The 72,089-nt window shown below is 37.3% G+C and overlaps 2 protein-coding genes across 5 annotated transcripts; one reads left to right on the top strand and one right to left on the bottom strand.

The window, feature by feature from the left end:
* Positions 1-20,752: 20,752 nt before the first annotated feature.
* Positions 20,753-56,969, bottom strand: LOC5564767 (torsin-like protein). Of its 4 annotated transcripts, none has more exons than XM_021855162.1 (7): positions 53,980-54,439; positions 53,783-53,903; positions 39,400-39,416; positions 24,461-24,591; positions 21,835-22,021; positions 21,102-21,372; positions 20,753-21,044 (listed from the first exon to the last, which is right to left on the bottom strand). In XM_021855162.1, the coding sequence occupies exons 1-7, from the start codon at positions 54,194-54,196 to the stop codon at positions 20,936-20,938; spliced, it is 1,053 nt and encodes a 350-aa protein (XP_021710854.1). In that variant the 5' UTR covers positions 54,197-54,439; the 3' UTR covers positions 20,753-20,935. The 4 variants fall into 4 exon arrangements, with proteins under 4 accessions (XP_021710854.1, XP_021710853.1, XP_001649118.1 ...); XM_021855161.1 differs by lacking the exons at positions 20,753-21,044; positions 21,102-21,372; positions 21,835-22,021; positions 24,461-24,591 and adding exons at positions 31,176-31,505; positions 31,563-31,824; positions 33,803-34,147; positions 56,894-56,969 and having other exon boundaries at positions 53,980-54,358; XM_001649068.2 differs by lacking the exons at positions 20,753-21,044; positions 21,102-21,372; positions 21,835-22,021; positions 24,461-24,591 and adding exons at positions 31,176-31,505; positions 31,563-31,824; positions 33,803-33,986; positions 34,044-34,147 and having other exon boundaries at positions 53,980-54,420.
* A 9,711-nt stretch (positions 56,970-66,680) lies between these two features.
* On the top strand, positions 66,681-67,974 carry LOC5564793 (C-Myc-binding protein). The gene is made up of 3 exons (XM_001649067.2): positions 66,681-66,793; positions 66,863-67,003; positions 67,066-67,974. Exons 2-3 carry the CDS (start codon positions 66,989-66,991, stop codon positions 67,528-67,530), a joined length of 480 nt encoding a protein of 159 aa, XP_001649117.1. The 5' UTR covers positions 66,681-66,793; positions 66,863-66,988; the 3' UTR covers positions 67,531-67,974.
* Positions 67,975-72,089: the final 4,115 nt, after the last annotated feature.

Raw genomic sequence — 72,089 nt, 5'->3', positions numbered from 1 at the left:
GAAGATCATTGAAGCTATTGTAGATTATGCTAAAACATATGTAATTACTGAAAATTATTGACTGAAGTTTATTGCCGTAAATCGCAAGTCAGTGCCATCTGCATTTTGGTCGAAGTTGAGCTAATATCAGTTTTTATTATATCTTCTAATGATCTTTCAGTTGCACTAACTAGAAATCACTTTTTGTTCAGTAAAATTAGGAAAGAACGCCAAGTCGGATTGTCCCGTAATAAAAAGTAAACGCATGTAAGTCCCACTGCACGGAGTAAAAAGCAAATTATGAAAGTTTCATTGAAATTGAAACATGTTCCAATCTCCTGGATTTTTTTTTTTGAATATTTGTATGAAAAACGAGATTGAAAACTTCTCAGTTAATTTTATCAGTGCCTACTTTTTACAGATGGTACCGACTTGCAATTTGTGGTAGTTTAGGTATACTTTCAAATTTGTTATCTCAGCACAGGCTTATAAAAATGGCTAATGTTGAAGAAAAAGCATTACAACTTCGCAACTAGACAAATAAAACTATGTGTAAGAAACTTGGTAAATTGATATTTTCATGAAAATAATTACTTGTTTATTCTCTTTCCCGTTATGCTCTTCTACTTTATCAAATAAGGTTGATAGTAAGGAAAAATGTCATTAACAATTGAAATTCAGTGGTTTTCATCAAATTCTACGTACATTTCGGGAATCCCGGGATTCTCGGGATATCAGAAATAAAATCCCGGGAAACGAGAAATCCCGAAATTAGTCAAATCCCGGGATTTTTTGTCCCGGGATGTCCCGGGATGGACACTCTACTGAGAAGACGTGTAACTTTTACGCAAATCTTCACATCAATTTGTCCATCTAATCCAATTGCAAATTATATGTAATGTTTAGCTTTTCGGTAGTTGTTAAACTTCCACTCGGCTGGTTAGCCGTAAACCACGATTAATAATTAAAAACAAGCAACAATGTTTCGCCTGCAACACACCAAATATCACTAGAAATCCACATTATCCCGCTAGAAAAATACAGGACGCCCTAGCGATCTTAGGAGTTTATTAGGAATCACCAGATTTTGGACATAACCCCACCCAGACAACCAGAAATCGCATGAAAGTTCACGTTATAACTCGTTTATTCATACTTATTACAACAAACCCGCAAAACACCGTGGATAAACTCGTCAAATTGATGAGTTTCCTCGCATAAAACACTTTTTTTCTAAGTTCGTTTGTACATTTTGTTTCGTCCCGTACACTCGTACAAAGTAAGTCGAATCAATCCGTAGCAGCTGTCAAATCAACATTTGTTATCATAAGTTAAGTCGCATAAGATAACAGGTTAGTTCGGGAGAAAATTTATACACTCGCATTGTATGTTATTAATCATCACATAATATATGCACGCATATTGTCTCCACTTTTGTACGTAGAAGGCCTTTTCGCGACATCTTATAAGTGAAATTTTGCACATACAAAGCCTCCAGGTGATTTCGTTATGCGTACATTTTGGTTGTCTGGGCAATAACCAATTATACATTCTTTTGATTATGTTCAGACTCGTATCCTTAATTCTTATTCGTCTTGGCATTACGTCCTCACTGGGACAGAGCCTGCTTCTCAGCTTGTTCATACGAGCACTTCCACAGTTATTAACTGAGAGCTTTCTTCGCCAATGTAGCCATTTTCGCATTCGTATATCGTGTGCCAGGGTACGATGATACTCTATGCCCAGGGAAGTCAAGGAAATTTCTATTACGAAAAAATCCTGGAACGACCGGGATTCGAACCCAGACACCTTCAGCATGGCTTTGCTTGGTAGCCGAGGACTCTAACCACTCGGCTAAGGAAGGCCCCATCCTTAATTAAAAACACAGACAAACAGACGTCACACTCTCATCATTGTCCATCGACCACCTTCTTAACGGTCGATTCAAATATATTGTAGTTGGTCAATCCAGCATCGGCAGCGCTCGCATCGTTTTTGTTCGCGTTTGACGTTTGCACACTACCGCCATCTGGTTGGTACATCGGCCAAACACAACGATTTTAGCATTGGGCGTACATGTTTTCTCAACTATTACTTTGATCACGATTTGTTCTAAGTGGTACGTCTGTTTCTCTGTGTTAAAAATCTTGTATAGAATTCCAGATCGCCTCCTAACAAATCTAACGTCTTACAGAATCTCTAATGTTGAATTTGGTTTTGAACCTAGATTGGGACTGATTAAACCTTTTATGAATCACAGTTTCAACCCCAACCCGATTCAGGTTCGACCAAACTACAATTTGCGTGACATTGGTTTGTTTATGTGTTGATCACCAACCCACCGTTCCCAAAACCGAAAACTACATAGCAAAGAAAGAACGTAGCTCTGCACACTTCTCATGGATTATATATTGACACTTCTGCAAATCTCTAGAATAACGCAATTTATTTAATGAAATCCCTCAAAAGTTATGATACACGACATATGGCTGTGTATTTACATCTATTACTGCGGTGTGCTTTACATACGCAATGTACGTAAACAGATAATGATAAAAACAGTGAGCCAAAAAGTTGAGACGAAATTTATGATTGTAACTCTGTGTGAGTCATAAAATATTTTCGTTCTTTTTATGTCGGTACTTGCGCTCAAACAAGCTGTCCCAAATATGAATAAAAGTGTTTTGTCAGTAGGTGAGACAGACTCAAGTGGGCTGGTCACTCAGTATTTATGCGTGAGAAAAGAGATTGGTCTCTAGTTGAGATACAAGTGGAGATTTTTGACCTCATGAAACGTTGCGAATGCATGACCAATGACCATCCCGAAGTGAATAAGCGCGAACGGGAGCCCTTAGTAGTTTCTCACCAACCAAGTAGTTTGGGGGAATATCGACGAAAATGGAGTTCTGAAATGTAATCGGTGTGGAGTTGACCTGTTGTTCAAATGACTAAAGCAACATACACGAAAATATGTACAAAAAAATGCTAAATGCCAGAACCAAAATAATGTTATTTACTTTATTTAAGGTTGCCGAGTTCATTGCTGTTTGCAAAAATATCACAGCACGTCCAGTTTTTTAGATATTGGCTGTTCAAAATGTATTTATTGACCGAATTTGGTTCATCGTTTATGCAAGTTTCCCAACTTGCATGGCGATTTATTTGCTTAATTTAAAACAAAATTAAAACTTTATGAGAATACTTACCAACAAAGTTTATATTACTTTCAATGCTCAAATAAAAATTATCAATTTTTCCGATTTTAATTGTTGGATCCTAATTGACGGATCCTAATTATTTTGATTAATTTCGGCAGAGGGGTTTCGTGAAAGCTACTTATTCTTCGTCTTGGCGTTTTCACGTCCCCATTGGGGCAGAGCCCGCTTCTCAGCTTTATGTTATAAGCACTTCAACAGCAATTAACTTTTTCAATCGCTAATGCTTCCATTTTTTCTTAAAGAAAATAAGTGTTCTCTCAAGTAAATAAGCTTAACGTGAAAAAATAAACTTATAATTAAGTATAATAAAATGAAACATAGTCACACATGTAGTACTTAGCATCTATTTCAATTTTTACTCGATTGGTTAATGACAGATTAGATGCTCTTAATAAAATAATAAAGGATTATACTTATCCATGAAAGTTTGCAATTATTGTGATATGAATATCCAGCAACTAAAGAAAATTTTGAATCCAATATGTTTGAGTGCAAACCCTTCTAGTAATTTAAATTTAAAGCTTTGTGTTAAAAAAAAAAGAGAAAATTTCAAAAAAGTTAGTACTGTCAGTAGGAGTAAAAAATGAAATAAATACTTTGAACATTGTTAACCATTGAGAAAAATGAAAAAAATATCAAAAGTATAGTCTAGCAAAGAAATGGAGAAAAAGAAAAAATGATGATTTAATTTTTTATACATTCAAATGAAACTTATTTGTCCAAAATCATAAATGGCATATGACAATACAATCAAACCTAACGACTTATTTTTGGTAGTTTAATGATATAGAGCTTGAAAATGTTCGCTCAAAACCAAAAAAAAAACTACAATTCGTCCTTTGTTATGCTAGGTTCTTAAAAAAAAATTCTATGAAAATCTAAATATAAAATCGATAAAGAAAATTTAATCACAGCAAATACGCCTGTATGAAACTAAACGCGAGATATGATATTTTTACGAATATTCCTTGTCATGATTCATAATTACCAGCACTGTAAGACCAAAGTACCCTTTAAAGGGTAAAAAAGTACCCTCTTTGAGAGAAACTAGTTTAACTCATAAAAAGAGTAAAGGGCCTTTACTCTTTAAAGAGTAAACGGCTTGTACGTCAGATCAACGAGTAAATTTTACCCATTATCCAAAACTTATTTTGTAAAAAACAGAGTAAAATTTACTCTTGTTTTATAGATGATAATGTAGTATATTTTAATTATTGATTTTCATAGAATAATTAAAAGTAAAATCTCATAAACACATATTTTTTATTCAATGCATCATAAAGTATAATATCATTAAATATCCATCAGGGTTTGAGTTTCTTTTTGGAACTGGTAAATGGGGCTGGAAATTCCTGTAGACCAGAACATTCCTACGGGATTGTACTCTGCAGCCAAAGCATCCTGTAAAATAAGATTGATTAATAGATGCGACACGGCAATAAAAGCAATTCATGTACCTACCTTGGACCTTCCCGCATTTCTGCTAACTTATTTTGTTGTTATGGAAAAAAAAACTTCGAAGTTTCTCAAACACTGCTACATGTCCGACCGATTGTTGTCAACAAATTTTTCACCCATTAAAGAGTAAATGAACGGAATATGTAAATGGGCACAAAATACCCATTATTGGAAAATTTTAAATACCCTTTATTTTGACAGCTGCATATATCAGCAAAAAATGGGCATTTTTTATTCTTTAAAGGGTAATGCCGAGTTTACAGTGAGTAAAACATTGTTTTGTTTACATTTGCGACAAACAGTGTTTTCAAATGTTGGTCTAGAGCCGGCCTACCGCGCGGCCAAACCGTAGAAACACATTTTGTGGCAGGCCCTTTTTTTCATATACACGAATATTCGCATGAAAACTGACAATAGTCAGTAAATTAAGTAAGTTTATTTAGGAGAAATCGAAAAACAAATAAATGTAGCTAAGTATCCTGCAGCAATCTTGCACATAAAATTTTAAAGAGTCTACCCAAGAAATTTTGGACGCTTGGAAAATAATACTCAGGATTTTAAAGGAATCATACTCAAAATTCCACCAAGTATGAAGATGAAATCCTGCGTGAAAGCGTATGACCCGGAATGAGGGATGAACTTTTGTAAAAATCATGGCCAGAATGAGAATACTGTTTAGGATTTCACAAGATTTGTACCTACGATTTCTTAAGAATCTTGCCTAGTTCTGCCTATGTTATCCGTAAAAATCGTACCCAAAACTCATGGAGAATCCTGTCTAAGATTTTGTGAAAAGCCTTCTTCTTCTGCTTGGCATTATCGTATGGCGATATTAACCGAATGATTCTGAACACCGAGAAATGTTGTGTAATAACATTTACACGCAAACGTCAACCAATTCTGCATGACTACAGCCTAAAGAGGATCGTCCTGAAGAGGGAATCGGTTGTTAAGGATTTGGGAATATTATTGGTTTCAAAAAATGACTTTTAAAGACCACATATCATATGTTACAGCAAAGGCATCAGTTCAATTAGGTTTTATTTTCCGGGTGGCTAAGTCGTTCCGAGATGTTCATTGTTTGAAGTCCCTGTATGTATTGTTGTTTAGTGCGCTCAATTCTTGAATATGGATCGGTTGTTCGGTGTCCGTTTTACCAGAATGGAATTCAGAGGGTTGAGACCGTGCAAAGGAAATTTGTTAGATACCGTAAAATGGGGCGAATAGAAACACTTTCCGAAATTTTTCAATGTGTACAACTTAAACCGTGTGGATAAAAACCAATTTTATTAGCCTTTAATATGGGTCACGTCTTCCTTTGCTAAGCCCCAATTGCTGTTAAAAAAGAAAAAATATATCGTACAAAGATTTATGAAAATGTTTTATATTTCTATTCACCCCGCAACACTGTTCAGTAAATATCAATACTTTTTTCATTTTAGTTGAAAAATAAACACATTTTTAAGTGTATCTTGAAGAATTGTCAGCATGTATTTAATTAGTGAAGAAAATTTTTTTTTTTTTTTAACCACGTTCAATTTTTGATTATTTTTGAAATCATCCAAAATGGCGGATGTTTCAAGCTATCAAAATAATTGATATTTCAATATTTTCTTCTCAATTTTTAATGAGAAATGTAGCAAAACTTTTAATTTGAAAATAGTCCAGGGATACTCTGTTGTTATTATATATTTCAGTAGGTTTTTAAAGTTCATTATTACATAATAGTCGCATTTTTAACTGAAGGTCGTTTTGTTTCTATTCGTTCCACTTTTTCTATTCACCCCGTTTTACGGTATGCATTAAGATTTTTACCGTGGAATGATCCTTCCAATCTCCCTAGCTATGAAAATCGATGTAAACTAATTGATCTTGATTTGCTCGAAATGCGCCGAAATGTATCAAAAGCAACCTTAACCCCTCTACCGGCAGCTTCACTTTTTACCGCAAAATAAAAATTCAAATCGTTATAACTTTTTTGTTTTTCAATACTTTTGCACCATTTTTTCACAAGTTCTCAAACAACTCTTCTACGACGGGGATACGACACTTACTCGTACAGTGGAGGGCACACTCAGTTGAGTTCAACTAATTTTCATTCTTTTACCAAGATCTGCACAGCTGAGCGGTAAGCAAATTAATTTTAACTGATATGTCAGCCTAACATCAAGTTACCAAACGTCACTTTTCCTAAGATGTCAACAAACGACCTTTTACCGAGATTTGCACAGCTGAGATCGGCATTCGTGTTTAAGTGTGTATTTGATTCTAGTGTTTCTGTTCATATTTAGAAAAGATTAATTTTCTTTTCCTTCTTTCTAGAATTACATCCCAATTGAGACAAAGCCAGGTTCTCAAATAAGAGTTCTTCAGTTTAATTTAAACGTTACAGAGGGGGATGGGGTGAGGTAGACAAAAATCTCCGATTTTAGCGTTACGTAATAAATGGACGCTGCCAAACGTTTGATACGAAATAGAGCTCTTTTGAACCATTTTTACAAATCAATATCACTTGCTGCTGGGTTAATATTGTCATATTTTCCACAATTAATATGAAATAAAAAAACAACATGCCAAAATAGTGACTCTTCGAATTGAAAATAGTCTTGCAGTTGTGTTAACTCAACTGTTATATCCTTGAAAATATCGTGGTCAACAGGCACAATCTGGCTTCATAAATAAGCAAAAATGCCACATTTGAGGAACAGAAAATCTATTCAAGATTCAAGAAACGCCATTCCATGACCAAGTAAGTAATAACAATTTGGACCAGACCAAAGGAATCATTCACGCAGAAGAATTTCTGTATGTTAAGATTACAATCCTGTCAATTACTTTTACTTACGCACAAATAGTTGTTTCGAAATAAAATTAACTTATGCCAACACTAAATTAACGTCAAATCAAATACACACTTCTTTGATTGAGCTATCCACTTGTACTTATAACAATTATAATTTTGATAATTATCACTATTCGGAAACATTCAGCTCCCTAGACTTCAAGTCATGCTCACAAATCTACTTACTTCTAACTTGCAAGGAATAGTGTAGGTGCTAAGATGACCACCTCTCACGCAGGAGACCAAAAATCAAGTTTGTCGACTCGCCCTTTGTTTTCATTTTTGCAATATTATTTTTAGATCGATAAAGCAGCACCGAATCTTTTCAGATATGTTGATAAAGCAGAACAAAATGCTGAGTAAACATTGCAAAATATTGTAACCTCAATAAAATTCACTTTGAGTCAACTAAAATATAGTTAAGTTTTGACGTTTGACGTTTGTAAATTCAATCAAAAATATAGTTGTCAACAACTATATGGTATAGTAATGGGGGACGGACCTGGTGTAGTGGTTAGAACACTCGCCTCTCACGCCGAGGACCTGGGATCGAATCCCATCCCCGACATAGTCACTTATGACGTAAAAAGTTATAGTGACGACTTCCTTCGGAAGGGAAGTAAAGCCGTTGGTCCCGAGATGAACTAGCCCAGGGCTAAAAATCTCGTTAATAAAGTCAAACCAACCAATGTTTAACAATATACTGTCAATTCAACTATATTTTTAGTTATCTCCAAATTAACCTTAAAATATAGTTAAATTGACCGGAAAAATGATTACGAACACTATATTTTGTTCTCCGTGTTGAGTCAATTTTTTTTAAACAGTACGAAACAGTCGATAAATTCGATATCTTTGGAAGTTTGTTCATTATATCTCTGCAACGGAAATTCCATAGACATCTGACATAAAAAAGGGACACATGATTTGAATTTGGAGATCCTAATTTGACTTCTCCTGACTTAAGTTTATGGAGCTACTGTAAAAACAGAGGCAGAGCTCAAGGCAGACTCTTGAGTCGCTATCATCGCAAAACCCCCCAAAAAGCTCCAAAAGGTAATGTAAAATGCATGCTGTATGGAGCTCATTTTGCTACGACCAATAAATGCAGCCACTTAATTGATGTTGCTTTCATGAAATAGCCCAAAAACTTGCAAAAGTTGCACCCTGTATACAATGTCCGCACGAATGGGAAGGTATCTTTTCGAGATATTGATACCCTTAGAATAAAGTCTTAAAAATCTACTGTAAATTGCAGTTACTCAACACTACGGGGCAAGTGGGCACATGAAATTTAACTTTTTATTCTTCCTCACAATACTTACCGTTGCCAATAATCACGTAATTAACCATATTTCATGTTGAAAACATATATTATATGAATATGATATCAATCTAAAAGGAGTATGAAATGGTAAAACTTTCTTGTTTGTAAGCTACTTACGTGTTTTAATTACTGCAGTAATTGTGAAAATTGTATTATTGTCGTTCTGCTTGTCAGAAAACCACTTTCACGGTGGAATTATTTTTATGATTTTATTTAACAGGAAATATCTTCCACTATATTCTTATTGAATTTTGAAATTCCAAGCTAAAAACATCAAAATAACTTCAATACTATTAAAAAAGTCTGTGTAGTGTCACTTACTCCGGGTGCCTGGATAATATTCTTAATGAGGATTTTTTAAGCTTTTTGCTAAGGCTTGGGTAACAGGGCGTTTAAGCATATTCCATTTACTTTCGTAGGCCGTTGTAATGATGATTCATTCTACTTTTAACCCTTTCTTTCCCACAGCTTTGTTCGACAAAAAAAGTGCTTGAACAAAAGTTGTTCCAAATGAGCTATATTATTCAAAATCACAATAAAAAAATTGATTGTTTTTCAATAGTGAGTTGATTGTTTTTCAATAGTTTGACCCTTAGGTCACTTATTTTGATGTGTGATGAGACAAATGAGCGTATAAATTTATTCCAATTATTATTGAGCTACTCGTACCAATTCGGTTTAGCTAGCGTTCATTGAAAATCGGTGGATCACCTGTGCTACCATGGGAAAGAGAGGGTTAATCTTTAACGGTTGATTGGCAAAGAAAATTCTCAATCAATAACTAAGTACTTTACGAACTCTAAGCTGGGAAGCAGGCTATGTACCAGCAGAGGTGGAATACCAGACAGAAGAAGAATAAATTTAATGTATTCTAACCATGAAAAGAAACAGTGTTCGGTTAGATATACTTCCACAGTATGAATAAGTGAACAGTCGAGCAGTGCGCATCGTACCTTCGTGCTGTGCGTACACGAATTCTCTCTGCTCTTGGAAGTTTTCTTAAAAACTACCTAAAGCAATAAAACAGTACTTTTCAGTGCTACAAAAACAGTACTTTTCAGTGCTAAAATTCAAAACAGTACTTTTCAGTGCTACTAAAACAGTACTTTTTTTCTACTATTGATCCCTTTACGATCCTTGTTAGGACCCGTGCCTTCGATTTTTCGTTGGACCCGTTGGCGAAAGCTAGCGGTGGTAATCCTTCTTGGACACCGTCTTGGGAAAAAACCTCTCGAAGGTCACGTCTTCTTATTCACTAAACATGGTTGCAACAACAAATAAAAGGAAAGGTGAATCTCTGAATTCGCAACTTCCTTCCAAAAAAGTGGGATTTAAAACTGTCACTAAACGTGGCAAGAATGGAAGAAAGGACGTTTCTCCGGAAAGCGAACTTTCTTCCAAGGGTGAAATGAATAATTGTATTGAAATGAGCAATCAGTTCGATGCTCTAGACAAATTTTCCGAACACCAAATCGAAGCAGCCTCTAGCCCAGGCTCTTTGATTCAAGTGAGGAAGCAAAGAGTGCCGCCTATCGTGGTCAGTTGTCCCGAATTTTGGGGATTTAGGCAGGAGATCTTGAACTCCATTAGGGGAATCAAGGTTTCCTTCCAAATCGCAAAGAAATGAGACTGTCGCGTTTTGCCGGAAACTTTTAAAGATCGCGAACTTCTTTTCAAACATCTTGAAGTGAAGAAGCACAATTTTTTTACTTATGACGACAAAACTGAACGTTTGTTCAAAGTTGTCTTGAAAGGTCTCTCAAGTGACTATAAGTCACCTGAAGAGATCAAAAATGGAATAAATGATTTACTTGGATTTTCCCCTGTTCAAGTAATCATTATGAAAAAGAGAACCCAATCTGGCATTGTTCGGAAATGGCTTTCTCAAGAATTTTATTTAGTTCACTTTAACAAAAAAGAACTAAATAATATTAAAGCTTTAGAAAAAGCAAAACTTTTGTTTGATGTCCGTGTGACATGGGAACATTTCCAGAAACCTGGAGGAAATTACCAGAACCCCACTCAGTGCCGTCGGTGCCAAAAGTGGGGTCATGGTACAAAAAATTGTCGCATGGATGCTAAATGCATGATTTGCGGAGGTTCTTCTCACGCTATGGACGTCTGTCATGTGAAAGAAGATACCAGAAAATTTGAATACGCCAATTGCAAGGGCCCTCATAAAGCTAACTTTTGGGAATGTCCTTCACGTAAGAGAGTCGTTGAGGCTCGTGCCAGGCAGATGAAGGATAATATCCGTTACGATAACGGTCGTTTCCGGAATTTGCCTGGTAGAGTATCGAACAATGCTCATTTTTCAGTTAACGATCGCTTGATCATGAATCATACCCATCAGGAAGATCATAATCTTGCTCATTCACAAACTAAGTTTAATCCGTCGGGTAGCCGTTCGAATCTTTCAATTTCGAATGTATCTACCCACGGTAAATCCTTTGCCGATATCGTAGCATGAAATTTGAACTCCTTCCCTGCTCGATCCATGGGTACCCATTCTACTTGTTTCAAATCAAATGGAAAAAAACCCTACCGCCACAGGTAACTCCGCATCTTCGTCTACCGGAAATTCTAATGGGAAATCACATGACATGTCTGCCTCTGATTTTAATTTTCTAACTGAACAATTGAATCTAATGATTGATGCAATGTTCAAAGCCACCACTATGACTGAAGCAGTCCAAGTAGGTGTAAAATTTACAAATCAAATTGTTATTGGATTACGTTTTTCTAATGGATCCAAATAATGATTTAAATATTTTAAATTGGAATGCTCGTTCTCTGAATGGTAAAGAGGACGAGCTGTTTAATGTCCTTACGGTTAATAACGTGCATATATCAGTTATTACCGAAACGTATTTGAAACCTGGATCTAAACTCAAAAGAGATCCTAACTTTTTTGTTTATCGTAATGATCGACTTGGTGGGGCATGTGGGGGAGTTGCAATCATCATTCATAGGCGTATAAAACATCAACTGTTCTCGTCATTTGAAACTAAAGTTTTTGAAACTTTAGGTGTTTCTGTTGAAACACAGTTTGGTAAATATACATTCATAGCTGCCTATTTGCCTTTTCAATGCTCTGGACAGCAAGTTAATTTGCTCCAAACTGACTTGCGTAAATTGACTCGCAATAAGTCAAAATGTTTTGTCATTGGTGACTTTAATGCCAAACATCGGTCATGGAATAATTCAGAACGGCAGAATTTTATTTGATGAGTGCTCTTCAGGATATTTCTCAATTAAATACCCTGATAGCCCCACATGTTTTTCTTCTTCTAGAAATCCATCTACGATTGATTTGGTCTTAACCGACTCTAGTCATCTTTGTAGCCAACTGTAGCCAACTTTGTAGCTGATTTTGATTCTGAACATGTCCCTGTTACATTTCAAATATCCCAAGAAGCGATTCTCAATCCTATCAGCTCCACTTTCAATTATTTACGAGCCGACTGGAGTATATATGAATCGTATGTTGACTCTAATCTTGATGTTAACATTTCTTTAGAAACTAAACTTGATATTGACAATGCTCCTGAAACTTTAACAAATTCCATTGTTGAAGCCCGGAGCATTGCAATTCCAAAATGTGAAGTAAAATTTGAATCCGTGATTATAGACGATGATCTTAAACTCTTGATCCGTCTTAAAAACGTGAGGAGAAGACAATTTCAACGCACTCCCGATCCTGCTATGAAAATTATATGGCAGGATTTGCAAAAAGAAATCAAGAAACGTTTTGCTCAATTAAGAAACAAAAATTTTGAAAATAAAATTTCTCAATTGGACCCTGGCTCTAAGCCCTTTTGGAAATTATCTAAAATCTTGAAAAAACCTCAGAAGCCAATACCGGCATTGAAAGAGGAAAACAAATTATTACTAACTAATTGCGAAAAAGCTCAAAAACTTGCTATGCAGTTTGAAAGTGCGCACAATTTTAATTTAGGACTTACTAGTCCAATTGAAAATCAAGTTACTCAGGAGTTCGAAAATATTCTCAATCAAGAGAACGTTTTCGAAAATGCCTGGGAGACTGATTTGGAAGAAGTGAGAACTATTATTAAAAAATTCAAAAACATGAAAGCTCCTGGCGATGATGGAATTTTCTACATCCTCATCAAGAAACTTCCAGAAAGTAGTTTATCATTTTTAGTTGATATATTTAACAAATGTTTTCAATTAGCATATTTTCCTGACAAATGGAAAAATGCTAAGGTTGTTCCAATTTTAAAACCAGACAAAAATCCTGCAGAAGCTTCTAGCTATCGTCCAATCAGTTTGCTTTCCTCCATCAGTAAACTTTTTGAAAAGGTTAATTTGAACAGAATGATGGCTCACATCAACGAAAATTCAATTTTTGCCAATGAACAGTTCGGATTCCGCTATGGACATTCGACCACTCATCAACTTTTACGTGTAACAAATTTGATCCGTTCCAACAAATCTGAAGGCTACTCTACTGGTCTTGTTCTTCTAGACATAGAAAAAGCATTCGACAGTGTTTGGCATGAAGGAAAAAACTTTAATTTTCCAACATACATTGTTAGAATAATTCAAAGTTATCTGTCAAATCGTACACTTCAGGTTAATTATCAGAACTCCAGGTCTGAAAGACTTCCTGTAAGAGCTGGTGTTCCTCAAGGCAGCATTTTGGGACCAATATTATACAATATTTTCACATCTGACTTACCTGAGTTACCTCAGGGATGTCAAAAATCTTTGTTTGCGGATGACACAGGCCTCTCCGCCAAAGGACGAAGCCTGCGTGTCATCTGTAGTCGATTGCAAAAAAGTTTGGATATTTTTTCTTCATACTTGCAAAAATGGAAGATTTCTCCTAATGCTTCCAAAACTCAACTAATAATATTCCCACACAAACCAAAAGCTCTTTATTTGAAACCTTCAAGTAGACATGTTGTCACGATGAGAGGGGTTCCAATAAATTGGTCAGATGAAGTTAAGTATCTAGGGCTCATGCTAGATAGCATAGCATAGCATAGACTGACTGTACATGTCAATGGTTGCTACTCCGTGATTGATCGGAACTGGTAAGAATTGCACTACGATCCAAATGAATAAGGGATGGGAGTTTCCGCTTACTCTCGAAGTGCAATTTTAGCAGATCTAATATTATTGATCAATAACGGCGCCGGCCAAGTCCTTACAGTCAGTTGGGATGGGGAAGGAATGTTAGGGTGTAATGATTGTTGCTTCTAGTTACCGAGAATACCTCTGCATCTCCACAATCACCACGGGAAGGGTGTTTATTAGTGAGGGAGGAAAAGATCTGGGAGTCACCTCTGGTCGGTGATGCGATCCATGGACAAGGGGGAATAATACGATTTATATTTAAAGCTAGTTTTGTATTCTTGTCTCGAGAAGTTTTTGGTAGAAGCTGTAAAAAATAGGTCAACATCTATAATGTCGAACAATTCAAAAGACGTTTTTATTAATGTCGAAAACTGAAAATTACATGTATATATTTTAAATTATATGAAACAGGAATAATGCCGACACTTGTAGTGACGAACCATACATAGTTTGTTTGAAAATGACATATGAGTATTACTGTACATTTTGTCTCGATATGGTAGAAGTTTTAAAAAATACGTCAACATTCACAATGTCGAACAATTCAAAAGATAATTTTTAATAATGTCAAAAAGAGAAAAATATATGTATATTGAAATTGTATAAGAAAATAGCATAATGTCGACACTTATAGTGACGAACCATACAAAGTTTGTTTTAATATTTCATAAAAGTTACGCTTTCAAGAAAAAATGTGTTATCATAAGCATGAAACGAACTCACCAGTTGGTAATCCATTCTCGACTGAACACAAAACTGACACTGACAGCAAAACTTCTTGGCGTTCCGAAAACAAACCGTCTTGCTTGGGCCTTCCCAAATACCTACCCAGCAAGACGCTCCAGAACAGGAAAAAAAATCTCCGGCGACGAAAACACGCGCGAAACCGTGAGCAAAATCTATCGGACGACGCAAAACCGAACTGCCCTGCTTGGGCTTCACGAAGCACTACCACAGAGAACAGACGTTCATCTTTTCTTGTCAGCGTGTGTAAAGCATTGTACTGGTCATTTCAAAGTATGTCGTTATGCTCCTGTTACGCGGCGCTGTCGTCAGATTGAGAACGCTACAAATTTGCCGTTTTTTACTCTTTGGCGCTAGTGTCGATATCAAAAATTGCCACTTGTCGCTAGCGTTACTTTGTGTGCTAATGCATTTTGACGTTCACTAGTGACATCGTGTTGTCGAAACGAGTTTGTATGTTGGGCTGTCTGCGTTGGCGGCGCTGATGGTTGATTCGAAGCTTTACACATGGTTCAGATAAAATTTTGTTCGAGCCTCCATGTCTGTTCTCTGTGGCACTACCCAGCAAGACGCTCCAAACAGGAAAAAAAAAATTCTCCGGCGACGAAAACACGCGCGAAACCGTGAGCAAAATCTAACGGACGACGCAAAACCGAACTGTCCTGCTTGGGCCTCACGAAGCACTACCCAGCAAGACGCTCCAAAACAGGAAAAAAAAATTCTCCGGCGACGAAAACGCGCGAAATCGTGAGCAAAATATATCGGACGACACAAACCCGAACCGTCCTGCTTGGGCCTCACGAAGCACTCAGTATCTAGGGCTCATGCTAGATAAGAATTTAACTTTCAAAAATCACAAATATGTAAAATGTCTCTATCCCCTTATTAATATAAAATCAAAACTTTGTCTTAAGAATAAGCTTTTGATATTCAAACAAATTTTCAGGCCAGCCATGTTGTATGCTGTACCAATATGGACTAGCTGTTGTAATACCAGAAAGAAAGCTCTGCAGAGAATTCAAAATAAAATTTTGAAAATGATTATGAGACTTCCTCCCTGGTATAGTACCAATGAGTTACATAGAATATCCAATGTTGAAACATTGGAACAAATGTCAAATAAAATAATAAATAATTTCAGGCAAAAATCGTTACAATCTTCTATTGCCACGATTAATGCGTTATATGTTTAGGTTAAGTTAGGTTAAGTATATTCAAAGCGTTTTTTTTTCTCTTATAAACAGGTGAAATCTACTCACCTGTAAAAAATCTGAACTGCTACGGCAAATGAAATGTAATATGTTGTTAACAAAATGTTAATTAAATCTTAAATTTGTTTTACCAAATTAGGATGATAGTGTTGTCTAATAACACAGAACACCTAGATATAAGAAATGAATGTAATGTTTGGAATGATACTAATAAATTAAAAACAAAAAAAGTGAACAGTCGAACCTACAACATATCTAATCGAATAAATGTCCTATAGCTCAATAAATCCTCAAAATCACATAGGACAGTTTTGTTTTTTTACAAAATGAAACTCAATAGATATGTATATATATTTATTTTATGAACTTTTATATGGAAATAAAACTTTTATCCAACGAAGCTGTCTATTGCAATGATTACATTTAAAAATAATGTACTCTAAAGAACACAAATTTTAAATAAAAAAAAATGTTCGGGATCCCTCGGTGGATTTTTTTGGGGAACAAGTCAAATGAAAGCTAAAAACCTATATTTTCGAATGGTGAAAGATTTAGCGATGCCTATTTTTTTGTGATAAACCTTTCCCATATACACGCCGTGGTCCCCCAAGGAATTTTGGAATATCTTCAAAACCAGATGACAAATAATCAATATCGACACAGATCCTAAAACTAGAAGAGTTTTTTGAGAGCTTGTGAAAAAATGGTGCAAAAATATTGAAAAACAAAAAAGTTATAACGATTTGAATTTGAATTTTGCGGTACAAAATGAAGCTGCCGGTAGAGGGGTTAATCTCGGATTTACTTAGTTCCAGAATTGACTGCCCTAGTTTACTGAGTCAACTTAAAATTAATATACGGAGCCGAACCATGCGTAGCAATGATTTCATACGTTTACCGTTCTCGAGAACTAACTATTGTTACCATGCACCTTTAACTAGTATGTGTCGTATTTTTAATAAGTGTTACAGTGTGTTTGATTTTCATTTGTCAAGGACTACACTGCATATTTGTAACATTCGACAAATTAATTATGTGCATTATATGCCTCAGAAATTTACACGTTTCGTTCGAACTGTGTACTAGCAAAAACATTTTTAGAGATATTCAGGTCAAATTTATCGGAAACATCATTAAATAATCTGCAACTATCGTCAAAAGGGTAAAAAAAAGCGTATTGAGTGCGTCTAGTTGGATCCACAAAATAGAACGATTACGAAGACTGCGCACAGGAGCATAAAAACAAATATTACCTAACAAATAATTACAGTCAATACGATACATAATCAGGTCAAATACGAATATGTAATCTGCGCAATTTTTTCCTGCGGTTCGCTAGCGTTTCCAGGTCAATTAGTTGACAACGGTCTTCATAGGCCGGTAATTCGATGGGATTGGACCACGGTAGACGACGGTAATGCGTATCTAAGAAACGATTTCTGGACGCTCTCTATGAGATGGCACTGTTCATTATGATACGGTGCCCAGACTTGGACAGCATATTCCAAAGTGCAACGCACTAAGGAGCAAAAAAGAGTTTTTAAAGCATACACGTCGTTGAAGGCAGCTATGTTGCGCCGGATGAAACCCAATAGTGCATACGATTTGGCTGTGACGATAGAGATATGCTCGTTAAACTTAACTTTAGAGTCAATAACGACGCCAAGATCCCGAATTTTGTCAACACGTTCCAATTGTTCACTGTCGAGTCTGTACGGGAAGACGAATGGAGAGCGCTGACGACTGTAGGATATCACCTTGCATTTCGAGATGTTCACTTGCATTCCATTCCTTCCGCACCAGTCCAAAACCATGTTCAGATCTTCCTGAAGAGCACAGCAGTACAACGGTAATCTCAATGTGACTGTTATGCGGTTATAATTACCAATGTGACAGAACAACTTGGTATTTTTTTCGAGTTTTCTAGAACAATCTCACAGATTTCATTAAGTTGATCGAAAGTATTTATCATTTGATGACTCTCCATGGTATTAACTCCAATTTGTCAAAAATGTCGAATGTGACTGTTATGCAGTTATGGGCAGTACAATTAAGAAGTATTTTATGCAAATTTTGTCTCTCTCCATGTGATAGATTTTAAGAATTTTATTTAATAAGATTATATTTTTTGTTATATGTGCATTGTTAAGCTGATTGTATCATTGGGAATGTAATTCTGTTGATGCGAAAAGATGAGGAGGTTTTACGCCCGTTTGAGAGAGAGCAATAGTAAAAACAGCTCAACTCAAACAGGGTTTTCCCTGCTCCAAATAAATAAATAAATAAAAACATAAATTTTCAGAGGTATGACTTATTTTTGGACTCGAAAGTGGGTTGCACCTTCCAAAAGGTTAGGAATAACAAACTAAACGAGCCCAATAATTGCTCCCCTTTTTTTAAGACACGCGTAGGTATATTTTTCCTTACCTTCAGTTAGCGGAATTTGTAAGTGTTACACTTAAACAAATTGTTCTTTAACTTTGTCCAAAACTTATAAAACCCGCCAAATTAGCCTCATGATGTTAATTTCGCATCTTTTCATGAAAACTGTGCCAATTGAAAAGAAAATACCATCAGTGCACCAGATTCCGCTCATTTAAGGGAAGCTATGTGTTCAAATGTTTATTATAAACTAGTGGGCCCGGCAAACTTCGTCTTGCCATCAAGTAGGCTGTTGAAGAACGCTATGGATCGTCCCATACAAAATAACAGTTCCGTTCACGCTCGTTTTTCCGACTTTCCCGGTGAATATCCTGGGATTTTTATACACACAAACACGTCGGAACCCTTGACGAACAAAACGGAAAAATAATCATTCAAATCGGTTGACCCGTTCGGAAGCCATTTCGTGACATACAAACATCACTCCATTTTTATTTATATAGAATAACTATTGTATAGATCAAAACTATTTTCATGTCACAATGTAGCTCCAAGTATAGGTAATCAGGGGCAAAATAAAAAGAATTTGAAAAACTTTCATAAAAAAATATTGAATTGCATTTGTTACTGCATCTAAGTGTTCCTATTTCCGCTCACGTTAAACAGATTTCGGGACGAACTTACTGAAAAATGCATTACTTCGAATTTCGTTATTTATCCTCATATTTTTTATGATCAAACCATAGCTACTACTACAATAAATAAGGCTGTATACTAAAATCGACATTTTTTAAAATTCTTGTTTAATTTTCTGCATGAGCGGTTATTGGAACACACAAAAATACATAGTGGTCCAATAACCGCTCACGAGGTCTTGTGTTTTGAATATAAAGAAATATTTTATCAAATGAAAATAATGTCAGACGACTTCATTTAAAAGTTGTTAGTATTGCTAGAATATATCCGTGCGAAAGATGTTGGTTTTTGACACGAAAAATCAATTTTTACACTTGTGAGCGGAAATAGGGGCATGAGCGGATACTGGTACACTGATGGTAACTTCAAAAACTATTAGTGTTGGAGCTTCTCAAATATCATCCAAAATGACCAATTTTTCAACACTAAGGGCAAGTGTGCAACCCGGGGCAAGACGGCCACCGAATAAATATCGCATGTAATTCTACTTGTAATGAAATTTTCTTTATCATAATCATCTTTATCGTAGCGTCATGAGGGGATGCTTTATAACAAGGTTCATCACATGCAGAACTCTCTAATAGTCAATTCGTACAACTAAAATGGTTATTTTTGTCTTCATTCAATACGATATATGTATTAACTTATATTATAGGTATTATTTAAATCCAACATTTTTCGTTTAGCAAACAGATGCCACACTTGCCCCAATAAGTATAGATTTCAACCAAACTGGATTCCGTATGTAAAACTGAATGTCACAGTAACTCACGCATTTGAATAGTTTCACGATGTACAGTACGTTAGAAAAATCTGTTAATAATTTACCTTTCACCATGATATTTAGAAACAACGAAATCTTGTATTATTTATTATTTATCTTTATTAGAGTGGCTTTTCGCCCTTGGAGAGTTCACCACTTTGACACGAAATCTTGTAAAAATCCTCTGAAATTTAGTTGTTCATACAAAAGTCGATGTATATACGTGAAAAGTAGAGCGATTTTCATAATATTTTTATTATTGTATTGTGAACTATAAGAGAACATATTGTTAAGCTCAAAGAAAAAAATATATTTTGAGTTTTTTTTTTCATGAAAAGCAGGGGTGGCACACTTGCCCCAAAGTCCGCTACTTACCAATTAAGTGCACAGCTTACAAATTTCAATCTCTGGTACTATAAATAGTCATCATTATGTTGTTGCAGATGGTCTATGGCATAGATCAGTTGATGCCATCACCTCCAACGGTTGCTCTTGGACGAGACTCTTTGACAAGCCTACCATGCGAGGCAATCAATCCAATAGCTCCTATCAATTCCATCGGGCATGCAAAACGAAAGCACGACGGATCCGTACAATCAGAATTAGCTGGGTTGACACGAGAAGAACGTAGGAGAAGACGACGTGCAACGTTAAAGTACAGAACAGCACACGCCACACGTGAGTATCCCAACAGTATCATTGAGAGTAACATGGCAAAGGAAAGCTGGTAAGCTTCCATGGAAAATGTTGCTAGCTGACGAACAGACGAAGTCATTTTTATCGAAATCCTTAAAGCAGCTAACCAGTTTCTTTGACATGTAACTTTAAATTTCTGTTTAATATCAATTTATAAGTTTACTTTTTAGGAGAGCGAATTCGAGTCGAAGCCTTCAACGTTGCATTTACAGAATTGAGAAAACTTTTACCTACGCTACCACCGGACAAAAAGCTGTCGAAGATTGAGATTTTAAAACTAGCTATTTGTTATATAGCTTACCTAAACCACGTACTGGAAGCCTAGTCTTAATATTTAAATTTTTGTGTTAGAAAAATTGTTCCATCGTTTATTTTTGTGTAAATAAATCCTATACTATCATAAAACCTAAAGAACAGTCTGTGTTGGTAGCAGGTGCGTATCCTGCTACAACTTGTTTCATTCAACCCCAAACGATTTTCCACAGATGAGACCCTCCTCTTTCCAGTGCTATGAATTCAAGTGCGAGTTAAATGTTTTCTCACTATCGCTGCGACTTTTTTGGTTAGTCGTTTGCAACCCCCGTTCACGAATAGCCCATCAAAAGTAACGTGTCTCATGACAATTCTGAAAAAAAAGAGATACGTAATTTTCTGACATTTAAATGAATGCTGAGAAACTTACCTTAACATGTCCTCATCTACTTGTGCGCTTGATATATTAAGTAATGCGAATTCCTGCAGTATACATGAATGGACATGAGATTTCTCTAATGGAAGAAACGGTATGTAATAGTCCACGACGTGAGAATCGACGATATGACTACGGAACAATCCAGTATTTTCGTGATTATAGGCTGCCTGTTGTAAAGTATGTTCGAAGTCATAATAATCAGCATCTTCCCTTGTTTTCCCGCTTTTCAACATTCTTAGAAGAATGTTCGATATTTCTGGACCTAGTTACAGTAATAGAAATTATATAATTTATGTCGCTAACTATTCTTAGTGACTTTCATATCAAGAAGACTAGAAATCGTAAGTAGAGGTAGGCGGGACAAGATGAACACCTTGTTCAAAATTAGAGTACCGTATCCAAAAAAAATGATCGATTTGCCTTTTGCTGGTGGCTTCTCACCTTAACGCTTTATATGTTGTAATACAAGTGGATGTGAAATTTTCGAATAAAAATGCTATGAAATAAGCATCCTAACGAATTGTTTTAAGGGTCGTCATTTAAATATCTAAATCATTCAAAATGGCAATTCGTTTTTTATGATTACATATCAAAATACCTCTCCTTAACAAACTGCTTAATCCTTCCTTTTATATGTCAAAAAATATATCATGCCTAGTTCATTGATATCAATGCAAGTTTCTTGTCTTCTTTGATGTATCTATTCTACAGAGGTAATACCTACCGCCGATATTTGCAATTAGTATGAATACAGCCTTTGACAAACTAACGCCGTCCAAAACAACATTATGGTTCAGCATATGGACAATGTAGTTGAGGATTCCCGGCGGCATTTGTTCGACATCATCGAAAATAAACAGTGATTGGGGACATTCTCGAAGGCTTTCCAATATAGTGTGTTGCAAATTTATCTAAAATGTGCAAGAATATTAACTACGTACATTCTTTTCTGTCCCAAGTGTTTTATTTTACTTTATATCGCTAAGCATTTCTTTTTTTAGATATGTATTCATACTGTTATTCGAGCTTCCTTTGGTCATGTTGACCCGCTATCCCCAACGATCAATAGTCTTCTATTAATTATTGCAAACATTAATTAAAAAAAGTTTATTTTTCGAGTTTCTATTTTAAACGTCAATGCACAATGGACCGACAATTTAGCCGGAAAAAAAGTGTTTTCTCTTAGCTCGTCGATTTTAGACGTTCGAAGTCTTCAGAGAAGTTATTCGTAATTGAGTTTTGCATCTTTTAATAAAAAAGTTGAATATGGTGGCCCTGATTTAAGTTAAAATTTTACCTCAAACTTTTTTTGTTTGATGAAATTTGTGGCTGCGCTCTTCTGCAAACTTTTATAAAATGTTATTTTGAACAACTTTGTCGAAGACACTTTTGATCTAACTCTTCATTTCAGCTAAGTAAATTGATTTTGAAAGTTTTAACTTTCAAACCACATTCACGTAAAACTGAAAATATAAAAGTTAGTACACAAATTATGTCACGCTAAATTTCAACTTCTGTGGGACCCCCCCCCCCTTTCGCACACTTTCTGTATGAGTCTTCCGAAAATTTTGTAAGACTTGTCACGCCTGGCTCGACCTCCAGTTTTGTTCGAATTTTATAGGCAAAATACACTTAACTACAAAACTATGAAACAATATTGAGAAAAATATGTGAGTATATTTAATTGAGATCACAACGCAGACAAAAACTTTTTAAATTTTTTTCTAGATTTCGCCTCCTCATATTTTTCATGGAAAAAGTCTCATTTTGAAAATGAGTGGGGTGTTAGGGGATTATCTTTTCTACTTTTCCAAGTTACAAAACTCATTCTATTTAAGCCGTAATATATTCCAATATACTTTTGCCTGTTCCGTGAAGTAAAACTGCATTGTGAAAGTTAAGGGGTACATTTTATTTTTTTGTATTTTGTTTGTTACTGAATATCCCAAAAATGTCTAATCTCGAAAATCGGTAAAACTGGTAGGAAAATCTTGATATTAACGTATTAAGGGGATTATAGAAGCCACACCTCAAACTTTCAAGAGCTTAAGACTTGAGAACCAAACAGTGCTCCGCGTTGAAAATTTATCACATTGGTTACCACCAGCAAGCAAGTACCTAATTTGTTGTCAGATTCTTCAGTCTTGTGTACTTGAAAATTCAAAGTTTAGTTTCGTTTTATAATCGCCTTGAAGTAAATATGAGAATTTTCTTGATACTATTTCCCCTTGTTCGATCACGCTGGTAAAATGTTTGGAAAGTTTGAATGATTATTTTATTTGGGAATGGTTTTGAAGCCATTGATCCTTTTAGTGGTGATCCTATGAAGTGGTTAATATTAATAATAATATTTTGTCATTTCGCAGAGTCTATATATGAAGAGTTGCGCGAAGAGTGAAACCGAATCTACCTATCGAACAGTCAAACCATCTGTCTACCTATCAAGCAGACCAGCAAAAATAGGGGCTATTTTAGAAGACGAAGGAGAACAATCATTCAAAGGAGTCTCTTCGCGCAACTCTCTTTATATAGACTCTGTCATTTCTGAGTTCTTTTTGAGAAACTTCGCGGCCTCGTCGGGCACTAAACGCATAGTGTTATAGAGTGAGCGTTAGATATGGCAGGGCTGTCCTTTGTTCAATTATTGACATACTAGAAGTTGCTTGAAATTCGAATCGAATTTTTTTTTCATCCCTTAACACCCCAATTTACGGTACACCATGCTAAGGGGTGAACCTAAGCTTTTGCATGATTACTTCAATGACTATTTTACTATAATTAAATGGTTTTCAAATTTTTCCGCCAAAATTTTGCATTTACTCTTTAAAGTTTATAAGATTATAACTCTAACGACGTACTAATTTGAAATTTTGGGGTAAAAAATCAGACATATATTTTCAGTGTCTGTTTTGAAAAAAAGACACAACCTACCAAGTTACGGATTACTCATTTTCTTTCGAATTTCTATTGGACATGCAATCACAGAGATATGGACAGCCTATTTTTGCGTATTTGTGAGGGGGTGAACCCAAACTTTTGCACATGTTCAAATAACAATTTGTACCATTACCTAAAAACCTAAAAATACTTGTTAATATTGTCACGTTTATCACGAATCAGAACATGAATTGATTTTTAGATCGAATACCAGATTTTTTAGTGATCTTAGAAGAATGGAATAAGGGTTAGTAAAAGAACTACGATACGCCATATGAGGATTTGAAATTGACTAAAATCGGGCTATGAACGTTTATGAATTTTTGAATAACTAGGAAACATGCTGTAATCTAATACCAAGAAGAGATGCTTAGCGCAAACATCTACTTTTAAACTTTAAATAGGATACGGACCTTATAAGATTCAACCAAACTGTTGGTTGTGAATGGAATTCTTCCTGGGAAACGATGCACGAAGCGGCTTTTGTGTGCTCTTTGGAACATACTGGATACTACAAATTGTGACACGTAGGTTTTTCCAACGCCTAAAAATTTATAAATGTTAAGGAGATTAAAACAATGGATAAGGGAGGGTCCACGGAGAATAACGACATCAGTTCAATAATGAAGTAAAAAGTAAGTTTTCAAAGAAAGATATAATCTGTGTTTAGAATAAATGCATTGAGAATAATGTTTTTATTGTAACCTTTAACAATGTGTGTCAATGAGACTAAAATCACGACGGATTATTAAATGCTGTTCGCAATCTTTTATATACAAACCAGTGCAGATGTAATGGACGTTTGGTAGAATGACTTTGAAAAATTTCGTCGAAAGATTATTAAGTAATGGTTGATCGAAAAATCGATTGGTTGAACATACGCGGAAAACCCGAACTAGTTTTAGTTACGCGGTTAGTACATGTACTACATCCTATACAGATTTTTTTTCTTGTAATTGTTCTTATTTTTCAGCTATTTTTTTATTGGAAGACGAGACGCTTTGTTTTACCCTATTTTGTAGAAGTTTAAAGGTAATTGTGGCTGTTTATTGCTCAACATTGGAACCATATCGATCAATTGAATTTATTAAATTATTCTTTCAAAATATCATCATTCTTTGGAAAAAATGCTCTTAAACATTTTCGTCACTCAGTTATTGAAGTGTTTACCATTGTTGAATTTATTATTCTTTAAAAATGTCATCGTTCTCCATATATAACAAGCTGATCTTTATCCAATGACAGCTTCCAGTGTGAGTGCTTGCCACCTTTATTATCTATCAAATTTTACAGCGTGACCGTGAGTAAGAATTTTGAGATCAGCTCGTGATCCGTTTGATTCGTAGAATAAGCCAGAATGAGAATAAGGACTGATCATTTTATAAAGTGGACACATTGTGCATGCTGTATCTTTTTATTTTATCAATGAAATTTTATTCGGTTTTCTGCACATTGTTCGACTAGTATTGTACAATGTTGTGATAATAAAAAATCTCTAAAATAATTAAATTTCACACGAATATAAAACAACGATTGAAACGGTCGATTTTCGAAGATTATCAAAATCAATGTTAAAAATTGGCTGGAAAATTCGACAAATTCTATTTTTTATTTTCAAAAAAGGCTTGTTCTTTGAAAGCATCGTCAATCAGAAGTTTGATGGAAAAATCAAGTTATATTGGAGCAAAAATATTACAGGTATAATAAAATCATTTTCCCCTATATTTTTTAGAGAAAAATATTTTGAATTTGAAGGGAATTTATATGAGTAGGATTTTTTGGTTAAAAGTAAGTCCTGGCGAAAGTGCTAATATAGTAATAATATGAAAAATAATTAACACCTTCATAGAGTTACTTATTTAGTCCCCACGTCACATTTAAAGCACAATAGAAACACAATTGCTTTATTCTAAGACCTTTCAAAGTACATTTACGATAATCAAAATTGGCAACACTGCTGTAATAAAATCGATTTTATTGTCCACATATTATTTTCATAATATGTTATTCATATTGATAAATATGCGTTCATGATTTTAAAAGTATGAGACTTTTAAGTAAAACTACCATAAACAGTAAAATTAATACTTAAGACTGTGGTGCAAACTCACGATTTAGCTCTCGTTTATACAAATATACTTTCTTTAGTAATCCAAATTAGTTTTGAACACGCTTTTTACTTTTCTCTTTTTTTGGGAGTGAAATGATGGTGTATCAGCAAATTTAGCCATGTATGGGTAAATCACTGAAGTTACATAATGTCAGGGAATTGTGGAATATAATTGATCTTTTTAAGCTATACCTTTAGTAGAATAGTAAAGGATACAAACATACAATTTGTTCATAAATATTACGATTTTTGTTTTGCAACATTATGTTAAACTTTGACGAACAGCTATTCTTAGGAGTTTTTGGAAAAACTATTTTGCTCTTCAAGCAAAAGCATTTTCTAAGATATTAAATTTTCATAGCATTGTAGAATAATAGTTGAACAATGAACAGAAAACCGATTACGATTTTATCAATAAATAAATAAGATATAGCATAAACAAAGTATCTACTTTATAAAATGAACAGTCCTTAACCTTTACGTTATCGGCCTCCGACAAGGCATTTTCAAATGGCTGCCATTTCGTCAATTCCCATTCGATTTTTTTGAAACCACCGTCAGTTTACTTTAAAAAGATTTCAGTTATTTGTCATAAATGGAGAATGCTGAATTCGGAACCATGCCGGAGATATTCCGGATTGTACTGGGGTCACGAGGGTGCCAAATTTGAGAAATTAGATTATTTTTTTATTTCGGCTGATACAAATATTAATTTTCTTTTATGTCAACCCACCTCCCCCCCCCCCCTTCAAAAATTCGAAAATTATGAAGGGGAGAAATAAAAAGGATTCATCATTTTTTTGACATCAGTTAGGTTTTTTTAATTTTTAGAGTAAAAACCAGGTAAAATAATGATCCAGATGACGATTGGAAAAAGTTTAACAACTATCGTTAAAAATAAAAAATTTGAAAAAATAACTTTTTTTTTCATTTTTTTTTTTGTTCCTTATTTATTTTTATCCCCCCCCCCCCCTCGTACCTTCCAAGTGGTCTCGGACATAAAAGAAAATTAATATTTGTATCAGCCTTATTGCAGTTATAACACTGAAGTTTTTATGCAAAATATAAGATAATGGTCGATTGTCATCATTTCAACATAATTCGAATAAGTGAACCGTTCCGGTAGCCGGCTCCGCCAGGGCCAGTTTGAGGCCATTTCCGTTTTATATCCAAAACATACCGTGCGACATCTCAATCTTCATGAATTCGAGGGAACTTGTCAATAAACGAAGATTTGGCCACTCCAGAGCAATACAATTTGAATTGGGGCGAATGAACTGGCTTATTAATTTTCAAGCTTCAAAAATAAAAAAATAAAAAATGCATGGAGAAATTGTAAGTAAAACCTTTGCGAATAATGAGCATGAGATCAAGCATAGATGATCGTTTCGTAGTTGCACTCCGTGATTGACCGGAGCAGTAGAAGATGCACAGAGATTTAATGAATGGGACTTAGGATTAGCGAACTATTCTCAAAGAGTACGAATCGAGAGTTCAAAGACTAAATATACCTCTGCATCTCCACAATTGTCTGGAAAAGAACATCGGGTTAGTGGGTGTTTCCGGTCCCATCGCTCGCTCCAGCTGGAGCAAGCAATACAATCGATGGATCAAACATTTATGACTGGATTACACCACTTTTTCTTCGCAGTGCGCGAACCAGACACGTCTGATTTCTATTGCATCGCTCTCCCCCGTAGGGGCAAGTGACACAATCGACGGACCGAACACTAATCTGTAGGAAAACCCTCTGCGGGTGATAGATGAATTCTCGAATGGGTTCCATATTACATAATTGCTGGCTAGATTATTGTTTAATTTCTGATGAAATCATTAACATATTCTTAGCAACATTTTTATTCTGTTGCGCGTGGAATTCCTACATTCATGAATAAGCGGTACAATTTACGGAAACGACGTTCGGTCGAATTTACTCTTCTTTAAACGGGCAATAGGTTGTTCTTTTTTATACTGTTAAAACAATTAGTGGCAGTAAATATTCCAAAGGTCAGTAAGCCAAAGGGATTTCATAAATCATAAGACTGTTTTTATGGTGTATTCCTGAGGAGTTACAAAGCGAATTCCTTTTAAGTTTTTATCAACAAATTTATTGAGAACCCTGAGTAATTAATAGAAAATTTTCTTCAAAGTTTACAATAGATTCTTGGTAACATTCTAGCCAAAACCTTTTTAGGATTCTTGTTGGATTTCTGATGATGTTCAAAACAAAGTTCTGGTGGGTTCCTTGTTAGTTTTCTTCTCAGCTTTCTGCTGAATTTTATTCGTGAAGAATCATGGAAAACATCTGTTCAGAAAGATCCTGCCTAATACTGCATCAGTGAAGAGAAGCCACATCAGTTTGTATGTATTTTATCCTAGATTTATTTGAATACTTTTCAGAATTTTCATTATGCTTTACCCATGGCACATCATGTTTTGTTCAAATAACGGAACATTTTCAAAAAAGGTTTTCGGCGAAACCTATTCCTTGTGCTCTGGAGTAGCCAGATCTTTTGGTAGCAAGGTCATTCTTCATTTATTGACATAGTTTTTCCTTCATATAATGGTTATGTCATAAAATGGGTGATACGTGATGCTCAGGAATGGAAACACAGGGTCTATCCCTAATTATTGACATGTTCTGTCGAATTCATGAAGATTGAAACGCTGCACAATAGGTTTTGGACATGAAACTGAAAAGTCCCCTAAGAGGCCTTGGCGGAATCAGTATCAGGTGCTTAGGATTGACCTAATTAGTTGATACCTAGTTCATACTTCATTAATTGACATGTTCTCTCGAATGAACGAAGATTGACACGTCACACGGTTTGTTATGGATATAAAACAGAAATATCTCCAAGGAGGCCCTGGTAGAACCTGTGCTTGGAGCTATGGAGTGACCACATCACATGTTAATAAGTTGATTCTTCATTTATTGACATGTTTTTTTTTTACAATTTACAAAGATTGAGACAAAAGCAGAAATATACCTAAAAAAGCCCTTATGGAACCTGTGCCAGAAGCTCTGGAGTGACCAAATCTTTTATTACCGTGTTATTTTTCATTTATAGACAAATTCCCTCGAAATCATGAAGATTGAGACGTCGCACGGTATGTTTTTTGATATAAAAAGGAAATGTTCCCTAAGAAGCCCTCGTGAAACCTGTGCCTGTTCGTACCGAGCTTTTTTTTCTTTTATTGACAAGTTCTCTTGAATTCACGAAGATTGATACGTCGCACGGTAGGTTTCCGACAAAAAACGGATAAGTCCTCAAAGAGGCCCTGGCAGAACCTGTGTCAGGTGCTGTGGAGTGGCCACATCTATGGATAGTTAGTTTATTCTTCCTTTATCGACATTTTCTTCTGAATTCAAGAAGATTGAGATGTCGCACGGTATGTTTTGGACATAAAACGGAAATGTCCCCAAAGAGGCCCTCGTGAAACCTGTGCCAGGATCTGGAGTGGCCACATCTGATTGTACCGGAGTTTTTCTTCTTTTATTGACATGTTCTCTCGAAATCACGAAGATTGATACGTCGCACGGTAGGTTTCCGACAAAAAACCGAAATGTCCTCAAAAACGCCCTGGCGAAACCTGTGTCAGGTGCTCTGGAGTGGCCAAATTTCAATAGATTTAGTTTATTCTTCCTTTATTGACATGTTCTCCCGAGTTCATAAAGATTGAGACGTCGCACAGTACATTTTGGATATAAAACAGAAATGTCCTCAAAGAGGCCCTGGCGGAACCGGCTACGATGTTCCGGAACGGTCCACTTATTCAAATTATGTTGAAATGATGGCAATCGACCATTATCTCACGTTTTACATAAAAACTTTAGTGTTGTAGCTGAAATAAATAAAAAAATAATCACATTTCCCGAATTTGGCACCCTCGTGACCCCAGTACAACCCGGAATATCTCCGGCATGGTTCCGAATAAAGAATTGTCCATTTATGACAAATAACTGAAATCTTTTTAAAGTAAACTGAGGGTAGTTTCAAAAAAATCGAATGGAAATTGACGAAATGGCACCTGTTCGAAAATGCCTTGTCGGAGGCCGGTAACGTAAAGGTTAATGACATCGAGATAAGTTAACAACATAATGGGTTAATCGGTTTTGTGAGGGAGTCTGAGTGATGAACTGGAGTACTAAAATATTGCTAATCTCATATTGAAGTAATGAAGTTTGTTGAAGAAATACCAGTATCTACACTCCCGTGCAAAATTTTGGGTTCACCCCCTCAAAAACATACAAAAGTGTTCTGTCCATATCTCTGTGATTACACGTCCAATTGAAACTCCCTAAGCCGCAATCGAAAGGCAAAGAGTTTTTCTTACTTCGTATGTATTTTTCCAAAAAAAAAGTTTTTTTAAATTTTGTATACTAAATTTTTACTTAAAGTTGTGACATTTAAAAAGTTGTGACCAAAATTTTAAAACAAGGTGTCATTAGAATCACTTTACATTGAAGAAACAGTCATTGAAGTCATCGTGCAAAAAATTTTGGTCACCTCTAAGAAAAGGAAAAAAATGTTAGTCTAGATCGATTTTGAAAAAAACAAAGTATGTAAAGTATCTTAGTTTCACATAGTCTTCACATCCATAAAGTTTCATTGAATTCTGAAGGGGTGCTGCCAATCCCTTTGTCGAGTTGGCGTGAAATCCGTCTATGATGCAAATCGTGCAAAAGTTTGTGTTCACCTGAGCCACACGCAAATTATGTTTGTCAGTATCTCTGCCATTTTTCAACCGATTTTAATAATTCATAGCTTTTACAAACGCAAATAATGGCGCGTACATGATTGGGATGAGATTTCATAGAATTTTCGTTTTTCAAGTAAGTTTAGATGAACCCAAACTTTGCACGATACACCATACTGAGGGGTGAACCAAAAGTTTTGCACGATGATCACTATCGACAAAGAAGTTTTCATGATTTTTGAAAAAAGTTATCGTGATTTGAATATTTTGATGTTGTAATAACATGAAACTGCCGGTAAGGGAATTAAACACTGTGGTTATTGATTCAACTACTCCTTAGATGAAGGGTTTTTACTTCCGGATTTGGTTACACATGATGCATTTGGTTCGTTAAAATTTATTATCATACATTTTTACAAATATAGATTAGCTAAGCACACTTTTTTCTTTGCTAACTATTGATTCACGAGCCAATAATGATTATTATACGACATTCCTATTCTAATATATCTTAACGCTTATTATTATAATTATGTTTCAACCGCCGTTGGTAACAAAAAGCTTCAACTTTTTTACTTAAACGTTTACAACCGTTATTTGAAAATTGTTCGGTTTTATCGGGGGTCATCGCCTCGTCCATAATTTTCCTATAATTGAAAAGGCGTGTTATTTTAAAATAATAAACATTAAGATTCAAACGTTACTTGATATCATTTTCGCTCGTCTCGGGACATTGTTGTAGTTGCAACTCCTTCTTAATGCACAGCAAAACGTGTCTAGGTTCCAAAGGAAGGAAGGGTACAAAGTGATCGATAACGTGCGATTCAATTACTCCACTGCGATATAGGCCGCCGATCAAATTGTACGCGGCAAGTTCTGCGATGCGTTCGAAATCGCTCAACTTTGTTTGGTCGCGATAGCTGCCGTCATCCATGAGAGACTTCAATTTTTTCGCTATTTCAATCCCTACAATGCATTTATTTATTTATTTTTCAATTGAAGCATATATGGCCCGGGCTGAAATCCGTACACTTGAAACGATGTATGCAGTTCACAAGAAACACCCATTAAATGTGTTGTCAATTATTCTTTGTGGTTTTTTTACAGTGAATAATTTAACGTTTCTTTTAAACAGTGTACTACGATCAGAAAAGGCCCTCCGGCACTGATACGATTTTAAATGAGTTTTCCAGTCACTGAACTGCAAATCCATCTTTAGAAATGAATCAAAATCCGTCTATGTCATACAAGCAATTACTGGGACAAATGAATTGAATCTTCCCCAAGCTCAAACCGGACGATACATATCACCTGTTTAACAACTACCGAAAAACTAAACATTACATATATTTTGCAATTGGATTAAATATACAAATTGATGTGAAATTTGCGAAAATATAAAAAATATATTAATGTTTAGTTTTTCGATAGTTTCTTACCTGATTCTTATTTTTGAGCTGAAATTTAAAAAAGCTTGGGATAGATCAGATCACGCTATTGCGGTAAATCAAATGAGCAGTTTTTCTACTTAAGAATTTGCTAAAGACTATTTAGCACTCTAAATCTACACACACATCGTTATTTATACTTTTGATGAATTGGGACAAAATTTCTTCACTTAGATCCCAAACTTCCAGGAAGAATGGACATCTGCCTACCTGTGAATAATTATAGTGGTTATCACTCTCAATGGTGTGGGTGCTCTAGTGTAGATATAGTTGTGAAACTCGGAGAAAAATAATATGCACTCTGTCCAAAAAAACACCAAGAATCTGGGTAACCAAATTTCAAATTAGGTAATATTTACATATGCATTTTGATGAGTCTGGAAAGCGTGTGCAACGAGCTACTCACTCGGTTACCAATGACTTTTAGGGCGAGATCATAAGTTATGCTAGAAATCCTCATAATGTCGAAGTGAATGCTGGAGAGTATGAAGTAATTCTTCTTCCTATTTCCCCCAGTATATTTGTAGGATATGTACGAATTTTGATGCTGTACGGATTTCTATGCACCAATTGATCAGTCTGTCAAGGAAAATTGAAAATAATGTTGGCTTGAAGGTAACCCTTGAGAAATTTTCGAGGTCCCATACGTATAACCACAGACAAACGGATGTAACACTGAAAGAATTTCTATTACAGACAAACAGACACTCAAATTTCAATCAATACGCTCTCCCGTGAGAGCAAACTCAATAGAGATCTGCTTCGAAAATCTCACGCTTGAGATTTTGATGCAAAATCACGCAATCGACTAAAACCATAAAAAATTATTCAGTCGCAAAACCCGTCAAAAACTTGTGGAACCCGAATGTTGTTGTTTACGTTAAAAAGGATTACTATAATTTTACCAGCCTAACAAGAAATTATTGCCGTGTGTGAGTAAACTGTGGAAATACAAGACAATGAGTCAAAAGGGTGAGCCAACTCATCCAAGATTTTTTGACTGCTAAGTTTTTAAAAATCTCAACCGTGAGTTATGAGAGATTGAGTTTTTCACACTGAGAGCACACTACTAAATAATAGAATTGAGCGCTATTTTGCTGTACGATTAAATTAAATTGAGTGTTTTCTCTGTTCATATGTGCTTCCATCGATCATTCATTTCCTTTTTTTTATTAACTACATTTCACACCGAGTGGGGGCATTCATTTATTGATCATTTCAAATACGCTAAATATGTTTCGAACTTCACAGCCAGACGTGCGGGTATTGTTTTTCTGCAGAAAATGTGTATTTGTTTGACGTTTTATACTACCGTCATCTGCAAGTACTGCTAGTGTGAACTGAGCGATAGATTTTAATGAATTTTATTCTGTGTTACGTTTGTTTGTCTGTGGTATTACATAAGCAGCATGATTATCTCTCGTTGTCACCTATTTTCAAGTCAACTTTCTTAATCTTCCATTCGAGACCGATCCCGAATATAACAAGATTCATACCTGCACTATTTGATAGAAAAATAAAAATGGATTTTGTGAAGTCGAAACCTTTGAGAGCAGAATGGTGATCCAGTAGCGATACTATGGAGTCAAAAACTCCGGTCGGCATTCTTTCTATTTCGTCGAAAATGAATAAGGAATATGGACAGTTTTTCACCGTTTGCTTCACACTGGCAGCGAGATCCTGTGGAAATATTTTATGCTTTAAAATAGAAAATTTCAAACAAAATGACATATTTACCGTGTCGAGATCACTTGCAGTGTATTTGTATACAAATTTACTGCTTATACCATTCTTGTACAGCGCCGCTGCCACAAAATCAGACACATAGTTTTTTCCGGTTCCTGCAAAGTAAACGATTTTTACTGGCGATGGAAAAGCATTGACCCACTTGAGGTGATGATTTTGAAAAATTCTGGTTGGTTGGTTTGACTTTATTAACGAGATTTTTAGCCCTGGGCTAGTTCATCTCGGGACCAACGGCTTTACTTCCCTTCCGAAGGAAGTCGTCACTATAACTTTTTTCGTCATAAGTGACTATGTCGGGGATAGCATTCGATCCCAGGTCCTCGGCGTGAGAGGCGAGTGTTCTAACCACTACACCAGGTCCGTCCCCATGAAAAATTCTTCGTATACGCAACGACGCCTGGTTGTTGTCCTGTTTTCAGTAAGATGTATGCAGAGCAATGCACGTTCTTCAGGGGAAGTCTGAATAATACGACACCGATGAGGTATTGATGCATGACTTGCAGTGTTGCAGGCCACTCAGGAAATATCTCTAATCAAGTGGGGTCGGTTAGGGTGCGGCTTATTTTTCGAAATGTCTCTAAACCAAACATTTGTGTGCTCTTCTGAATTCAAATCACATAAAAAAGGGAACCTCAAATTTTGAGCCAAACATTTTAAGATTTAGAGGTGGCGCAAGCGACTTGAATGTTAATTTTCAAGTTATAAAACATGACCTTCAGCGAAGTCTTCATACTTTGTTGTTGTCCAATCAATATAAAGCTCCTAGCAAATTAATTAATTAATTTTTCTCACAATTTTTCCTCTTTTTACAAAAAAAAAGTAATTTTTGTTCGGCCGTAACTTCGTGAAAACTGAATCGATTCTAAATCTTTTTACATGCTTTTGAAGCAAATTTAGTATTTATGGGTACAACAAATTAATTCTACAATTATTAGTTATTTAACAAAAACTGCATAAAAACATGAATTTTCAATGGAAAATATTATGTTTTTATTTTTTTGTCAGTTAAACGTAAAAACTTAAGCTGAAACTGGGTTTTCTCATTTATCCAGCTCTTTACGCTAGCAAGCCATAAATTTTAAAATCACCCCCGTTAGACATTTCTTGCATATACAGTCATCTCTCCCTTAAGCTAAGTATGCTGTTTCGCTCAAGAAAAGTAAAGAAATTTCTTGACTGAAAGGGTCAAGAAATTTCCTACAGAGAGTCCCCTTTGAAGTGACATTTCTTCTCAACTGCGTACTGTGATCAGAAAAAAGTGATTTTCTTGACCATTTCTTGGGAGAAATTTTCCACGTATCGAGATAGGCGATTCCTTTTCTTGTCAGTAGCAAACCGGCCTTTACTCGATATTGAAGGGACCATCGAGTTAGGGAGGTATCGAGTTACAGAACACAAAAGCAGTGCAAATGCGTTCCAAGGGACCATCGAGTTAGCCATGGAAACTAACTTTTACTATGGTTCTCTAACTCGATATCGAGATACGGAATATCGAGTAAGGGAGAGTTAACTTACTACAATTTTATGGCTTGATCAAAGCAAACTTAGCGATGAAAAAATTGTTATGTTGATATAGAAAAGTCAAGCCTAAAATTTTTGTTTTTGGAAATTGGAATGGAATCTTTTTACATTACCTATTTTATTTTTATCTTTTTACTTTTTAGGTCGATGTTCAACTGTTGGCCAGCAAGAAATTTGTGCCTTTGATTCAAATTCATGCTCGAGAAGCTAGATACAAACCATTTTTCTCAATGATCCAACAACATCAGAAAATCATGCGTTGTTTCATTGCAAGACAATCTGTTTCGGAAAGTACTTGGGAATGTTACTGCATTATGTGCGATTGTACAAGGGCTCGTCCCCTCAACTACGTTAGAAGTAGCGGCGCATGAAGACAAAATCATGACTGCTATCAACAAATTATTCCAACAACCTTTATTTGTGATAGAAGTTAACCAAATATTATCAATAGTAACCATTTAAATGTTCGTTTCAATTATTGGAGATTTAAGAGATAATAGCCCAAATCTCCAGATTCCAGGAGCTTGATCTAATTTAGATTTTGCACAATCACTACGGAACTTCCGTTGATTCAACCAAGTATGAACAAAATAAATATGTTAATCTACCGAGTAAAAGAATGGACCAATGCACGAGTTCACTAGTTTGACGTTTGAGCGGTGCCGAATTCACGGGTTTCCATGGTCACATAAATAACACGGCACCGCTAAAATGTCAAATAGTGAACCTGTGCATAGGTCCATACGGTATGCAGGGAAGGTTGTGCTCATCAAAGTATGGATTTTTGCTATGTTGACCGTCGGGAAGACACATCGGAAGCCCATGACAAAAGATATAAAAATCATTGCCTCTCTTTCACTCTTTCACGAAATTTGTAAACAACAAGGCCAGTAAACGTCAAAATCCCATACAAAATCAAAACAGTGCAGAGGCCTGTAACATTCGACCAATTACGAACCATCCTTCATAATCCTCTTGGAAAATCTAAAATTATGTAAAATAAATTAGTGGATGTACGAATTTCAAAGAAATTACGGTTTCAAATTACGGATCTTGAATGCATTCCAACTGCTGTGAAATTTTTTGACATTCTAATCAACAAACTAGAATTACAGCCTACTTTGATTTAACTATAAAATTTGTTGGCAATAATTGTCAAAATCGAATCACCCCTCACAGTTTTATAGCCAGCGTGAAAAGCTGGATTAAACCTTCAACAAGGTCTTTGAAACAATTTTTATAAAAATACAGTAATGACCCGATTTTGTTTATCCCCGATTTTAGCATCATTTTTAAATTATGACCTTTACCACGTCTGTACAATCATCTAAAGACCGAAATTTTGAAATTTGAAAATTATTAATAATTATCCAAGAAACTTATTATTGCTACCTTGGATTATGGTACATAGAAAATGGAAGTAAAAAATATGTTCATAATAACAAAATCATAAAACTAAAATATTAAGTTAAAACATAACTTCAAACCAGTCGAAATTTATTTTCCCGATTTTAGTCCTTTCCCGATTTTGTCAACCCTAAATGCAGCATGGGGCTGACAAAATCGGGACATTACTGTACATCAAACATGTTTTCGAAATTTTTATATAAAAATATATGCATTTTTCAACTTGAAGTAATTACAAGATACTTCATACACTTTGGTTGAACAGAAAAAAAAATGTAATTTTCGGCGAAAAATAAACAACAGTTCAAAGAAATTATTAGAATTACTAAAAATCATGTTTTTGGGTAGTTTTTGTTAAATAACTAAGTCAAAAAGTTTTTTGAATTAAATTCGTTGTACACACATAATGAAAACAATCAAATAAGCTTCAAAAGCGCGTAAAAAGAATTGAAATTGGTTAAGTTTTTATAAAGTTATGGTCAAACAAAAAATAAGTAAAAAGAGGAAACATTTTGGGAAAACTACTTTTAACTAAGACTAGTTACGATTTTAGACAAATTTGATGTTCTACAAATTTTTCATAAATTCAATTTCGTAGAGAATGCTGCAAAAAGCTTCAAAATTGGCTGGAAAGTAACAAGTTATAAAGTCTTCACTGAAGGTTATATTTCATAACTTGAAAATTCACCTTCAAGCCACTTGCGCCACCTCTAAATCTTAATATTTTTGGCTCAAACTTTGAGGTTTTCCTTTTCATGTGATTTAAATTCTGAAGAGCACACGAATTTTTGGTTCTGAGACATTTCGAAAAATAAGCCGCACCCTAGGGTCGGTGTACCCTTAGTAGACAGTCCCTTGTAGTCGCCTTAGTCGGTAAAAGGCCGGTTCGCTATAAATCATTACAAAATATTTTTTTGCCATGAAGGTCGGGAGTAATTTATTTAAGTACCATTGATTCACAGATCGATTTTGTCCAAAAACTGTTTGAAATAAATAGTTTCATTTAAACTTATACTGCCTATACTCGCATAACAGTCCCATATTCTATGGGATGTCCTATATAAATGGGTCTGTTATGCGAGTATGGGCAGTATAGCTCCCTTGCACCTATGAAACTATTTTTTATTGAAAAAAATAATTGAAGAATTTAGAACTTTTTTACATCAATCGAAAGGTTTAGATCTATTTTTTAAAGGAAAAATATAAAAGTATTTTAAAATACGATTTAGTTTTGTGTTTTGCCTACGCCGTGCCTAGTGTTACTAAAGGGGCTGTCCATTAATTATGTAAGGGTTTATGGGGGGAGGAGGGGGGTTTGAGATTTCTTACGCGCCATACAATTTATTTTTAATTTTCATACAAAAAATCTTACCAGGAGGGGAGGGGAGGTTGAAAAACCCCGAAAATTGTCTTACATAATTAATGGATCGCCCCAAAGGAGCAAAAATTAGATATAGTACCGTAAATCGGGGTTTAGTTGATCAGTGGGGAGCAGTTGATCATTCTCGTACCCACATGTATAGTCCGTTCATAGAGCTGTTATTCGATTTCAATTATCTTGATTTTTCTTAATTTGGATTAACATTGAAGAGTACTATGCATGGAAAAACAAGATTTTTAGGAAATGTTTAAAAACTGTTGAAGCGTTCTTCTCCAAACAACCAACTTTTAGCAAGGTCATATAAATACACCATCCAAATAAGCTGTCTCGTACATTCCAGATTTCTGAATTCAGTTTCGAATATAAAGGTACCGTGGGGCAAGTGAAAAAGTGTGAAAAAGTTTTCAATTTTAAAGAGAATTGCCTACATTTACGCGTTTAACGTGTTTTTTCTTAGATAATTACATATATGAAACCTTGAAAATGCACTTCAAATAAATATCAAAGATATGTTCAACTGATATCTGACAATGACATGGTCAAATTACCTGAAAGTAGGCAATCAATTTAAGACCTAGGATCCAGCACTAAATTACATTCAAATTTCCGATCATTGACTACCCCTGCTGTGAAGCATAACACCGGAAGTATTGTGCTGTGTAGATCATCTGATGGTTAATACAGCGCACTACTTCCGACAGTAAGTTTGAAGTATTATACTATTATATTATTATACTATAATAGTAACAACAGCGGAAGTAAATTATTTGAGCAGCTACTTAGTGTTAGCACCACAATATTCAAAATGAGTATATAATGTTCAAGCCAACATTACACGGTGTTCAATATTTGGCAGTAGCTGAACATGGTGTCTATCATCTTTGTGAAACCTACCTACAGTCTTTTTTCCGTTATCAAACAGATACCTAGTTCTTTACTTCGATGTTAGTCAAATATCTGACTCGAGAAAATCGTTTTTTTTTTTTGCTTCTATAACAACAAAAACATAAAAAAAAACATTTTTTCAAACTAACTCACCTGGCGTCCCATGGAAGCTGAAATAAATAGAAAACACCAAATAATTATTAAATATGTACGAAATTAAATACAGTTATATACGAAAAGTATGTATTAAATTCCGAAAACATAAAGAAGAGTGTAACAGAATCTTCGGAGTTATTACGTTGGGTCTCTTGGTTAGATCGTGTAGAAACATTAACCATTTTTATTTTTATTTGATTGTGCAACATTGGTTTTGGAATAAAACATCATACACACATTTTAGGTTGTATATTTACCAAAAATGACTGTTAAAATCGACTTGTCAAAGAATTTTAAGTTCTGTAAAGCATGATTGAACGCCCGCAGTTGTTACTCCGTTATTGCTAGAACAGCTGTACTTACACAGGGAACCAACAGACGCTACTCAGAATCAGTAGCATCTTCAATGTGTAAGTACTGGTGCTCTCATTATTGAGACTACTATGGACATGGTCACTTTTACTGCACTGGTCAGTGATTTTTACCAGATTATAGTAAACTTAACAGATTTTTGTAGTCGGTTGAGAATCGTTGGTGCAGTTCATAATTCTACCATGGATTCAGTAGATTATACTACAAAATTTGTTTGTGTGAACGGTTAGCATAATATTGTCGCACCGCCACCAAACCGGATCGCGCCAGTGAGACTCGCGACTCGCGCGATTTTGAATTCAGTTTTTTAGTGTGTCGCCAGGTCCGTCGCACTCGGGCTCAGCTTGAGTACCACTTCTAGTACTGCATTTGGTCCCTCGGTAGTGCAAAAGGTACCCACGTTTGACAGATCGCAGTACACTTTTCACGGCATTCTAGATTACCATGTGAGCCATAAAATTTTGAGCAACTGCAAGGGACATGGAGGTCTTTAATTTGTCTTTGGTGGCGCTGCATTCTTACGATTTTTATGAACACAGCGCACTATTCACATATTAGCTACGACGCACGGGGCCCGAGAAAACAATAATTATAAATAAATGTTGGTCTTGATTTCTACCGGATACATAATATAATTGACTTATATTGCGCAGTTCCCACCTTATTGGACCCCGCACTTCAGAATTGCGGGCGGGTTCATAGGTGCGGAAACGTCAAACCCTTTGTTTTCGCCGTTGGCGGGCAAGAAAAGGCAGTGAATCGGTTTCGCGCCACCGAAAATTGTTTACGTTTCAACAAAAGCATGTGCTCTCAGCAGGGTTGCTAGTTTGTTTGTTTTATTTGTTTCACGAAAACTTGCTTATAAAACATTTGTAAAAGTATGTCAGCCATTTGAAATAGGCTTGTTCGATTATAATTAATTGTGGCAATAATGCAGTCAAGCGCAAATCTGCATTTGGATAGAAAAAACAGTGTAATTTGTCGCGCAAATGTACATTTGAAGAACTTTGGGTATGGATCCATTTGCTTGGAAACATATTTGGAACCACCGCTTAGTGACCTTCGAAGTGCGATACACAACTTTCAAAAGTAATCCATTTATCAAAGCAAAGCACAATACACCAATTAACTAAATTCTGGGAGGGGGGCACCGATACTACACACGAAATTAGATACAATTGTTTTCCAAATTGCAAGATAACTCTAGTTTGCCAACGACAATCAAGGCAGGCTTAGTGAAAATCACTAGTTTTCAATTGTTGTGTGCCTTCGATTTTTCTGGACAAACATTGAAAAAGGGGCCACAGTTTAATTTTCAGTTTTAATGAAAACAGTAAAAAAAGCCTCATTCCAAAACGTTACATTCAATAAGAATTAACGGTGCTCTCGTGACGTTACTTTTAAATGTGCATGAATTGATTCTAATTCGATTTTTCCTACTTTTGATGAAATGCAAAAATATGCTTAGGCTATTTACGCGCTTTTATCATATTTGTCCATTGTTTAAGATCCGGGCTCACAGTGACAGTTCGTGACAGCAAAATCTCGGCTCACTGTGACATAGAGAAATTTTGTACTGGTTTCTCCCTCCCAGACTAAATTTACCCGTCCAGGAATACAATCCGAAAATTGAAACGCCACCGGAAGAATGCTCCAGTGCCCAGTACATAAATTATACATAACGATGAAGGTTTTCGTTCGGCCCTCAACGTGGAGTACCTGGGTGAACCGATAGAGAGCGACTAAGGTTCATTTTTGACACCCACAAACCTCCACGTGCCTCCACTTTTTGTAATAACTGTAACATTTGGGAACAGTTGCCCACCCCCTTTAGCGTTGAGAAATTTGTGAATAAGCCCGAAGATCTTCCGTTAGGCTTAGGAGGAATACTGAATCGCTAATCGATTACGCCCTGAATCTGCGGGAATGTGCTATGCACGCATTGATGCAAAGCATACTTCTTCATTAATTAGTCACAGACCCACATGGGCACAAACGAATACCACGGCGAAGCACGCATTAGCAGCTTGTACCGAGGCACTCGAACGGTGCGCATGTTTTGCTGATTCTACTGTTTGAGTCCGTTTATGTTTACATACAAAAGCGGCAATTGCCAAAATATCGTCACCGCCGTCCCAGGCGTCTTTATCTATCCATTAAGTTCAATTAATTGACATTTTCCAAATAAAAGGGACAGAGGTTCCACCACCAGGGCAGTCTTGTTCTGGCCTTCGACTCACTTGTTTCACTGCATTCTAAATGCATACTGAACGTCCCTGTAGCACTCTGGTTCCCAGATACTGCTTATGATCTGAGGTTGGCAACAAGAAAGCAACTCTAAGGGCTAAAAGACCGAAGTCTTTAACCCCCTACTGTTAGTCCCCGGACGGACTTTCAGATGGCGACCGGACTTTCGAACACGCAATGTTCGGATAGTTTTGTGAATTTCTTGTGAAGAATTAAGGTGAAGTGAAAACACGTAGAAGCCCGAACTGAACCGAAACCAAGTGAAAATGTGGTTGTGTGCAGTGACCATAGTGATCCTACTACTGGTAGCATATCAGTTGTTTCTGTTTATAAAACAGGAATTCACAGGAATAGTCCTGTTGAAATAATAACCCAGTGACCACCTGAAAAAAAAAGTGAAATTGACACATGTGAACTTGGTGAAAAATATTTAAAAATGGGGTCAGAAGAATCGAAGGCTCATGTCGAGCATAACGGAGATAGCCGTATCGAAATAGTGAATGTGCAAAGCGAACACACTACAAAATTTAACGAACAAAAAGTGATATTACAAATCATACTAGTAGTGGTAGCAATCCAACTCTGTATGACGACATACCGCCAAATTAAAGGGTATATGAACAGGAAGGCCTCGAAAAAGGCAGAAGAACTACTTAGTGTTGTCTCCAAAAAGTGAACAATAAAAACAAACAGTGCATCCAACGGCTGATTATAAAGCTAAAGTAAAGAAGGCGTCTACCTCGCCATAAGAAGGTATACAGTGAAGAAAAAAAACAATATGTCAGAAATAGCAACTATCATCATAACCCTCAGGAGAGGCATAGCAGAGAAGAAACCTGTGAAGATAACAACTCATACGAAGGCAGGAAAACAATTTGTAAACATTTTACAACGTGAGCAAAGAATAAAAAACGTGAACAAAAAACAAGCACTTTTCCAATCTTCAATGTGTGACATCACCAGCGTGGACCGAACACCGGTAGGAGTTAACGAAATTCTATCAGAGGAAAAGGATCTGATTCAGAAGAAGATTTAGATGATTTTCATTCTGGATTCAGCAAACAATAGCTTCTCAAAGAATAAACTTCCCAATGAGCTTTACGGCTGCTCGCTATTGGTTGCCGTTCACGATTTCAAGGATCATTTGTGGGGAAAATAAGTATTTTAGTGGGGTGAAGCCGTGAAGCTGGCAATACGGTGGATAATTTTCACTCCAATGCTGGTCGCTTGCAAATAAACACAACAATGGACCGATGCACGAGTTCACTATCTGACGTTTGAGCGGTGCCGTGTTATTTACGTGACCATGGCAACTAATGAATTCGGAACCGCTCAAACGTCATATTAGTGAACTCGTGCATTGATCCATAAAGAAGTTTTGATGCAATCTGTTTGACTGCTTTGAATTAAATATTTTGCTTTCAAAGCATACGCCTACTGATGTTAGTGGGTGTGCAAATTGTATCTCACTCTTGAACAGTTTCATTAGAATCTAAAAATTCGTGCAACAGTCAATATTATAACAAATAATACCAGCACCGGCCGTCCGAATGCAGGTCAATTTGCGAATGGGAAGGAAATGTAGACGTGTTACTTGCTTTATGAAAGCCGATGACACTTCCACAAGAAAACACTGAGAGTTTGGATAAGGGAATGGATTCGTTTTGCTAAACGATAAAACTATAATTTCAAATGAGTACGGATCATATATACAGATGACCGACACTGATAGTGAAAGATTGTTCGCTCCACAGTAGTATGTAACGGAGCAAACACTCTGACGCGTTCCGTCCCTCATTCATCCGCACACCTTGTTTTTTTTTTTTTCATCCGTACAACGCGAACCGGGCACAATTGATCCGGATTCCATCGCTCGCCCACAAAGGAGCATGCAATAGACTGAACGGACCCAACGCTACTCAATTTTAGAAGTTCTGTAGACAACAAAAACTAAAATTTTCAAAAACGACTATGGACCGATGCATTAGTTCACTATTTGACGTTTGAGCGGTGCCGTGTTATTTACGTGACCATGGAAACGAGTGAATTCGGCATCGCTCAAACGTCAAATTAGTGAACTCATGCATAGACCAATGCACCAGTTCACTAATTTGACGTTTCAGCGGTGCTGAATTCACTCGTTACCATGGTCAGGTGACAGGTCCGTCTATGCATTTGTTTACATCGGTGAAGGACCGGTGCTAACACAGGACTAACAGAAGAACTGCCAAAGAGCTTCCCGATCAGCTGAATAGGCCTATGGACCACTGCACGAGTTCATTCGTTGACGTTTGAGCGGTGCTGTGTTATTTATGTGACCATGGAAACGCGTGATCTTGGCATTAAGTAGAGTGATTTACGTATATTGGATTCAGTGATAGTATCTTTGAAACCCGATTTTAGTCCACCAAAGTCACATAAAATGATTGGTACTATAAAAACTGATTAGTATGCGTGTCAACATAATATCAAAATGAGTATTTTTTCAAATGTGTGAGAAAAAAAAATAATCTGCCTTATTCTAAAGATCCCCTAATTAAATGTCACCAAACCTTGCTTTGGACTTAGAAATAAATTTCAAACATCGCCAAAACATGCTGCTTTCAAAATGCATTCAATATTATTTTTAGCAAAAATCTTTCAGATCTCAATGACAATCTTCAAATTTGTTTATCATAATTTAAAAACGAGCGCGTTAAGAGTAAATAACCGGTGAAATAGTTAAGTGTCAAATAAATTCTTCCCCAGATGTATATGCTATCATTAAAATATGAGTGTCTCTTACAAATTCAATCGAAACTATTTTGTTCCCACTTTCACCCCCTTTCTAACATTTTCACCCCCCTAATTCAGTTTTACAAATTTTTACAATTTCAATTTACAAGAGTCTAACAAATCACTCTCAAGCACACTTTGAAAAAGAAAAAGACACCGCCACATTAATGCTTCCAGTGGGTATTTTGCCCTTTGAAGGAAGCACCACACTAGACAACGGACTAGCATGCTACTAATGTTACTTGGGCATGCACCGACATCCACGTCAGTGATAGAGCATAAGCGGTCTTCCTGAAAAGCTGCGCGTTTACCGCTACAGCTATCTGGGCATCTAAGAGTAGTTTCTATATAAACTAGAAATGGCGTGTTCATAGCCAAATTTCTACCAAACCATTTCGAACTTTGGGTGAATGATTTCTATCACATTGGACACCGTTCAAGCATGAAGGGGGTAAAAACTTCACAATTTGCATTAGTCCAACGCCTTTATTTGGAGAATTTTATGATAAAGCTAAGAAGGATAGATGTACCAATAGTGGAAGCACTAAGCACGATTGAACTTCATTTAACCGCTTAAATTAAAGAAGCGCAATTAATGTACATATTAATGTCGTAACGGGAAGTAACGACCTTTTACTTAATGAGAAAAATTATTTTATCGCAGTAACCAACGGCATGTCAGTGAAAAATAATACCTCCACTATTGGTACACTGTTCCTTTAGTTACGGTATTTTTTATTTTGTATTCCTATAGTTGCGGTATACGTTGTTTTCTTATGGGATCCTCCACTATAGGAACACTTTACCACTTTACCGCAACTATTGGTACAAGTAATAAAAGATTAAGCAATTTTAGTGATATTTTATCAGTTTTCAAGTGATTTGAACGCGGTTTTTAACTATTTCTAATGTAGAAAATGAATAAGTAAAGTTTGATAGAGTGCTTTCTTGGCAATCGCATTTGGCTTGCATGTACGACATATTGTTTAGAAACCGATAGTGCTAAATCAGCGTTGCTGACTAAGCCATCAGTTTCCATATTGATAACGAGCAAGACGAGATATGTAGGGATAAGCAGGGCAAGACGGGCACGCTTTGTTTCGTTCCTACCAAAGTTTTTGAATGATTTTTTTGAGAATAAATAATAAATTATGTGACAAGTAAAAATTTTAACTCAAAAAAAATACATTACTACATAAAAACTGTGAAAAAACATGTTAGTCCAAAAATTTACTTTTTCCATTTAGAAGTGATATTTTTGATTCATAAACTAATTCATTCATACTTTTTTGACTGTATAGTTATAGAACAATCCTTTGTAGACAATATGAAGCAAAATTATTATCAAACGTGAAAATTATTCGATTGTTTTGAGTATACCAATGAATTTTAAGTCGTGGGGCAATATGAGTACCATGTTCACGCTTTGCACAAGGTAGGTTCACGCTTTGCACAAAACTTTTTTGTCAACAATTATATTAACAGACAAAAAAATGTTTTTTAGGATAAAGTCACAGAAATTATTATTTTTTGTTTTAAATAGCCTTAAAATAAGTTGGAGATATATACCATCAGAAATTCAATATATTATCTTCATATATTTCATTTTTTATTTAATTTTGCAGCGTTTGGTGGGGCTCTAAGATCGCAAGTCAGTTGATAGTCTACACTCGTTTACGTCGGACGTTTACACTTTTGCTCGCGAGCTCCGTTTCGGTTGAAATGTTCAGTATTAGGAAGAATACACTAGTGGTGGACTTGAGCGTTCTTCCAGCGAGACCTGAAGCTGGAAAAGTTCATCAGTTTTTGGAGAACGAAATGAAGCTGCAACTTTTTGATGTTAGAAGTATTCAGTGTGTGTTCATTGAAATGATACACGGGAACAAATTCTGTGGTAAAAATTACTATTTTAGCCGAATACGACCATTCTTGAAACTACCATGGAATTTCAGACCAATTTACTATGTTTAGGGTTCATCCCACCATATTACTGGTACATTTGACAGAAATAATTTACAACATTCTGATTTCGACCACAGACATGGTAAAATCAAGCGCATTTCTGGTCTGCTGAGAATTGCCGGTGCGAGCGCTTAAGTTAACCCCCTAAAATGGTAGTTTTTACCACACATTTTTTTTGCGTGTAGACAATGACACCGCGCTGCGCTATCAACAAGCGCACAATATTGTGTATTTCTTTCACTACTGGACTGCGAAGTGCGGCCTCATAAGTGCGAAAGTGTGAATAAAAGTGCGGGATAGCATTAAACCCCTTTGGTGTCTTCAGAGCACTTGTTCTTTGATTTACGAAGAATAAGTCCCCCGAAGACACCTACGTGATTTGATGCAATTGCGCACTTTTATTAGCGTTTCCGCACTTGTAAAAACTTCTGCGATAGTCCACTGGTGAAAGAAATTTTAAAAGACACGGACACCGTCTTCAGCCATTTAGCTGCACAGACTGTAACTTAACACTAGACAACGGACAAGCATGCTCCAATGGTACAGCCGAGAAACATTCCTGACGAAAAGCTTCAATGGCTGCAGCGGGAATCGAACCCACACCTCATGACACGATGCGCTTATTGCCTGACGACACTAACCGCACGGCCACGAAGCCCACAAATGCGCAATATAAAGCGGATTTCTGTTTGCAACAACAAAGCATTCAAAATTCCAATATATGTTGATAGTGAGGCTGTTACAGTAAGGGTACATGACCTCCCTCCTTCTGTACCTCACAAAACGGTAGGTGATTTCATGGCTAAATTTGGAGATGTAATATCAATCCAAAGCGAGAGATGGAAACAATATTTTCAGGGTATACCCAACGGAGTGAGAGTGCTGCAAATGCGATCAAAGGGCTCGATTCCGTCGTACATCACGATCGAGAACGAGGTCTGCTTCGTCGAGCACAAAAACCAGCTTAAGACATGCAAATGGTGCTCCAAGGCGGTTCATCCCAAGCAGAAATGCCTGGAGATAACCGCAGCTGAACACGCAAAAACAGCAACCACATCAGCCACACCATCATCACCAACAGAAAAGATATTCTGCGACGCTGATTTCCCCCGATTAGCAGTGACGGACTCGTCGAAATAATCAACTCGCTTGATGATCAAGAGCCACAAAACAACGAAGCACGTGACGATAAGGCAACCACCGACTCCATATCGATAATATTACCTACGGATGCAAAACATCGTAGCACCAGGATCGATGACGACGAAGACAACGGGAGCGACTCTTCTTCACCATACGAGATAAACGATTCTACATACAAACGAAGGCTGTCAATTCGGCGTATGAAGGAGAACAAAAAGATGTGTGCAATCCAGGGCTCACATAATAGTTGTGATCCCAAATAGTTTATTATATTTTGTGTAAAAGACTTACGAATCGGCCCCGTAAAGCTCTAGGGCGTTTGGGCCTACCAAATAAACGAATTGAAAAAAAAGAGCGCAAATCAATCCAAAGCCGATGATAGGAGGGGTACTGGCTGAATTGTCTATGCTGACCACACAAACGCCATGGGAGAAGGAAAATACAATTGGCTTGGGTGTTAGGTGAAAAGGATAGACTTGACACAATAATGCTAATAATGCTGCAAAATGTAATGAATCCGTAGGTCAAACATTTCTATTGATTAAATAAGAGCCTACAGACAAAGTGATTCAATATGGGAACAGTATTATTAACATATAAAAATATATATGTAAGGAATCTACTGATCAAATCTAATAAATTCGAAAAACAAACTTACAATAGCAACATGAGAGATGTTAAATTAAAAACATCAACTTATGTAGCGAAACAATCAGTAAAGCAATCAATAAATCATTGCGTAACTATTCATCAAAATCAAGTGTATTGAAGTTTTTTAAATGTCGTTGTTGTACTCTGTCATGTCAGTTGTATGATGATTCCAAATTAAAAATTTATTTGTCAGATTATGTATATCTGTCGTTACAGAAATTAGAATCTTCAATGTCTACCAAATACCAACAAAATCAAGTAAGCTATCTGTATAACTATTGTTGAACCTCAGAAATGATTTGTGTCTTCCAGGGTCTTTCAAGTCAATTTAAGGTGAAGATGAACCGTGGTCAAATCTCAATCCTACAAGAGCACAAACCTAAAGAGCCAGACAACCACTCACGTCGAAAACCTGATGGACTGCTCACCAGCGAGTGACCAACCGACCAAGCCTACAGTCTGAGTGACTCTTCGACTCTCCAGATCTGTGCTACCACAGAACTGAAGCCCGGCCTCGGTTCATCTTGACCTTAATATCCCCATTGGCAAACGCGAACAATAAATGTAACGCAGAGCCCAACCACACCCACTCTTGCGTTACGTTTGTTACAAGACGGTACTAATAAGTTTTTTTTTCATAGGCACTCTGTGCTCGTGGCCACTACTGTGTCGGAATCAGTTCATCTACCGATACAGATCAGTTCTTTTACCGATACAGATCTATTTTTAACTAATCTAAATATATTTACATCAACTTTTCACTCTTCTACTCCTTTGGTCTCACACCGAGCAGGTAGGAGAGTGCTCTGCTGTTAGTCCAATCGATTTCCATAAGTCATAGTCTATTGCTCTTGCGGTGGTTCGTTTTGCCCTGTTCCTGAGTCGTTTGAGGCTAGCTGCCTGCGAAGTGGGTCAGTTTGTCTCAGTCACCATCTGATACTGACGGAGGATGGATGTGCTCCCCAAAGCACGGTCCTCCGTGCGGCGTCTTCTGGTGGCTGGACGGGTTTTTTTGTGTGGAGGGGCTGGAAATTCAACCCATGACCTATAATGAGTATTGTCTAAGGAATAGTTTTACAGCATAACTGAGCCTTTGGGTTAATAAGACCGATATATAGAAATAATTTGTTTCGAAATTGTTCGCGTGGTCTTGTAATATCCACTTTAGATAAGAATCAACTATTACCATACATACCAAACGCTTGCCATGACCAGGCTTTATTCTGCTCACCTTGATCTGATAGATGAAGCGACCTCGTACGCTCACAACAATTATGAGCCAGCATTCGCTGTTGGTTGAATAATCCGTGGCTGAGAGAGTGGAGAGAAACGTTGGCTCTATCCAAACGCACATCTTCCATTTGACAGCTCTAACTTACTGCGAGGCTCTGCAAACACATCATCATTGCTTTTGGGATGAACTGAGGTTGGTTTCTCCGTCAACGCAAGAGCATGATTTCGCTTTCCTCTTTGCCCTTTTGGGCAAAGAGCTACAAAGAGACAACGAAGAGCTGTCTGGAAATGCTCTTCCCCGAACTGAGAAATGGGAAAACATGCTCTTCCCCTAACTGAGAAAGGGAGAAAATAATCTCTTTCTCTTTTAAGCACTGAGGTTGTCAAAACAAACTCTTCACCACTGTGGGAATGAAAATAACAAAACACAAACATGTGAACTCTTCATCCCGCAGAGCTCGTATGCTCAGTTTGTGTGTGGGTAAAATCGCTTTTCTTTTGTAGTTGATCATTAAAAGGGGGAGAAAGAGGATAAGTCAAGAGCAAGGAAGAAGCCTGCCCATGACCCTATGCCTAACATTTGTAAATGTATGGACATAGCTGATGTGGCTTATTTAATAAATAGTTCTTTCACTTTTTTTTTAATTTCTTTATTAGTATCTTTTCAAACATTACATTCATTTCTTATATTTTATTAACATTTTGTTAACAACATATTGCATTTCATTTGCCGTAGCAGTTCAGATTTTTTACAGGTGAGTTCATTTCACCTGCTTATAAGAGAAAGAAACGCTTTGAATTTACTTAACCTAACTTAACCTAAACATATAACGCATTAATCGTGGCAATAGAAGATTGTAACGATTTTTGCCTGAAATTATAAATTATTTTATTTGACATTTGTTCCAATGTTTCAACATTGGATATTCTATTCTTTCACTCATTGATTTTCTTCAAAACCTTGTCATATTTAGATAATTGATGGATCAGATTAATTACTGCAGCGAAAGTGCTTTGTGTTTATTAAGCATGATTATTTCATTGTATTTATTAAGTGAAAAATTAATATCAGCCAGCTTGAAAGTAATTTTGATGAGTGATAGCCGTACTATGCAGTAGTTTAACCAGGATCTTTAGGTCAAGATAAAATTTGAATTTTGTAATAAAAAGGTTGCCATTGGTTTGAAATTCACCCAAAATCTAATCAAAACTACTAACAACACCGATCAATTATCCCTGGAAAATATAATCCCAAGCCCAGGGTGTTATCATGTTTATGGAAATTGTTAGAAAAAATATCCTTTTGCGACACGACCACTGGGTCAAATCAAACAAGATGCTTTCCAGTACTCATTTTTTTTTTTGGGTTTCGCAAGAGTAAAGGAACAAATAATGACACGGACACCGTCTTCAGCCATTTAGCTGCACAGACTGTAACTTAACACTAGACAACGGACTAGCATGCTCCAGTGGCACAGCCGAGAAACATTCCTGACGAAAAGTTTCAATGGCTGCAGCGGGAATCGAACCCACACCCCATGACACAATGCGCTTAAATGCCTGACGACACTAACCACACGGCCACGAGGCCCACAATTGTCTAGCGTTGCTTTCATCAGATATTCAACTAGGCTTTGCAGAAAAGGAGCAACTGGCTTCAGTTTGTCTGGGTATTAGGGGCGCTTTTGATTCAGTTTCCATAGATATATTGGCGAGAAGCATGTGCAAAAGTGGACAAACTGGAATATTGAATATTTTTTTGTACAATTTGTTGTCAGAAAAGAAGCTTCACTCTCGACCACGTGACAACTTCCCGAATTAGCTATGTTGGGGAACCGGGCAATTACCTCCTTCGATTGGTTGGGGCGGCTCCTCAGCACTCAACCAGAGTTTGGGGTTGGATTGGGTGGGCAACAATCGGTACTTGATTTTCCTTCCAGGGGGCACTTGGTCTATTTGGCCTTATTCTTCCATGGCATTAAAGATTTAGCACTCGCGGTACAATAAAAAAAACCCACTATATTTGTTTAACACACACAAACTATAACGGACTACATTTATTCTTCTTACTAACATCGATCTCTTAAACTAAACACGAAACATTCAAAGTACGGCCGTGAGTAGGCCTCTAACCGGCGCGCCTGTAATCGGATGAAATGGTCGATCTTAACCAAGGTGTGTGCATTTTACTCTGTAGCCAGAGTAAGGTGTAATCACTTGGCGAAAGCCGCTAGGAGGCCATCTTTAACTTGCTGGCCGTTTTGTTTACAAACATTACTGCCTTTCCTGGATGATGCTGAAACTAAAACTAACTGTGCTGCCATCAATGCGGACAAAATTGTCAAAACAGAAAGAAAAAAGTAGAGAGGTCCCCAAGTAAACTGCCACGAACACCAACGCACAAACAATCTTACACAAGTCGATTTCCTCAGAATGAAAACGTATCGATGTTTGTTTGACGTTATTGAGATTTCGGTCAACAGCAGACCAACCATGAAGTGGTTGTTTTGCAGCAATTCTGTTTATATTTGGATTCTCACAGCAAACAAAAGCAATGTTGTGACAGTTCTCACAGCAAACAAAGAAAATTTTGTCAACATTGCACTACTACGCAGGCAACTGGATTGGTCTAGAGCACACAAGGAGCAGAGGCGACCAGATTATAATAGTTCTTGACAACACTGTTTCTCCAACCAATCAGGAGTCAATCTCTCGACTACCTGTCTCAGATGTTTGTAAACAAAACGGCCAGCCTTTCCTCACCTACCCTGTCTGGTTTTCTCCACAAAGTGAGCATAATGGGACACCTTAGAGAATTAAACCCGCCTTGATCTTAACTGCCGCTTACGAAACCGAAAGGTCACTCCTAAACCTAGGGTAGGGATCTCAAAATGATCGGATCCATAGATGAGAATCAGATCTCTCTCCTCTTCAATCTCCTGCAACATATCCACCACTGCAAATTCAGATGGACCGCTCTCCACATGCTGCAGTGCAGTGGTCATCCAGCAAAGCAGGTAGCCACGAATGGTTGTTTACCATCATCTGCTATTCATAGCCTACCTGCCTAGCTGATCTGCAGTAAACCTATTGTGTGGTCGCAGTTGGTTACTGTGATCCAGGGCTGTAGTAAGAAGGGGCTAAGAGATGCGATAGTACTCCACAGCAAGCTATATGTCCCTTCCCCAAGGCTTATGTCTCAGTCCCTTGCTTTATAATTTTAATGTTTAAGGGCCGATTTCTTCACCTCCGCTTACGCCGTAAACCATGTTTACCCATACGATTAAACCAGGTTTAAGGCTTAAGCGATGGTGAAGAAACCGCTTATACGATATTGACCACTGTTTGGAAGAACCGTGCACGCTTAGATAACTTGCAGATGTTGATGTGGTCTCTAAGATGGGCCCACGAGCGGAAATCTTGCGAAGACCATTGCAAAATTCCCTTGATAATCTATCCACTTGGGCTAGACATTTAGGGATCGAATTTGCACCGTAAAAAACTCAACTGGTCGTATTTTCTAGGGAGCGGAATCCAGCTCAACTGAAGCTTGTGGGAACAGACCTCGACCAGTCTTTGACTTCAGATTATCTTCGGATAATTGCGATTGAACCACAAATAAACGAACTAGTTAAACAAAAATATCTATATAGTTCGTCTCCATTTTTAATTTTTTTGTTTTTAAGATCTGGAAAAAGTTTCTCATATGAATAATTAAATTCTATTAAACATAACTGGTTTGCTATTCAAATTTGGAAAACTAAACCGAAAAATATATTTTTTAACCTCAGATCCCAAAAATAGTGACCATGTTTGTGAGAAAAGTAACTTTGATGGCTTTAATTGTGAATAGTGATTACAATAGTTACAAGGTCAAAAATAGCGTCCAAGTCACTAAAAAGTGACTCGCTCCCAGCCCTGGCAGCTCATTCCTAGGGTGCCTATCTTGCTTCGTCTACCCCTATAGTGATTCATATTATAATCAAAAAGTAAATACCTCATCACAAGCGGCTTCCTAGAGTTTTCTATATTATCATAATGGGCCCCAATGGCGTTCACCAGGACATCTTGGACGATATGTTGACCGTATAGAGATCCTTTCAGACTGGCCTTCAAAGCTGTGGGGGGAAAAATAAACGAAAAATTATCATTAACATGTTGGAAGAACGACGACGTTGAATATTTGCCATTTACCTGCCACGTCCGCCTTTATATACGGTTTCCGGCAACATTCGGTGAACTTGCAGTACGTATTGTCCAGCAGGAAATCTTTTCCGAACCAACCGGCACTGCTCACAAGGCCCGTAAGGCCCGCAACTACTGAAACTGTTACCGGTTCGACGGCATCGCAATACGGAACTACGGCAAAATGCGCAAATGCCAGTATGGAAACACACCTTGCAAGCCACATAGCGGTGCAGGATTTGAAATGACGAAACAAGAACTTTTATTGCCGAAAGATTCCGGGCGAAACTGACCACAATAAATCCGGTTCCAGTCAACCGTAAGTGAGTGGAGCCGAAATTGTACCAAAATATCAACACTGTTGTCTTCGCGCGGCTTGAGCTGATGCCTGCAGGAGCAAGGTTCTCATGTTACTCAGGTTGATGCAGATTCTTAGGTGTCGGCCAGGGTAGACGCGTCACGCGAAGCGACGCGAAAATTGCCTGGGAAGGAATAACAATTATTAATAATGAAATGTCAAACTCCAAAGGATTTTCGCGTCGCTTCGCGTGACGCGTCTACCCTGGCCGACACCTTACACGCTAAATTCAATTTACCCAAAATCGATAGTTGATTCACCCAAAATTTAAGAGGAAATAACCATCATCGTTTTTCAAATTTTCAAAACCAGTTTTTCCGCTCAAAATTGATGCAATGTTTATGAAAATCTATCATTGTATTGCTCTTTCTATCTGTAATTCAATGATAGATTTTCAGGAGGATTTCCTTAAATTTGAACAAAAAAACTGGTTTTCAGTTTTCGATGATTGCTGCTGATTGAATGATGGATTCTTGAGCCTAAACAGGGCCCTAACTTTTTCTAAAAACAACTTGTTTTTATTAATAACTCCCCAAGTAACCGTTCTGGACACTTTCTTCAAATGGGTGTATCTGACAAAAATAAACAAATTGAGTTTATAGCTTCATTGGCATCAGCTCGCTTTAAACTTTTAAGAAATGTAAAAATAAATGATTTTATTGATGCTAACATGAAACAAAACATAAAAAAAAACAAATGGGCGTAATTAAATTACACACTCAATCCCAGTTTATCTGTTCGGTAATATTTTTACGGTGTTGGCACTGTAAATTACAACAAAATACCGAACTTTCAGCTTTTTTATTCGGATTCACTGATGTTCAGCAAAATATTTATTACTTTACTGAATTCGGTAACCAGTTTAGCTGATCGTTCAGTGATATTCTAAAAATACCGTACGAACTCAGTGAGTTTAAAAAGTCAGTAAAATCAAAGTACAGATTTTCAGTGATAATTATTTTTTACCGACTTTTCTCGTTAAAGTGCAAAGAAAACAAAAAGCGCGAGAGAGAATTTGACACAAAAACAATTACGGATAGATTCTGAATCAGAAGTTGGTATGTGCGAGACTGATGAGCTGCTTCCAAATGAAAAGCAGTTTTACTTCCTGAATGCTGATTCCTGAGGGCTCGGTGCAAGGTAAGGAATTGATTATCGGCAGTATATTGTTATCTATTAAGATAATAGACACCGAGTATTCATTGAGGTTTTAAAAACCTGTAAATTATGGAACTCAATCACAGCACCAATTTGTTGAGGTTAGGTAAGAAGCAGGGTTGTTCCCGGCCCAACATATGACAAACAATTGGGTCCTAAAATGTTTAATGAAATCTTGTTTTTATTTAATAACACGAAAGAGCATGTTACTGCAACTATTTTAGCATTTTTCCCCGCTCGAATAATAGCTATATCTTATTTAAACTTTAATTTAAAAATAGGGTCCATAAATGAACTTTGACACTTTTGATCATGTTTGACGTTAGCTTAATCGACAAAAACACCACAGGGCTTTTAGTTTTAACACTGGAGTTGTTCCTATCTGACATTTCGGAAAGGACACGGAAAACAAAATACACCCAAAATTTGAGTTTAATCCAAGGAGTGTGACAAAATCTAAAAAAAATTTTTTTTGACTTAAACAAAAGAAATACATTATAAAATTGAGTAAACATGTGCTTTTGGCCTAAACTTAAGCGCCTGACATTAAAATTGGGACAGGCCTTTAGGACCCTATTTGTTGCCGATTTTAAATTCCTTTCAGAAGTAACGAGTTTCTCCATATAAAATCATGATGGAAATGGTTTGGATGATCAGGGTGATGAATTGGGATTTTGACCAACAAAAATATGGAATAAAAAGGGGACTCTGTTCAAAAGCTGAAAAAATCAGCAAATTATGGTAAACAAATAAATTTTATTTATCGAAAAATCCAGTAAATGACTGCAGAAAGATTTACTGACTAAACCAGCATTTTTAATGACAGCTCGAGAATCTTGTCGATTTACGGAGTTTTCAGTTCTTATGGAAATTACCGAGAAAACTCTGCTGTTCAAAAACCCAGTAAAATTTTACCGACTTCGGTAATAAAATCTTAGTGTGATGAGCTTATTTTTCCTTGAGTGCTGTTACGCTCATTTTACTCCACACAAAACGAATGGTGACAAAAGAGCTTATCTAAACTCCCATTTCAATGATGGGCTTTCACACATATGTGCTCATTTTTCACATAATTTAACTTGTTTAAAAAAATAATATTGAATTCATTCAAATATTATGTAACGCAAAACTTGCCAATTTTAGACCCCCTCCCTCCCCCACGTAACAGCTTTTGTACGGAAAATTTTAAATGTTTGTATGAACCGTAACACTACAGTGGTTATCACGCCAATGGTATGGATGCCCTAAGGTTCACAACCACATCTGCACTACCCGGATAAAAACGTATCATTCAGTGAATGGAATAAACCATTAATGTACAATATAACGTATTGGATACCATACAGCGTTTTGTAATTGAATGTCGAAGCAACATTATTCTTGTTTGGATATATTGCGATTTTTTACCACTTAGACTTTGATGATCTGAATTTCGTCTTTCTCAGATTTCGCCTTCGATTTCGCTGCTCCTTTTCGATCACCGCCGCCCATGCAATTATCCTGATGTTCATGACAGTTCACTCCGGCCGGCTCAGTGTTTACCTGGGAGGGAGGCACCGATACTACACACGAAATATAAGACAACGTTATTTTGAACTGCAAGATAACTCCAGCTTGCCAACAACAATCAAGGCAGGCTTCGAGAAAATCGGTAGTTTCCTTTTGTTGTGCACCTTCGATCTTTTCTGACAAACATGAAAAAAGGGCCACAGTTTTCTATGCACTAAATATTCATTTTCATTGGAAAAAGTAGAACGATGCGTTTTTCAATGCTTTATGTTCAATCAGATTAAATGGTGCTCACGTGACATTACTTGCGTTATGTGCATGAATTGATTTTCATTCGATTTTTATCACTTTTGAAGAAATACGAATATGTGTTTTAATCAGTTACGCGCTTTTTTCATGTTAGTCCAATGTTTGAGATCTGGGCTCACAATGACAGTTCGTGACAGCGGAATCTCGGCTCACTATGACGTACATAAATTTTGTATTGGTTTCTCCCTCCCAGGTGTTTACCATTTTCTCTTTGTTCTCGACTCACCAGCTGGTCTTCCGATGTGCATAGCCTCTAAGGCTATGCACTCTGCCTTGAAAAACACCCAGAATCCAGGTGTAAATTTTTCAAATTGGGTAAAATTTCCATATGCATTTTGATGAGTCCCCGCATAAACTGGAACCGTACTGGCACCATTCGCCAAACTATCCACAACAACTAAAAACAATATCTAACCAGTTTCCTATAACATCCAAATTAACAATAAACCAACAGTACCGCAGACGATTTTTACAGTTTGGTAAATTGTAAATGGACAAATAACAGTGTGGGGAATGGGCGGTTAAGTTATGTAACCATTCAAAAATGACAATTTTCTCGAACAAAATTGGTCGTGGATACCCAAGTAACCACGAAGCTATATATGAATACTTTATGTTTGCTCTATAGTATGCTATCAGATTTTGTTTTAAAGTGACATAACCTTTAAGAGCTTTATAAAGCATAATTAAAGTGGGAAAGGGCCCCACAACAACCAAATTAATGCAATACTTGGTAAAGCAGTTTTAATGCACAAGCCCTACTAAAGCATTTATGTTTGTATATTTAGGGTTCATGATGTATATTAGCTTAAAATAATGTATGTTTAGGGCTTGCGTTCAAAATAAACAAAACAATGAATCCATTGGCTACCTTCCAATGGTTTTCTTCACCATCTGAATGATTTTATTTTGTTGGAATCAGGATTCGAACCCACAACTAGGATGATGGTGTGCTGGATGCCTGGCGCGTTGGTGTCCTGTGCTAAAGCTGCTGATGTAATAAGGTAGGATAAAAGTTCCTTATAAACGAAGCCACTGTGTGTGTTAACATTACTATTCGCCCAGTTATTACGAATAGAAAGAATTCTCTTCGGCGATTGATTTCCTTTCCTCACCAAATGAAACATGAATAGAAATAATTTGATCACCATTCTTTCTCGTAGAGGAAATAACAGAACTTAACCCACAAAACAAAGCCCTAGCGCATTGAAAACATTTACGGGGAGAGAAATTGATCGATATTTCCTCTCGCTCCTTATGAATAAAAGAGTCTCATAGATAAAATACAACAATTTTGAATGAATACATATATCCTTAGATCATGAAATGGGGGTTCGAGATAAATGAAAGTCATTTCATTATTCTTCCATATCCCACAAAACGCAATGAGCGAGTGCGAACGTGCTCGATCGTCTTACTTATTTATTACAGATTCGAGTGCGTTTAATGAGGTTATGTAATCTTGTATTACAGCATAACTGTATATTCACTCTAAACGCTTAGCATAATGCTATATTAAAATAATGCTACAAAGCATTTACAATGTTAATCAAATGCATCATTGCTTGACAGTTATTGAATAAATGCATGATAACATTATTAATGCAAAAAATGTTGACTTTCGACCAAATTAATGCAATGGTATAATGCTTGTGGTTACTTGGGTAGTTTGTCGAAAGGTGGGTATACCATCCATTTTTTGCCAAATTCACTGTTAGACAAACAGTTCAAATACAGTTAAACCATATTTATCCATTATAACGAATAATGTATGTGTTATTATCAGCTTTTGGTGCTTTATGGTATTTTAACCGTATATCGAACCGTTCCGTTGTATTTTTACAATAAAAGAAAATGCAATGAAATGTTCCATTATAAGTAATGAAACAAGAACACTAGTGTTTAAAATTTTATTATGTATCAATTTTTCTTAATTACTTTACATACTTTCGCTTGAATTGGATTTATCATGTCATGTCATAATATACACAAACGGACTCATTTTTCCATCCGGCAGCTTGGCCACGTCTTCGTACCTGTGAAGCTGGGGTTAGTCATGCAGGCGATGGCTGAATGAGACGAGTGTATCAAGTTCCGGACATCCTCTCCAGGTCCACAGCTTACCTGACTCCCTTCACTATCAGGCAGCAGCCACCGAAGCTATGAGAACGGGTTCAGTTTGCCTTGTTTGCCTGCTTGTTTATTTCGGGTTGTGTCCGGTGTTCTCAACGTTTTCGTGGCTAGATGGAAGCGACTAGAACTGCAATTGGGTCCTAAAATGTTTAATGAAACCTTGTTTTTATTTAAAGACACGAAAGAGAATGTTACTGCAACTATTTTAGCAATTTTTCCCGCTTAAATAACGGCTATATCATATTTAAACTTTAATTTAAAAATTGGGTCCATAAATGAACCTTGACACTTTTGATCATGTTTGACGTTCGCTTAATCGCAGGCATTGGACATCCCTATATCAAACAGCAGTGAATGACAGTAGGCGCATGTCCCGGGCTCGAAAAATCGAGCCCTCTGTCAGTGTGATTTCAATGTTGTCAATCGCATCAAACTTCTTGTTTTTGTTATGATCGAGCTGCTGAAAATAAAAGTATTCTGCCGGTGAAAAGTTATCTTACAAAATATTCCAAGTGAAATTATAAATTGCATCCCGTTAGGGTTCATTCAAATATTACGTAACGCAAAATTTGCCAATTTCATACCCCCTCCCTCCCCCACGTAACAGCTTTTGTATGAGAAATTTTATGTTTTTGTATGGACCGTAACACCGTACAAGACCCCCCCTCCCCCTGTTGCGTTACGTAATATTTGAACGATCCCTTATTGGATATATTTGCGCTCTTTTTCGACATCCCACAATGGGGCACGTGCTTCTCCGTGCTTCGTCGTGAGCATTGTGAGTTAATGAATTTGCTATTACTTTTATCCCAAACGGTCACAAATCAAAAATAATTTCCAGCTACGTGGAAAGCTTAAAGAGCATGATTGAGTTGATGGAACGCAAAGTGTTCGTTAGTAAAGTGCTTTAATATTTTTAACTAATGGGTATAGGGTAAATTATGTATTTTGGACAGGGTAAGGATATGGCTGGAAACGGCGATCAATTAACTGCATTAGATACTAATATTTTACGTAATGATACTTATATGCTTAATGCTTCATTGTTCTTTGAGTTTCTGGGAATAAAAAGCTTACAAACTGTAGTGTTAGCTTCCAAAATAGCGTTTTTTGGCGACATGTCTGTTATACATTTCGGGCACCAAATATACATTTTGGACACCCTCATGTGAATATAATTTGGACAGGGGCGTTATCTCAATATCCATACAATGGTTTCTTAAAAAGACGATTGTTTCATAAAACTTTGAGAGTTTACTTGTGACTTATGCAATTTTTTAGCTTATTGGATGTGTATATTAGTGATAATCAATAATTTCATTTAATGCAAGCAAATATCATCAGATCCACGAGAAAACGCCTGCACGTATGCATGCATGCGACATTCCAGTGTATTTCATCAGATGACCAAATTATATCAACAGAACAAAAACCATAATATATTTTGGACATCACCTGATGTATGCCTTATGTACTCATGTTAAGATTTTAGATGAACTAAGCTTAAATTTCAGACATATTTAATCATATTGCCACTTTTAAACTTTTTATTAATGTCAATTCTGAGCTCTATTATTGCATTTAATGTATGTTCTTGAAACGCACGTCCTCTTGCATTCGTAGGTTTCACAGATGTTCTGATGATACAATTTACAATTTTGATAGTTTTGAAGCCAATTTGTAATTGTTTTGAAAATAATCATCATTATTAAGTAGCATAGTGTATTAATAATGCAATACATGATTTCCCGTACATATATTCCTCACCATCTCATTGGAAATGAGCATAGAACGACTAGCCTGTCCAAATTATATGCATGTCCAAGTTATATACGTTACCCTAAAGGTTGGTTGGTTTGACTTTATTAACGAGATTTTTAGCCCTGGGCTAGTTCATCTCGGGACCAACGGCTTTACTTCCCTTCCGAAGGAAGTCGTCACTATAACTTTTTACGTCGTTAGTGACTTTGTCGGGGATGGGATTCGATCCCAGGTCCTCGGCGTGAGAGGCGAGTGTTCTAACCACTACACCAGGTCCGTCCCCATGTTACCCTAAAGGTATAATTAGATTAATTATGATTATCGCTTACTTTTCCGGAAAACTGGTAAACTGGTTCGAGATAATGCAGCTAACCGAGCTAACCAAAACAAATAAAACAATGTTGACACAATTTTGACAGTTAGGCTCGTCAAGATACTGACTCGCAAAATAGAGGTGCATGTCATAGGCCTGCTTAATCGACAAAAACACCACAGGGCTTATAGTTTTAACACTGGGGTTATTCCTATCTGACATTTCGGAAGGGACACGGAAAGCAAAATACACCCAAAATTTGAGTTTAACCCAAGGAGTGTGACAAAATCTAAAAAATATGTTTTTTGGGCTTAAACAAAAGAAAAACATTAAAAAATTGAGTAAACATGTGTTTTTGGCCTCAACTTAAGCGTTTGGCATTATAATTGGGACAGGCCTTTAGGACCCTATTTCCAATGCCTCGCATCACAAGTAAGCTGAAAAAATAGTAGCACATAACATGCCACTGGACGGGATGAGTTCAGAAAATGATTACTTACCATCTATTTTGAACCCGGTGCTCAATTAGATGTGTATTTTAATAAAAATAAACCAACAGCAGCAGAAAATGTTTTCGTTGGTTTGTTTGTTTTTTTTTTTTTTTTTAAGACAATGCGCGATGAAAAACGCGCCAAAATATTCTACGCAGTGAAAATGAATGTGCCAAACATATTGAACATATTTTGTTTTTTTTTGCTAACCTATTCGATTAAAAATATAGAAATCTCGCGTAACTTTTCAAAACGGCCTGTCTAACAATTCACACATTTCGAGTAAATCGAGCTTGAAGGTTGTGAAAATAAATTTTGAAACTGTATCAAAATGAAACAGTTTTTCCCCACTGTGTTGCTTGTAGAGGGAAGCAGTGTAATAATGTTCAACGTTTGAAATGAAATTTTGCTAATTTATTTGGAAATTACACTGAAATCTATAAAAACATCAGATAGGACGTTTTGACCAAAAATATGTACATAGGATAAATCACATAGGTCGTTCTGTTTCAACAATTGTTATATTGGACATTCATTTCGGTCATTTTGTTTCAGTTATAGTAACATCGGACATTTTGATTTGAGCACACAACAATCATGTTTTATATTATTTTGTATCCACGTGCGTTGAACTGCTTCAACATTCAAGTTGAACTGCTCATTTTGTTGCGGTGTGATAATCGCAGGCACCAGCTGTGCTTTGTTTTGATTCATTTGAAGAAGGGACGAATGACCTTCGGGTTAAAGTCTCTCACGAACAACAACAATTTGATTCATTTAATGCCACGCCGTCACTTTTTCCCCTCCGTCTATGTGTCCTATGTAACAACAGAAGGAGGGTAAACGTTGAGCTGTATTTGGGACTTTTTGCTTTCTCGCTGTTTCTCTCTCAATATTCCCCCCGTTTCAATGCTGGTTTCGCCCACACTTGTTCGTGTGTGAGTAACCCACTGCACGACGGGTGGTGACGACTGTGTTGCATTCGGCACCAGCCGTCGGCGCAAACAAGAAATAGCGGTGGGAAATGATGACGATAGCGCCGTCGATTGTGTTGTAGGAAACCAATGCCAAACAAATACATACAGCTTCTCCGCTCCTTGGTGAATGATTGCTCTGCAAATATATGTGCGCAAGTCGCGCATGCACGTTGCTTGTGTTGCTGCCGTGAAGCATATGTATATGCTTCATCGACCATGGATCTGAATCGGATTGATACAATAAGATCATGATGCTGAATATCATTTCCCTATATGCACTCAATACGCTGATAAAATGAAAAGAGAACTGGCAGCTGAGCGAATGCTGATTCAATCCAGCGTAAGCCTAAAACATGATTTGGCAAAAAGACCAAAATACAGTTTTGTGTACCTCGTTCTCTTTTTGTTATTTGAGCGTATTCAATATTGCGAGGCAGAGCGACTCTGAAAATATCGACATTTTGTTGCGATGTGCTAATCGGAGACACCAGCTGTACTTTGTTTTGATTCATTCAATCCCACGACGTCACTTCTTCCTCTCCGTCTATGTGTCCTATGTAACAACAGAAGGAGGGGAAACGTTGAGCTGCATGTAGGACATTTTGCTCTCTCACTGATTCTCCCTCAATTTTCCCCCGTTTTTATGACGGTTTCGCCCACATGATCATGTGTGCGTTTCCCACTGCATAACGTGGTGGTGGTGACGGCTGTGTTGCAAACAGCAACAGCCGTCGGTTGAAACAAGAAATTGCGGTGGGGAATGATGACGATGACGACGCCGTCCATCTTGTTGTAGGAACTCGAGAAAGGAGCCCACGCCTAACAAATACATACAGCTTCTCCTCTCTTCGGTGATTGATCGCTCTGCAAATATGTGTGAGCAAGTCGCGCATGTACGTTGCTCGTGATGCTGCCGGGAAGCATATTTATATGCTTGATCGACCATGCATCTGAATCAGATTGATACAATGACATCATGATGCTCAATCTTGTGCTCAATATCATTCCCCTATATGCACGCAATGCGCTTATAATATGAAAAGAGAAGTTGCAGCTGATCCAATCCAGCAAAACGGTAAAACATGGTTTAGCAAAAAGACCAAAATACAGTTTTGTGTAACTCATTCTCTTTTTGTCACTTGAGCGTTTTCAATTTTGCGAGGCAGTGCGACTCTGAAAATATCGACTGAAATGATTGAGAAGCAGTTATTATACATCTAAGTAGTGTCTCAGACACGCTTCTACAAATCATTCTACCTTTTAACACAGACAAACAGACGTAACACTTAGAACAAATCCCGATCAAAATCATAGTCACGATGACATGTACGCCCAATGCTAAAATCGCTGTGTTTGGCCGATGGACCAACAGATGGCGGTAGTGTGTAAACGTCAAACGCGAACAAAAACGATGCGAGCGCTGCGGGTGGTGGATTGGCCACCTACCATATATTTGAATCGGCCGTTAAAAAGGTGATCAATGGACATGTATGTCTGTGCTTTTAAACTCCATTCCAAAGCTTTATTCAGGAATGTCCAATGTAACATTAGAATCGTGTTTATTCATAAATGTTACATAGGACATGTGGTTGGTTCTCTGATCAAAGGTCCAATGTAACAATTGATTAAAAGCGATGCAGTTTTGAACATTGGTCATTTTGTTAAGCTTTTAATAGATTAATTTGTTGTTAATATATCAGAACGAGTGTTCTAGTGTGCTGCTAAGTGGTGCAACGCAAATGATTTGCAATGATAATCTCGATTTGTTTACATTTGTAACTTAGGACGTTTTGAAAAGTTACGCGAGAAATCACCAAAAAATTGTTCAGATTTTTATCAAATTGTCTGGAAACGACAAAAATAATTTAATAATTATGGGGAACGTATGAAGCTAAAGCTATAGCAGTGTATTTTTTTAAGGGTGATGAACTTGAAAATAGCTCACAAACATATCAGTCCAATGAACTGTTTGCCAAACTGTAAAGTAATTGTTATATATTGTTTATGTATAGGTAGGTTACACAAATTCAAACAAACACCGCAAAATCATCATTCATAAGAGTTTTCGATCCAAATTGTTCAACCATTTTTGAATCCTTTAATAGATTATCACTATTTCGTAGTACTCATTACATTTTTTACTGTCCAAAGCTTTCGATTTCATTTTGTTCTACATAAAAGAGATCGTTTGTGAAACATTAACCGTAACAGAAACAGGAAACTTGCTGTTTGAAATGTATGGCCAATTGTATTTTTATATGCGGGTCTGGAAAGCGTGTGCAAGTTTCTCTGAGGAAAACAAAAACAAACTGTGTATGACGAGTGTATGCTAGTCGTCGTGCGTTCAAATTGTTGGAATAGAAGTAGTGTCGCACCACAGGTAGACTGCCGTTATACACATAATTGTCTCATGTTACTTTTTGTGCATTTTGACTTTTTGTCATCAAACTGTTTATTTTTACGCATGGACCAGTGCGCAATAGGGTCCTAAAGGCCTGTCCCAATTTTAATGTCAGGCGCTTAAGTTTAGGCCAAAAGCACATGTTTACTCAATTTTATAATGTATTTCTTTTGTTTAAGTCAAAAAAAATTTTTTTTAGATTTTGTCACACTCCTTGGATTAAACTCAAATTTTGGGTGTATTTTGTTTTCCGTGTCCTTTCCGAAATGTCAGATAGGAACAACTCCAGTGTTAAAACTAAAAGCCCTGTGGTGTTTTTGTCGATTAAGCTAACGTCAAACATGATCAAAAGTGTCAAAGTTCATTTATGGACCCTATTTTTAAATTAAAGTTTAAATAAGATATAGCTATTATTCGAGCGGGGAAAAATGCTAAAATAGTTGCAGTAACATGCTCTTTCGTGTTATTAAATAAAAACAAGATTTCATTAAACATTTTAGGACCCAATTTCACTAATTTGACGTTTGAGCGGTGCCGAATTCACTCGTTGCACGTGTAAATAACACGGCACCGCTCAAACGTCAGATAGTGACCTCGTGGTCCAGAGAGTTAGAAAACACCAAAAATTAACTTTGTTCGAAAACTCAATGAAAAGCAAGCCAAGTCAATTTGTCCCATTGTTGAATTTCCACGCATAGGGCCTGTTCACAAATTTCATAACGCTGAAGGGGGTGGGTGGGTGTCCTCTATTTGTTACAGCTCATACAAAATTCATAAAATATTCATACAAAAAGCGTTACAAGGGGGTGGGTGGGTGTCAAAAATTACCATTTTCGGCGTTATGAAATTTGTGAATGAACCCATAACAGTCCCACTACTGTATTTCTATCAGGGTGGGTGTACGACTGTCAACTACAAACAAAGCTCGCCTAACAATCATCTCTCACGCGGGCCGTCCCAAACAGCATCATTTCTCACGCGGGCCGGCCAAACAGCACAGGTCGAAAACGCGGGCCATGCCAGGCAGCAAATGCTGATGCTTTTCAACACTCAAACAGCGGGATGTCTAGCAGCGTGACCCACACGAACACACCCACAAAACATGAACGGTAGGCGCACCTCGTTGCGTATACCCCCCCTGATTTCTATGCATAACTGTCACACTACACTTACTTCGCTTGAATGAATAGAGGCACTTTCTAGCACTTTCTATTACCCATTAAAGGGTATTCGCAAACTACCGTGTACTAAACATTTTTTCAAAATTAATTCAATTTTGATTTGATGTGTAAATTTTGTTGACAGCTCTATCAGTCATCATCAGTGTGCGGAGTGCGAGAGACGTGCAGAAGCTATCGGACCATCATCATCAGTCATCAATCCGATAATAGAAAATACCTTCCATCGTGCTGTGTATTTATAAAACTCATTCAAAAGTGTTTTCAATAATCTAACAGAATCTATTGTTCATTTGACACTAAGGAATCTACAACGTGGGTGAAATTGAAGATAATAACCTGGTCGTTACATATCTACTAAGAAGATTCCATTAGGCATCGATTGTCTATCACCAGTTTTTATCGATTTTTACATCCACAAAAGTTCACAATGTCCAGCTTCAAGGTATGAAACCAAATAACTATTACAATCAGGACAACCATAAGTTAGTGATCTCTTTGTTATAGCCTATCGACGGGTCGAAGGAAGATTTCCGCAAATATCTGGACCGAAAAGGAGTGCTGGATGCTATCACAAAGGTTCTGATCAAATGCAACTCGGATCGTCCGGAAAACGCCATCGAGTATCTGCTGGACAATTTGGGGGAACGCCTCAAGGACAAGGACACCATTGCCCGGCTGGAGAATGAACTGAACGATGCCCGGAATGAAGTGGAAACGCTGAAGCGGGAAATAGCCGCATTGAAACTGAATGCTGTTCCCGGTGCTGAGGCCTCGGAAGCGGGACCATTGCCGGAACAACCTGCCCAAGGAAATGTGGTGGAATCTGCCGGTGGGCAGATGACTGACAATTCTGTGAATCATCCGGAGAGTCCGTCCAATAAGAACGAAGCAGTTAAGGAAACGGCCGAAGCTTCGGCAGCCAAAACTCCCGAGGGGACCGAAACCGACCAGAAAGAGCCGGTGCAGTAATCCTAATGATAGTCTTGATTGCTTAACTTTTCCAGTTTGATTTCCGTTTTTGCTCATGTAGGTATGCATGACATGCTATAAAGTTATAGGCAATTGTACGTATTAGTTTAACCTTTTCTACAAAACTAATTTGTAGTGAACATTGAGCAAGGGGTACAGAAAACCATATCACGTTCGATTGAAGTATGGTTTTATTGTTCATTCCGACCAGAATTAAACGTGTGAAATCGAATGAAGGTCAGAATAAATGTAAAACGGTAAAGTACAAGTGCGTCCAATGCGTTTTTTGATAAGTGTGAAGAATATTGCATTCCTCCAGTATTATACAATTCGATTGACCTACTTTCCGAGTGTTTTTGAAGGCGCATTTGACTAAAATATATACCTAGAGTCTAGTCAAAGAAGTAACATCTAAATACAAGAAAAGCTGGTAAGCTCCGTAAACTTTCTGTGATTGCTTGTTCGAAATCCATTGCTTGGTATCAGACGGTTTTTGTGTCGAACCTGGAAATTCAGATACTTCAAATTTTAGCCTGGTAAGTCAGGGAATTTCACTTAAGATCAGGGAAAAAAGCATCAACATCAAATGAATTGTTGTTTTACAAACCAAATTGAAATGCGGTCACAGTGTAACTTAGGCGACGTGCAAAAGCGATCCGATTGAGGAATGTGTATATGGAGCCACACAGACAGTGATGATTCGTCCGCCGGTTATCGCTGCGAACAAGGTATTCAAGGTAGGTAAAGTTTCGATTGGATGGTTGAAATGGTTGAAATACCGATTGAGAGTCGCTCCGCGATTGAACAAGCAAGCAGAAAATTGTATCAAGTTCTTAGGCGGTGGACACCAGGCAGGCGCTCGCAACGGTCCGGACAAACCCAGAATGTGCTGGAATTGTGGGGGAACGGGCCATCTTGTAAAAGACTGCACACAGAGGCCATGGCACTAGTTCATGTTCCCAGCCCCGTATGCGGGAGATGAAGGAGAAGAAGTGGCGAGGGTGACGAACGAAGAGTTGGTAGAAGTCGTTAAATCATTCGCGTCAAACAAGGCACCAGAACCCGATGGTATCCCGAATGTTGTCTTAAAAGCGGCAGTGAATGCGGATCCGGACATATTCAGAACCACGATGCAACGTTGCATAGATCAAGGAATCTTCCCGGATGTATTGAAGCGACAGAAATTTGTGCTACCACCAAAAGCGGGGAAACCACCAGGTGATCCGTTGGCGTATAGACCTATCTCTCTATTAGATACGCCGGACAAGTTATTGGAGAGGTTGATCCTCAACAGGCTAGTACCGTATGCGGAAGTTTCCGACGGCCTGTCCAACAACCAGTTTGGCTTCAGGAAAGGTAAATCTACTCTGGACGCTGGAGAGGCATCCGTTACTGCGTGGTTGTCATTCTGGATGTGAAGAATGCGTTCAACAGCGCAAGCTGGCAAGCGATAGCCCACGCACTTCATCGCCTGGAGGTACCGGTGCAGTTGTGTAAGTTCCTAGAAAGTTATTTTGATGGTAGGATTTTACTGTATGACACAGAGGAGGGGCAGAAAAGCGTTCGAATTATCGCGGGAGTACCTCAAGGTTCAATCCTGGGTTATGGAATGCGATGTACGATGACGTACTGAGGCTGCCCCTTCCGACGGGTGTTAAGATTGTTGGCTTCGCCGACGATATCACCCTAGTGGTCTATAGTGAATTGATGGAAGAAGTAGAGTTGACAGCAGCGATCCCTTAGGCATCTTGGGGTAATGATCGATGACAAGCTCAGCTTCGCTAGCCACGTTGAATATGCCTGTAAAAGGGCATCTACGGCTATAGCGGCGCTTTCAAGGATGATGTCTAACAGCTCTGCTGTAATTGCCAGCAAACGCAAGCTCCTAGCAAGCATGGCGCTGTCCATACTAAGGTATGGAGTGTTGGCTGTTCAGGAATATAGAACGATAAACCGTCGAAAAAGCGATATTATCACGAAACCGATATATAAAATGCGGAGCTGTTACTATGGCGAAGGAATAAATCATACTTGGGCTTATTGTACGACTGGCGTGAGGTGACAATTGTCGGCGTCGTATAGCGAGGTGACAATTCTCGACTCGAGTGAAGTGACTCTCCATTTGATTTACACGGCGAGTCACTTCACTCGAGTCTTCACTCGAGTCGAGAATTGTCACCTCGCTATAGATCGTTGCACGCCTGACCTAACCTCGAAACTTCATATAAAAAAATGTCAACAATTCCAGCAGTGAATGTCAACTCCATATAAAAAAAATCTAAACAATTCCAGCAGTGAGTGTCAAAGAGCAGGACAGTCAATTGAGCGTGATGAAAGAGGGACAGAGAAGGAGAATTTTTCGTGACGTCACCATGCACTCTTCTATACGAGACCGACAATTGTCACCTCACGCCAGTCGTAGAATAAATCCAACTGTTTATTATCATTCTTAAATGTTGATGTATTATAATACTATAGTAATATTAAGAAATGTCACATATATGCAGGGGTGTGCTCGCGTATTTTGGCAATAGGGTCGTCTACGCCAACATGGAGGACCAATCTGGTCAAAAGCGCTTAGAACGAGCAGAAACCTAAAGCAAATGGAAAGCACGTACATGATCATGTGCTTAAGAGTAGCAAGCGCATTCCGAACGGTATCTAAAGAGGCCGTGTTCATCATAGCCGGGATGACGACCACCGGGCTCATCATCAAGGAACATATTCAATGCTTCAACCAAAGAGTTACCAGAAGAGTCCGCAACGCGTGTAAAGAGACAACGTTCAAAAGTTGGCAGCAGGAATGGCATAACTCCACTAAAGGTAGACGGAACCATCGGCTAACACCAAATATGTAAGATTGGTATGAAAGAAGCCATGGGGAAGTGAACTTCCACTTGACGCAGTTTCTGTCAGAACATGGTTGCTATAGACAGAACCTGAATAGGTTCGGGCACTCAGAATCTCCTGCGTGCCCCAATTGTGCTGGTGTGGAGGAAACAGCGGAGCATCTTCTTCTTCTTCTTTCTGGCGTTACGTCCCCACTGGGACAAAGCCTGCTTTTCAGCTAAGTGTTCTTATGAGCACTTCCACAGTTATTAACTGAGAGCTTACTATGCCAATAACCATGTTTGCATGTGTATATCGTGTGGCAGGTACGAAGATACTCTATGCCCTGGGAAGTCGAGAAAATTTCCAACCCGAAAAGATCCTCGACCGTTAGGATTCAAACCCACGACCCTCAGCTTGGTCTTGCTGAATAGCTGCGCGTTTATTGCTACGGCTATCTGGGTCCATAACAGTGGAGCATGTCGTGTTCGATTTCCCCCAATCAATTGTTGTGAGTGATCGCATGCTAGCTACATGCGGAGGGGACACGTCCCCCGACAATATAATAGAGAGAATGTGTGTGGATGCTTAGTGCTGGAATGCAGCAACTACGGCTGTCACTCACATTATGTTAGAATTGTAGCGGCTATGGCGCGTCGACCTAGAGTAGGCTGCAGAGGATTAGCCCTTGTAAGATTGTTCAAGTCGGCTAGCAGAAGCAGTTTGCCTAGGCTACTCTACATGTGTGCTATATGTACTGGCCCCTCCCCGAAGAAATACCGAAAGGTGGTTCCGGGGAGATAACACTGTACACAACTTGAGCAATTCATCAGTAATTGCTTAGGTACAGTAGTCCATGGGCTGATTTAAGTGGTTCGTAGTTGGTGCGGCATCCCCGCATCCCTGAGTTACCTTCTCAGAGGGTCGTTTGCAGATTTCCTCCTTGTAAACAAAAAGAAGCCAAAGTGCATGCTATGCACTCCAGAAGAGGAAACAACCATACAACGGGTGGCTTCAAATACCCTGCCTACAAGAGGGCGATAAAAGGTCAATATTAATGGAGATAATCCAGATCAATCTGAACCACTGTGACACCACACAACAGCTGTTGTGGCAGCCAACGACAGAAATTATGTGTGATGTGGCGACTATTGCAGAGCCGTATCAAGTTCCACCTGATGTGGCGGATAGAACGGGAAAGGCTGCGATATATGTTATGGGCAGATTCCCTATCCAGGACAATTCAGGTGAAGGCTTCGTCATCGCAAAAATCAACGGTGTTGATGTATGCAGTTATGCACCTCCGGGGTGGACATTGGAGCACTTCAGCCAGATGGTGGATCAGCTAACTGACAAGTTGATCGGAAGGAAAACGATACTCATTGCAGGAGACTTCAATGCCTGGGCTGTGGTGTGGGGCAGCAGAGTGACCAACGCAAGAGGATATATCCTGCAGGAAGCTTTAGCGAAGCTAGATGAACGATTGTGCAATGAGGGCTCCGTATACACATTTTGGAGAAACGGAGGAGAATCCATCATTGACGTTAAGTTTTGCAGTCCAGCATTGTCTGCAAATATGAACTGGAAAGTTGTGAGGGGTACACTCATAGCGACCATCTAACGATTCGCTATTGCATCGTTCAACAATGGGAAGAATAACTACACGCAAACAAATTTTATTGTATAATCTACCATTCCATGGTAGAATTACACTCAAAATAATCCAAACG

This window comes from Aedes aegypti, chromosome 3 (assembly GCF_002204515.2).
Source record: "Aedes aegypti strain LVP_AGWG chromosome 3, AaegL5.0 Primary Assembly, whole genome shotgun sequence".
Lineage (NCBI taxonomy): Eukaryota > Metazoa > Arthropoda > Insecta > Diptera > Culicidae > Aedes > Aedes aegypti.
The sequence above is the reverse complement of the archived record's forward strand: the minus strand, read 5'-3'. Positions and strand labels throughout refer to the sequence as shown.

Excerpts from the sequence above, each read along its gene's own strand:
- LOC5564767 (XM_021855161.1), bottom strand. The coding sequence starts at position 54,196 with ATGTGGCTTGCAAGGTGTGTTTCCATACTGGCATTTGCGCATTTTGCC. Across the intron at positions 31,825-33,802 it reads TTTTCTATCAAATAGTGCAG|GGATTGAAATAGCGAAAAAA; the intron begins GTATGAATCTTG and ends AATGCATTGTAG. Across the intron at positions 31,506-31,562 it reads ACGAGCGAAAATGATATCAA|GAAAATTATGGACGAGGCGA; the intron begins GTAACGTTTGAA and ends TTTCAATTATAG.